The sequence below is a fragment of the Oncorhynchus mykiss genome, chromosome 6 (genome assembly GCF_013265735.2).
Source record: "Oncorhynchus mykiss isolate Arlee chromosome 6, USDA_OmykA_1.1, whole genome shotgun sequence".
NCBI classification, from domain to species: domain Eukaryota; kingdom Metazoa; phylum Chordata; class Actinopteri; order Salmoniformes; family Salmonidae; genus Oncorhynchus; species Oncorhynchus mykiss.
In genome coordinates, this window is record NC_048570.1 from 64,802,552 (window position 1) to 64,874,640 (window position 72,089).

At 42.1% G+C, this 72,089-nt stretch overlaps 2 protein-coding genes across 4 annotated transcripts; both read left to right on the forward strand.

The window, feature by feature from the left end:
• The first annotated feature begins 30,072 nt into the window (after positions 1-30,072).
• chrna5 (cholinergic receptor, nicotinic, alpha 5) lies at positions 30,073-48,547 on the forward strand. 3 transcript variants are annotated; one of them, XM_021607231.2, is made up of 8 exons: positions 30,074-30,526; positions 30,747-30,902; positions 35,638-35,789; positions 37,308-37,352; positions 42,702-42,811; positions 46,720-46,897; positions 47,066-47,797; positions 48,105-48,547. In XM_021607231.2, exons 2-8 carry the CDS (start codon positions 30,824-30,826, stop codon positions 48,261-48,263), a joined length of 1,455 nt encoding a protein of 484 aa, XP_021462906.1. In that variant the 5' UTR covers positions 30,074-30,526; positions 30,747-30,823; the 3' UTR covers positions 48,264-48,547. The 3 variants fall into 3 exon arrangements, with proteins under 3 accessions (XP_036836588.1, XP_021462906.1, XP_021462907.1); XM_021607232.2 differs by adding an exon at positions 34,475-34,544 and having other exon boundaries at positions 30,080-30,902; XM_036980693.1 differs by having other exon boundaries at positions 30,073-30,902.
• Positions 48,548-52,424: 3,877 nt separating this feature from the next.
• On the forward strand, positions 52,425-55,634 carry LOC110526346 (UDP-glucuronosyltransferase 2B13). The gene is made up of 2 exons (XM_036980694.1): positions 52,425-52,516; positions 52,951-55,634. Exon 2 carries the CDS (start codon positions 52,955-52,957, stop codon positions 54,551-54,553), a length of 1,599 nt encoding a protein of 532 aa, XP_036836589.1. The 5' UTR covers positions 52,425-52,516; positions 52,951-52,954; the 3' UTR covers positions 54,554-55,634.
• Positions 55,635-72,089: the final 16,455 nt, after the last annotated feature.

Genomic DNA, 72,089 nt, shown 5'->3' on the forward strand with positions numbered 1-72,089 from the left:
AGATCGATCAAAAACCCGTATCATCTCCTCCTTAAAGTCCTGATACTGGTTAGTACACTCAGCCCTTGCCTCCCAGATTGCCGTGCCCCACTCACGAGCCCGTCCAGTAAGGAGAGATATGACGTAGGCGACACGAGCAGTGCTCCTGGCGTAAGTGTTGGGCTGGAGAGAAAACACAATATCACACTGGGTGAGGAACGAGCGGCATTCAGTGGGCTCCCCAGAGTAACACGGCGGGTTATTGATTCTGGGCTCCGGAGATTCGAAAGCCCTGGAAGTGGCCGGTGGATCGAGGCGGAGATGGTGAACCTGTTCTGTGAGGTTGGAGACTTGGGTGGCCAGGGTCTCAACGGCATGTCGAGCAGCAGACAATTCCTGCTCGTGTCTGCCTAGCATCGCTCCCTGGATCTCGACGGCTGAGTGGAGAGGATCCGAAGTCGCTGGGTCCATTCTTGGTCGGATTCTTCTGTTACGGTGAGTGAATGAGGACCCAAACGCGAACTAACTTAAACAGAGCTTCTTTAATAACCAAACGTAGGTAGGCTCAGATAGACCGGCAGATTCCGACAGGACAGGACAAGGTTACAGCAAACAGGACGATAGTCTGGTTCAGGCATGAAACACAACAAACAAGAATCCGACAAGGACAGGAACAAAAACAGAGAGAGATATAGGGACCTAATCAGAGGGAAAAAGGGAACAGGTGGGAAACGGGGTGAATGGGTAGTTAGGAGGAGACAAGGCACAGCTGGGGAAAAGAGGGGGAGAAAAGGTAACCTAACAACGACCAGCAGAGGGAGACAGGGTGAAGGGAAAGGACAGAAACACACAACATGACAATACATGACAGTGGAAGGCTACACAAAACGTTTGACCCAAGTTAATCTATTTAAAGGCATTGCTACCAAATACTAATTGAGTGTGTATGTAAACTTCTGACCCGCTGGCAATATGATGAAAGAAATAAAAGCTGAAATAAATCATTCTCTCTTCTATTATTTTGACATTTCACATTCTTAAAAGTGGTGATCCTAACTGACCAAAGATAGGGAATTTTTACTAGGATTAAATGTATTTGGCTAAGGTGTAAGTAAACTTCTGACTTTAACTGTATGTAATGTTAACATGTTGATTAGATATGACTTGTTAGATATTACTGCACTGTTGGAGCTAGGAACACAAGCATTTCGCTACACCCGCAATAACATCTGCTAAACATGTGTACGTGACCAATAAAATGTGATTTGATTTATATGTGCATATCCACTGATGTACAACATATACATAGTCCAACCACAACCTACTGACAACTATATCAGTAAATTAGACAGGCACTGCAAGGCTAATCATTAATTAAAATGTATCAGACACGTTTGACCCAAGTTAAACAATTTAAAGGCATCATAATGGAATTGCTGATGTGTACACCATAAACAATGAAGATGAGGTCAGAGGACTGATGTGTTTCTTCAAAATGAGCTGCCTAGGACTCTGCCTAAGCTCTGTAATAAAACTTTGCATGAAGGTTAGACGCTTCTAATTTGGTCCCAATTCAGTTTCCCATAATTCACATAGCTACATGGTTATAGACACAGTATGTTATGTGTGAAAATCACAACAGGCTGAAGATCACACCATGAGTCCTATCTTATTTACAATATGTGAGTATTTTCACAAATTTGATCAAGGTAAAGCATACCAATGGGCAATTTTATTTCAATATACAACCTGGTTGTACAAACTGTTATCTCTGTTTCTAAATGCAGCTTTACTGGTTAACTTGGCAGAGACAGGTACACTTACATAATGGAATTCTAAAACTCAAACAGATCCAACTGTCATTTTATTGTGTTAGATTCATTCTAAACATTGGAACTTCTGAGACGTACATTTTTATTCATAAATTGTATTTTTCACTCTCCAATGATGAAGCTAATATCTACCCAGCAAAGCTCTTTGGAGCTAGTACCCACAGAAGGAAAGACAGTCGATGCGAAGTGCAGCACTACAGACACCAGAAAACCGTTGAGCAAGGTCTATTTCACTTCAAGAATGGAAGTGGAATGAGAGTAAGAGAGCTGGAGAAAGATGAAGATGACACCATTTTCACCATTAAGGATGTAAAAGGAGAGGACTCAGCCATATAATGCTGTGTGTACAGCACATCATATTGAAACTAAAACTCAGTCAAGTGAACGCAACAAGTGTCAATCTAGCCATCATTCAGATCTACAAGGAGGGAGAAGGTAGGACCTACTTTGTGTTGTATATGGATGGATAATCAATTGTTTATACTGACTATATGGCAACTTGTCTGGCTAGCTGGCTAAAAAACTGCAGATAATCGTCATCTTATCACAGCACTGGCAAACCATGGTTGACCAAAATGAGCTGACCTTTTAATACCATCATCATCACATCCAAGATCGCATAGCAGTTCAGACGTCTTTTGTCCTCGTCTTGTCGTGTCCTGTATATATATATATTTACAACTTTTTTCACATACATTTTATTTTTATTTTCCATCAACTCATCTTCTAAACACTCTCCTGCAACCAGCCTCACCAATTTATATTTATAAAAAAGTATTATTTACCTCAGATCTGCAATCCTTCAGGAAGCTAGCCAGAAACTCCAGGAGGCTGGCCAGAAACTAGCCAGAAGCTAGCCAGGAGCTAGCCCAGAAGCTAATCCAGAAGCTAATCAGAAGCTAACCACGGTTTGTGGTCATCGGCTGTCCTTTAGCTCGAAAATCTATCGAAAATCTATCGCCAGTTTTGTACGGCGCAGCGCGGCTCGGAAGGGAACATACCGGACCAATTTTTCTCTCCATGTCCCTGGATTTCAACTGCTCTCTGGACATTCATACCCGGATCTCACAGCTAGCTAGCTGCTATCCGTGTGACAGTCGGCTTTCGTCGATTCCGGAGCAAACATCGATTGTTCCGGTGCTAGCCAGCTCCGTCAATCACTCCTGAGTTCCATCATTCACTCCTGGGCTGCAGTCACCTATCCGGACCCGTTTCACTGCCTACGCGGAGCCCCACCGGGCCTTCACAACCGGACTGCCGACGTTATCTACCTGAAGGAGATCCGGCTGGCTCCTCTGTCGCGACGTTACCTGAACGCCCATCTGCGGGCCGCTAACCGTTAGCTGTCTTTCCGGCTGCTATCTGAATAGACAATCGGACAATTTATTTATTTTTATTATTATGTTTTCTTCTCGGGCCTCTATAACTATATCTATTGTTCTTATTTTTGTTGTTGTTGTGTGATTTGGATTAATCCCCTCTACCACACGGAACCCCACTAATCTACTGACCGAACGCAAGAGGTGGCTAACAACAGACTCCATCCTATGCTAGCTTGCTACCGGTTGGCTTGGCTAGCTGTCTAAATCGCCGTGACCCTAAACCAACCTCTCCACTCACTGGACCCTTTTGATCACTCGACTAAGCATGCCTCTCCTTAATGTCAATATGTCTTGTCCATTGCTGTTCTGGTTAGTGTTTATTGGCTTATTTCACTGTAGAGCCTCTAGTCCTGCTCACTATACCTTATCCAACCTATTAGTTCCACCACCCACACATGCAATGACATCTCCTGGTTTCAATGATGTTTCTAGAGACAATATCTCTCTCTTCATCACTCAATACCTAGGTTTACCTCCACTGTATTCACATCCTACCTTACCTTTGTCTGTACATTATACCTTGATGCTATTTTATCGCCCCCAGAAACCTCCTTTTACTCTCTGTTCCAGACGTTCTAGACGACCAATTCTTATTGCTTTTAGTCGCACCCTTATTCTACTCCTCCTATGTTCCTCTGGCGATGTAGAGGTGAATCCAGGCCCTGCAGTGCCTAGCTCCACTCCTATTCCCCAGGCGCTCTCTTTTGACAACTTCTGTAACCGTAATAGCCTTGGTTTCATGCATGTTAACATTAGAAGCCTCCTCCCTAAGTTTGTTCTATTCACTGCTTTAGCACACTCTGCCAACCCGGATGTTCTAGCTGTGTCTGAATCCTGGCTTAGGAAGACCACCAAAAATTCAGACATTTTAATTCCAAACTACAACATTTTCAGACAAGATAGAACTGCCAAAGGGGGCGGTGTTGCAATCTACTGCAAAGATAGCCTGCAGAGTTCTGTCCTACTATCCAGGTCTGTACCCAAACAATTTGAACTTCTACTTTTAAAAATCCACCTCTCTAAAAACAAGTCTCTCACCGTTGCCGCCTGCTATAGACCACCCTCTGCCCCCAGCTGTGCTCTGGACACCATATGTGAACTGATTGCCCCCCATCTATCTTCAGAGCTCGTGCTGCTAGGTGACCTAAACTGGAACATGCTTAACACCCCAGCCATCCTACAATCTAAACTTGATGCCCTCAATCTCACACAAATTATCAATGAACCTACCAGGTACCTCCCCAAAGCCTTAAACATGGGCACCCTCATAGATATCATCCTAACCAACTTCCCCTCTAAATACACCTCTGCTGTCTTCAACCAAGATCTCAGCGATCACTGCCTCATTGCCTGCATCCGTAATGGGTCAGCGGTCAAACGACCTCCTCCCATCACTGTAAAACGCTCCCTGAAACACTTCAGCAAGCAGGCCTTTCTAATCGACCTGGCCGGGGTATCCTGGAAGGATATTGACCTCATCCCGTCAGTAGAGGATGCCTGGATATTTTTTAAAAATGCCTTCCTAACCATCTTAAATAAACATGCCCCATTCAAGAAATTTAGAACCAGGAACAGATATAGCCCTTGGTTCTCCCCAGACCTGACTGCCCTTAATCAACACAAAAACGTCCTATGGCGTTCTGCATTAGCATCGAACAGCCCCCGTGATATGCAGCTGTTCAGGGAAGCTAGAAACCATTATACACAGGCAGTTAGAAAAGCCAAGGCTAGCTTTTTCAAGCAGAAATTTGCTTCTTGCAACACTAACTCAAAAAAGTTCTGGGACACTGTAAAGTCCATGGAGAATAAGAACACCTCCTCCCAGCTGCCCACTGCACTGAAGATAGGAAACACTGTCACCACTGATAAATCCACCATAATTGAAAATTTCAATAAGCATTTTTCTACTGCTGGCCATGCTTTCCACCTGGCTACTCCTACCCCTGTCAACAGCACTGCACCCCCAACAGCAACTCGCCCAAGCCTTCCCCATTTCTCCTTCTCCCAAATCCATTCAGCTGATGTTCTGAAAGAGCTGCAAAATCTGGACCCCTACAAATCAGCCGGGCTAGACAATCTGGACCCTTTCTTTCTAAAATTATCTGCCGAAATTGTTGCCACCCCTATTACTAGCCTGTTCAACCTCTCTTTCGTGTCGTCTGAGATTCCCAAAGATTGGAAAGCAGCTGCGGTCATCCCCCTCTTCAAAGGGGGGGACACTCTTGACCCAAACTGCTACAGACCTATATCTATCCTACCATGCCTTTCTAAGGTCTTCGAAAGCCAAGTCAACAAACAGATTACCGACCATTTTGAATCTCACCATACCTTCTCTGCTATGCAATCTGGTTTCAGAGCTGGTCATGGGTGCACCTCAGCCACGCTCAAGGTCCTAAACGATATCTTAACCGCCATCGATAAGAAACATTACTGTGCAGCCGTATTCATTGATCTGGCCAAGGCTTTCGACTCTGTCAATCACCACATCCTCATCGGCAGACTCAACAGCCTTGGTTTCTCAAATGATTGCCTCGCCTGGTTCACCAACTACTTCTCTGATAGAGTTCAGTGTGTCAAATCTGAGGGTCTGTTGTCCGGACCTCTGGCAGTCTCTATGGGGGTGCCACAGGGTTCAATTCTTGGACCGACTCTCTTCTCTGTATACATCAATGAGGTCGCTCTTGCTGCTGGTGAGTCTCTGATCCACCTCTACGCAGACGACACCATTCTGTATACTTCCGGCCCTTCTTTGGACACTGTGTTAACAACTCTCCAGGCAAGCTTCAATGCCATACAACTCTCCTTCCGTGGCCTCCAATTGCTCTTAAATACAAGTAAAACTAAATGCATGCTCTTCAACCGATCACTACCTGCACCTACCCGCCTGTCCAACATCACTACTCTGGACGGCTCTGACTTAGAATACGTGGACAACTACAAATACTTAGGTGTCTGGTTAGACTGTAAACTCTCCTTCCAGACCCATATCAAACATCTCCAATCCAAAGTTAAATCTAGAATTGGCTTCCTATTTCGCAACAAAGCATCCTTCACTCATGCTGCCAAACATACACTTGTAAAACTGACCATCCTACCAATCCTCGACTTTGGCGATGTAATTTACAAAATAGCCTCCAATACCCTACTCAACAAACTGGATGCAGTCTATCACAGTGCAATCCGTTTTGTCACCAAAGCCCCATATACTACCCACCATTGCGACCTGTACGCTCTCGTTGGCTGGCCCTCGCTTCATACTCGTCGCCAAACCCACTGGCTCCATGTCATCTACAAGACCCTGCTAGGTAAAGTCCCCCCTTATCTCAGCTCGCTGGTCACCATAGCATCTCCCACCTGTAGCACACGCTCCAGCAGGTATATCTCTCTAGTCACCCCCAAAACCAATTCTTTCTTTGGCCGTCTCTCTTTCCAGTTCTCTGCTGCCAATGACTGGAACGAACTACAAAAATCTCTGAAACTGGAAACACTTATCTCCCTCACTAGCTTTAAGCACCAACTGTCAGAGCAGCTCACAGATTACTGCACCTGTACATAGCCCACCTATAATTTAGCCCTATCAACTACCTCTTTCCCAACTGTATTTAATTTATTTATTTATTTTGCTCCTTTGCACCCCATTATTTTTATTTCTACTTTGCACATTCTTCCATTGCAAAACTACCATTCCAGTGTTTTACTTGCTATATTGTATTTACCTTGCCACCAAGGCCTTTTTTTGCCTTTACCTCCCTTCTCACCTCATTTGCTCACATTGTATATAGACTTGTTTATACTTTATTATTGACTGTATGTTTGTTTTACTCCATGTGTAACTCTGTGTTGTTGTATCTGTCGAACTGCTTTGCTTTATCTTGGCCAGGTCGCAATTGTAAATGAGAACTTGTTCTCAACTTGCCTACCTGGTTAAATAAAGGTAAAATAAAATAAATAAAAAACTTCTGAAACGAAATTACGACATGCTTCAGTCTGGTTTTAGACCCCGTCATAGCACTGAGATGGCACTTGTGAAGGTGGTAAATTACATTTTAATGGCATCGGACCGAGGCTCTGCATCTGTCCTCGTGCTCCTAGACCTTAGTGCTGCTTTTGATACCATCGATCACCACATTCTTTTGGAGAGATTGGATACCCAAATTGGTCTACACGGACAAGTTCTGGCCTGGTTTAGATCTTATCTGTCGGAAAGATATCAGTTTGTCTCTGTGAATGGTTTGTCCTCTGACAAATCAACTGTAAATTTCGGTGTTCCTCAAGGTTCCATTTTAGGACCACTATTGTTTTCACTATATATTTTACCTCTTGGGGATGTTATTTGAAAACATAATGTTAACTTTCACTGCTATGCGGATGACACACAGCTGTACATTTCAATGAAACATGGTGAAGCCCCAAAATTGCCCTTGCTAGAAGAATGTGTTTCAGACATAAGGAAGTGGATGGCTGCAAACTTTCTACTTTTAAACTCGGACAAAACAGAGATGCTTGTTCTAGGTCCCAAGAAACAAAGAGATCTTCTGTTGAATCTGACAATTAATCTTAATGGTTGTACAGTCGTCTCAAATAAAACTGTGAAGGACCTCGGCGTTACTCTGGACCCTGATCTCTCTTTTGAAGAACATCTCAAGACCATTTCAAGGACAGCTTTTTTCCATCTACGTAACATTGCAAAAATCAGAAACTTTCTGTCCAAAAATGATGCAGAAAAATTAATCCATGCTTTTGTCACTTCTAGGTTAGACTACTGCAATGCTCTACTTTCCGGCTACCCGGATAAAGCACTAAATAAACTTCAGTTAGTGCTAAATACGGCTGCTAGAATCCTGACTAGAACCAAAAAATTTGATCATATTACTCCAGTGCTAGCCTCTCTACACTGGCTTTCTGTCAAAGCAAGGGCTGATTTCAAGGTTTTACTGCTAACCTACAAAGCATTACATGGGCTTGCTCCTACCTATCTCTCTGATTTGGTCCTGCCGTACATACCTACACGTACGCTACGGTCACAAGACGCAGGCCTCCTAATTGTCCCTAGAATTTCTAAGCAAACAGCTGGAGGCAGGGCTTTCTCCTATAGAGCTCCATTTTTATGGAACGGTCTGCCTACCCATGTCAGAGACGCAAACTCGGTCTCAACCGTTAAGTCTCTACTGAAGACTCATCTCTTCAGTGGGTCATATGATTGAGTGTAGTCTGGCCCAGGAGTGGGAGGGTGAACGGAAAGGCTCTGGAGCAACGAACCGCCCTTGCTGTCTCTGCCTGGCCGGTTCCCCTCTTTCCACTGGGATTCTCTGCCTCTAACCCTATTACAGGGGCTGAGTCACTGGCTTACTGGGGCTCTCTCATGCCGTCCCTGGAGGGGGTGCGTCACCTGAGTGGGTTGAGTCACTGATGTGGTCATCCTGTCTGGGTTGTGCCGTGGCGGAGGTCTTTGTGGGCTATACTCAGCCTTGTCTCAGGATGGTAAGTTGGTGGTTGAAGATATCCCTCTAGTGGTGTGGGGCTGTGCTTTGGCAAAGTGGGTGGGGCTATATCCTTCCTGTTTGGCCCTGTCCGGGGGTGTCCTCGGATGGGGCCACAGTGTCTCCTGACCCCTCCTGTCTCAGCCTCCAGTATTTATGCTGCAGTAGTTTATGTGTCGGGGGGCTAGGGTCAGTTTGTTATATCTGGAGTACTTCTCCTGTCCTATTCGGTGTCCTGTGTGAATCTTAGTGTGCGTTCTCTAATTCTCTCCTTCTCTCTTTCTCTCTCTCTTGGAGGTCCTGAGCCCTAGGACCACGCCCCAGGACTACCTGACATGATGGCTCCTTGCTGTCCCCAGTCCACCTGACTGTGCTGCTGCTCCAGTTTCAACAGTTCTGCCTTATTATTCTTCGACCATGCTGGTCATTTATGAACATTTGAACATCTTGGCCATGTTCTGTTATAATCTCCACCCGGCACAGCCAGAAGAGGACTGGCCAGCCCACATATGCTCTCTCTAATTCTCTCTTTCTTTCTCTCTCTCGGAGGACCTGAGACCTAGGACAATGCCCCAGGAATACCTGACATGATGACTCCTTGCTGTCCCCAGTCCACTTGACTGTGCTGCTGCTCCAGTTTCAACTGTTCTGCCTTATTATTATTCGACCATGCTGGTAATTTATGAACATTAGAACATCTTGACCATGTTCTGTTATAATCTCCACCCGGCACAGCCAGAAGAGGACTGGCCACCCCACATAGCCTGGTTCCTCTCTAGGTTTCTTCCTAGGTTTTGGCCTTTCTAGGGAGTTTTTCCTAGCCACCGTGCTTCTACACCTGCATTGCTTGCTGTTTGGGGTTTTAGGCTGGGTTTCTGTACAGCACTTTGAGATATCAGCTGATGTACGAAGGGCTATATAAATACATTTTGATTTGATTTGATTTGATTCTGCGTAAATACGTTTGTCTCTCTGTTCTGTATTTCAGAAGAGGTTCATCAAGAGGTCCATGAAGAAGCTGCACATGATGTGAGACTGGTCACTGTAATCCGTCTGATAAATTCAGTGTTTGTGGTCATACTTCTTTTGTCTGTATTATATGTTAGTTACTACTGTCCAAACATATAATGAATGATCTGTTTCCTGGATGACATACAGTACAGTAGTGATGCACTGACAGAATAACACTACTATTTTCTTGACAATTATTACATGTAATCTACAGTATGCCTCAATTTCCCTGTGCTCCTCACTCATGACACAATTCTAATTTCACGTAAAATAATGTTCATTGAATCTACCAGACTAGGTTGTTGTCGATATCAATCAGGCCTTTTGTTTTGTGGGTGGAGTGGTGGGTAAAATGTTCAATAAACTGTACATAATGTAATTTATTTTGTTCAATGAATGTATGGTGGTAGGCAAGTAATAAATATTGTATATTTCATTATAATCCTTCCTGTTGTCTGTGTTTTGAGTCATGCAGAACAGAAAGTCACACAATTAAAGATGTGTTTGGCCTCATCCTGTGGGGAAAGTGTATCTAGTTTCACTCCAAATGACGAAATTACATCATTCAGTAGGCTACACTCTGCCCGTATTTGGTAAAGATGTATGTCTCGATAGAAAACTGGTCTTTAGGTCCACACCACAAATACACAAGGTAGAGAGAGTTCTAATGTTTCAACAAAACTTTAACACCATGATCATGTTCATCTTTATCCTGGGTGAGTATATTTCAAACAATTAACCTATTTTATCAGATTTTTGTAACAATATTAACTTTCAATTTCTTTCACGTTTTGCCATTTATTGCCAAATGTATTTTCTCATCAAAGGTTCCTTGTCAAAAGAGCCCATAGCCCAAACAAAAGGTATGTCAACTTTATTTCATTAAAGTAGTTATCGTTAACAAAAAAAGGTTCTAGTACGTTTTTGACATTTTTTAAGATTGAATTCAAATTTAAAGGTGCTACACATAGGATTTTTTGTTGTTGAATTTTTTTATTTTAATTTTCGAAAATGCTCATAATATATCTGCCGCTAATAGTGTAATGATGGTGTTTCACAGTATTACTTCCCCGCCAGTGTTGTGATTGGCTGTGATATTGGCCTATTGATTTTGTTCTGCTGTCTGTTGTCAAATCGGGAAAGCTGTTCTGACTTTGTGGCTGTTTCTAGCGGCAATTGCGCATTTCCTGGTTGCTATAATTCTACACTGTTCGCTCAGTTTCAGTTTGTGACAAAACAAGCAATGAATAGTGTACGTAATCATTGTACCATCTGAATCGCTGTGAAATATACTTTTAATAACCAAAAATATCATTTTTATAGCTGTTTGAAGCTTTTGGACCAAAACAAGTTTGTTTCGGTCTTGGTCTACCAGCCTCAAACAGCAGTTTCGGTCTACACAGCCACAAAATCAGAACAGCTTTCCCAGCTTGACAACACATGCCGCTCTGGCGTGAGGAATCAATAGGCAAATATCACAGCCAATCACAACACTGACGTGTAATTAATACTGTGAAACAGCATCATTCCACTATTGGCTGCAGATATATTATGAAATTACAATGCCAATGTTTTTTTTCTTTATAACCTATGTGTAGCACCTTTAAATAACCAACAGGAATGATGTTTTCAATATAATATGGTACACTAAAATACTGTACATGTTTCACTACTTTTCCTTTTTTTAAATATTAGTTAAGGACATTTTTCCAGCAAAGATCTATGGGACAGAAACAAGAATAATGGAGGACAGTGACCTAGTACTAAAATGTAGTACATTTGGGCACAAGGATGAAACAGAAGTGGTACATGTGTACTTGTGTTTGGATGGGGTTGCAGTGTATGTGGACAAATGTGAAAAATATGATACCCTTTTCACCATGAAAAGTGTAACTAGCCAACAGAGTGGCAATTACAGCTGTGTTCTCTAAAACCCAATATCCACTCTCTGAAGCGCATGGAAAAGGAGATAATTAACTTTCCATCCAGGTGATGGGTAAGGATCTTTTTACTCTCTGGATATGTTATTGTTGTTAGAAATATTGAACATATGGATACAATACATGTAGTGGCGATTTCCTATGACATGCCACGAGCACAGGAGAGAGCTGTCCATAACACGTCCACCAAAAAAAATCAGCTTTCCAAACGTTACTCTTTTTGGGTGAAGTTCCCATTTATTGCGCATATAAAATATAAATAGCTCAAAAACTCATATTCCAGAGGCATGCATTCTTTAAGATATATCTGTGGTACAGTAACAACTGTATGTTCTCTCCTCTCACCTGTGTTAACCCTTCCTGGTCACCTGTGCTACCTATAGTGCCTTGCGAAAGTATACGGCCCCCTTGAACTTCGCGACCTTTTGCCACATTTCAGGCTTCAAACATAAAGATATAAAACTGTATTTTTTTGTGAAGAATCAACAACAAGTGGGACACAATCATGAAGTGGAACGACATTTATTGGATATTTCTAACTTTTTTAACAAATCAAAAACTGAAAAATTGGGCGTGCAAAATTATTCAGCCCCCTTAAGTTAATACTTTGTAGCGCCACCTTTTGCTGCGATTACAGCTGTAAGTCGCTTGGGGTATGTCTCTATCAGTTTTGCACATCGAGAGACTGACATTTTTCCCCATTCCTCCTTGCAAAACAGCTCGAGCTCAGTGAGGTTGGATGGAGAGCATTTGTGAACAGCAGTTTTCAGTTCTTTCCACAGATTCTCGATTGGATTCAGGTCTGGACTTTGACTTGGCCATTCTAACACCTGGATATGTTTATTTTTGAACCATTCCATTGTAGATTTTGCTTTATGTTTTGGATCATTGTCTTGTTGGAAGACAAATCTCCGTCCCAGTCTCAGGTCTTTTGCAGACTCCATCAGGTTTTCTTCCAGAATGGTCCTGTATTTGGCTCCATCCATCTTCCCATCAATTTTAACCATCTTCCCTGTCCCTGCTGAAGAAAAGCAGGCCCAAACCATGATGCTGCCACCACCATGTTTGACAGTGGGGATGGTGTGTTCAGCTGTGTTGCTTTTACGCCAAACATAACGTTTTGCATTGTTGCCAAAAAGTTCAATTTTGGTTTCATCTGACCAGAGCACCTTCTTCCACATGTTTGGTGTGTCTCCCAGGTGGCTTGTGGCAAACTTTAAACGACACTATTTATGGATATCTTTAAGAAATGGCTTTCTTCTTGCCACTCTTCCATAAAGGCCAGATTTGTGCAATATACGACTGATTGTTGTCCTATGGACAGAGTCTCCCACCTCAGCTGTAGATCTCTGCAGTTCATCCAGAGTGATCATGGGCCTCTTGGCTGCATCTCTGATCAGTCTTCTCCTTGTATGAGCTGAAAGTTTAGAGGGACGGCCAGGTCTTGGTAGATTTGCAGTGGTCTGATACTCCTTCCTTTTCAATATTATCGCATGCACAGTGCTCCTTGGGATGTTTAAAGCTTGGGAAATCTTTTTGTATCCAAATCCGGCTTTAAACTTCTTCACAACAGTATCTCGGACCTGCCTGGTGTGTTCCTTGTTCTTCATGATGCTCTCTGCACTTTTAACGGACCTCTGAGACTATCACAGTGCAGGTGCATATATACGGAGACTTGATTACACACAGGTGGATTGTATTTATCATCATTAGTCATTTAGGTCAACATTGGATCATTCAGAGATCCTCACTGAACTTCTTGTGAGAGTTTGTTGCACTGAAAGTAAGATTGGCTGAATAATTTTGCACGCCCAATTTTTCAGTTTTTGATTTGTTAAAAAAGTTTGAAATATCCAATAAATATTGTTCCACTTCATGATTGTGTCCCACTTGCACTGTATGTGCACATGTGACCAGTGACCCATGACCCCATCATATAGTGCCCTCTAGTGTACAAAAGAAGTAAAAAATAACCCTTGACAGAACATACACACAACACATAAACAGGCCAAAACGGCTCCTACAAAATACTTTCAAATATTTTTGATACGCATATTTCAATGTGACTGCAAACACACCTTTCCTATTTCTCTCTTTTCCACCTCATGCAGACCGGATTCTCCCTGCAGACATATCACTTTCGGGCTCAAGCACAGTAAGAGAGGGAGAGGATGTGGATTTCCAATGTACTATTATTAGAACCCCCCAGAGAATAGAAATGACCAGTCACTCTTACCTCTGCAAGAACGGCACTGCTGTTCAGATGGAGGAGTTTGATGTGAATCTGATGGAGGCAACTTTTACAATTAAAAGTGTTATTAACAATGACACAGGAAACTACAGTTGTGTGCTTGATCTGTAATCAAAAACCCTGGATTATACAGGCAGGAAATTATATGGAAACAATTCAGCCTTTCTTCAGGTTAATGGTGAGAATGTATAGCTTAAAACTATATGAAAGGAAGATGTTAAGAGACCAAAGAAATTGACAAAAAATGTGAATGAATCCATCCACTCTGTATTTCAGAGGCTGCACATGACGTGAGACTTGTCAATGTAATCCGATTGATGAATTCAGCTGTTGTGGTGCTACTTCTACTGACTGTAGTGGCTGTTAGTTACTACTGTCCAAACATGGTGAGTTCAATGTCTTGAAATATGGGACACAGGGAACTTTGGTATAGTTTGGGGATTTTCATGAAAGTCAGGTAGTAAGTTTGAAGTTTCTCTGTTGGGGGTGTTATTTCTGATCATGAGAGGTGTAAGAGGCTGTTTGTATAGAAAACCTGTCCAGATGTAGACCTAGTCAGTCACATTCCTCTTTTTAGCCATGACCTCTGTCTCACAGTATTTCACCCGCAATGCTGTTTACAGAGAAGCACTGAAGTGAAAATGTATAATGATGAACACAGGAATATAAATAAGACTTGGGGTCTCTTCACACATAGCTTCCATCTACATGTCCTGTCACAATGAAGGATGTGGACCTGACGTTCTCTGTGGTTTTTGTTCTCAGACGCAGCAACTGAAGGGCCTAAAGCAGAAGCCGTGTACCAGACCACACACAGACAGGCTGTTGTCAGTACATTTAACAATGGCAAGCTGCAATCTATTTTCAAGCCACACATTACATGTGGACTGTTGATCTTACAATATCTGTCTTGTCTACTCACTCCTTGCATGCTGTAGTTTAATGTAGTGGACATGACTATTTGTCAACTCCACATTTTCATTATGTTGATGACTGACACACTCAGTATTCCATTTCATGTTTTACTCGTGCACTAGTTGAGCTACTGAGCTCGTGAACAAGAATGTATGGATCCCTGCAATGGTTTCAATAAAGTTCCGACAGATGCCCCGACTTCCATTCTTATAATCACAAGACATACAACATAAAGAAAGACTTTACACGTGCTCTCTTGCAAACTCTAGTTGATGTGATTGCCTATTTTTGTGGACTTCGTTTTATGAAGTAGTGGAACTTGAATGAGCGTTTTGAAAGGGAAGACATTTTCTAGAGTACTACAGCACCATTGTTGGGTACCATTGTTGGAAATGTTTCTACTCATTATAAATGTGTTGGTGTTAGCTTTAACGAAGCTCAGTATCACAGGCCTGGGGAGTTTGGAACCCCACATTTGAAAGTTAATAGGAAGACCGAGTGTTACACATTTCAAAAAGGCCTAACGTAACACTGTTACTCCCCATAGCTTACAAAGCCCTACCTAAAACAGACTCAACGATCAAATGTTGTTTAAAACAAATGTCCACTTGAGATACCCACCCTGCACCACTAGTCACTACATATGAATCCCACAGCCTCGAGTCTCTAACTGTAATGGTACATTAATCAAGGTGACAGAGTACTAGAAAGTCAAAGAAGATGATAAAGTAGTAACCCATAGTAGTTGATTGAACAAATACATGTTTGGTTTGTTTTGTAATCAGAACATGGAAGTCATAGAAATTGTCCAAGTCACTGCTTCCTAAAAGCTGCTGCATTAGCAAGCATTTACCATAGATACATGTTGTTGTTAAATTCATCACAATATATTCATGCACACAGGTTCTCTCTTGAAAGATGTATAGCCATTGTAATATATTATTTTCATGATCTCTTTTCTACTGATATGTGTGTGTAAACAATCACATAGGTTATAAAAAGCAGTTGTGCTGCGTCCAGCCATCTCACTCAATGTATTAGAGAGCATCCTGTCAGGCTGTATCACAGCCTTGTACGCCAACCGAACCGCCCTCAACCGCAAGGCATCACCGGGGGCAAACTATCTGCCCTCCATGACACCTACAGCTCCCGATGTCACAGGAAGGCCAAAAAGATCATCAAGGACAACAACCACCCGAGCCACTGCCTGTTCACCCCGCTACCATCCATAAGGCGAGGTCAGTACAGGTGAGAGACTGAAAAACAGCTTCTATCTCAAGGCCATCATACTGCTAAACAGCAATCACTAACTCAGAGAGGCTGCTGCCTAGATTGAGACCCAAATCACTGGCAAATTTAATAAATGGATCACTAGTCACTTTAAACAATGCCACTTTAATACTGTTAACATATCTTACACAACCCATCTCATATGTATATAATGTACCTTATACCATTTATTGCACCTTGCCTATGCCGCTCGGCCAATCTCCCATATACTTACATGTACACATTCTTATTCACAACTTTAGATTTGTGTGTATTAGGTAGTTGTTGGGGAATTGTTAGATAACTTGTAAGATACTACTGCACTGTCGGAACTAGAAGCACAAGAATTTCACTACACTCGCATTAACATCTTCTAACCATGTGTATGTGACCAATACAATTTGATTTGATTTGATTACCTGGAATTCATCAGAAAGGTGTGTGGTACTTATGGGAGAGAACTCAAAGGTAATACCTAAGTACTGGTTCTTATTATAGTGAATCACACATAAGTAACAACCAGGTGATCATTATGTAACTACTAGATGAAATGACCTAAGACATTTGACTATGTGTGTCTTTAATATAAGCAGGGTGACGTGGGTCATTGGAAGCTCTGTGACGCAACCTCTCATCATGATCAAAGACGCTTCTAATAGGCCCTTGTTGTTTCCCGGATATTCACACTTAAAAACTCTACATGATGATACCTACCTACCCCCCCCAGTCTTTTCTAGTGTCAGATAGGCCTAGAGAATCACAAAAGGCTACAAGTCACATCATGGGTTCCATCTTTCTTATGATATGTGAGTATCTTAACAAATACAGATTAGCGTAAGCGTATGGTCTCAAAATGATCCATACATACGGTACATACTCAGTGTGCAGTCAATCTACTACTAGTAGTTGTATGTTTTATGGTTTTCTATTGAAACTGCCTGTGGAGTAAATCTCCCATCATTTCTACACAGTCACAGTAACAGCAGGTGTACTGACCATCTCAGAGGAAATAGGTAAGAGGACATTTTTTAAATCCTAAAATGTAGAGTTCAAATCATTTGCGTTCCTCTACAGTTTAAGCCGTTTTATTCCAAATGTTTATTGCAAAGACGCTTAATTGTCCTTAATGCTCTCTTTCACTCTCAAATGATGTAGCTGTCTACACCCCAAATATTTTTGGATCAAAGTCTCAATTTAGAAAGGGAGATACTATAGACTTGAAGTGTAATATCTCTGGCATCAACGTATGTATTTCTATTAGAACTACATGTGGTGTAAATCTCCCATTATTTCTACACAGTCACAGTAACAGCAGGTGTACTGGCCATCTCAGAGGAAATAGATAAGACATTTTAATCCTAAAATGCAGAGTTCAAATCATTTTTGTTCATCTACAGTTTAAGCCGTTTTATTCCAAACATGTTTATTACAAAGACGTTTAATTGTCCTTAATGCTCTCTTTCACTCTCAAATGATGTAGCTGTCTACCCCGCCATGCTTTTTGGATCAAAGTCTCAAGTTAGAAATGGAGATACTATAGATTTGAAGTGTATTATCTCTGGCATCAAAGGATCCTGGGACAAGGTTCATGTGTACATTTGCAAGAATGGAGTTGGGATGAAAATGAAGGTTCTGGAGAAAGGGGAAGGTGACACCATTTTCCTCATGAAGAATGTTACAAGAAATGACTCAGGCACCTACAGCTGTGTGTACACCAGAGATAAACTCGCACCCAGTCAGGTGTTCTCAACAGGCAAGGATTTAGTAGCCATCCAGATCTACGAAGGTAGGATTTACTTGTGACTTTTTTTGTTAATGAATGAATTTGGCCTTTTGGGAGGGGGGGGGGGGGGGGGGGGTCAGTTAATTAATTGTCTGAATAGTTTAGAGTTCATGGCTCTTATTGATATGTATTATTATTTAGACTTTCTCTGAACTGGAGGACATTAGGCCAATATCAGGCTTTCCATAGACATTTGAAATACCTTCATGACTAGAAGAGTCTCCAGGCTTCCATTATAACTGAATTTTGAATGAGCAAAAATAGTAATTACACGGGCTGTTTAGTGAAACTAATCCCATCCGAATCTTCCACTGGAAAAACAGATATGCTGGTGTAATAATAACCAACGTTCTATAATAATACTAGTCCTGCGTGAGTAGGGCTACAGGCGGATGAGGTGGATTGAGACAGCCCATGCAAAGAAACAGATAACTCTACTTTAAACTGACAGATTTTGCTGGGGATTTTTTTATGATGTTACTTAGGGGGTTAACATCAGAGGAGGCTGGTGGGAGGAGCTATAGGAGGACGGGCACATTGTAAAGGCAGGAATGGAATAAGTGTAACGGTATCAAACACATCAAACATATGAAAAACACGTTTGACTCTGTTCCGTCTATGCCATTCCACCCATTACAACGAGCCTGTCCTCCTATAGCTCCTCCTACCAGCCTCCTCTGGTAACATTGACAATTCCTCTGGCCGATTATATACTTTCTACTTCCATTGAAGTTAGATTTGTCCTGATGATGTTAATGGGGACGTTTAAGGGTGTGTTAGATGGTGGAGGATTGACCACATGGATACACTTAGAATAAGTTCTGTCTAAATGACGATGCATCCATCTACATTTGGTCTCTATTTCAGAGGCTGCACATGATGTGATACTGGTCAATGTAATCCGACTGATAAGTTCAGCTGTTGTGGTCATACTTCTGCTGACTGTAGTGGCTGTTAGTTCATGCTGTTCAAAAAGAGGTAATTATGATGATGTCTCTTTTCTGAATGACATAAAGTAGTGATCTACTGACAAATAACAACTTTTGGTAACCCTTCCTATGAATACTCTCTTCATAATGCATTACAAGCATACGTACACTGAGTATTCAAAACTTTAAGAACACCTTTCCATGACATAGACTGACCAGGGGAATCCAGGGGCCCTCAATATTAGGATGTTGTTCATAATGTTTGGTGTACTCAGTGTATAACGCCTTATGAGACATTATAATAAAACACATTATAATTGCAGTCGCTAATAACTGCTCTTAAATATAACTACATTCATGAAGCATTAAACACTAGTTCTACTGTACTCCTCACACATAGCATCATTGTAATTGAACCTACAACAAGGGATTATGCTGTTACATTTTAGTGGGAGAAAATGATCAATAGGCTTTTATTTGTCTTTTGGCCAAAAGTTATTAACATGCTAAGATATGTGTTAATATATCGTAGAGAAAAGAGCCAAGCAGCGAGTGCCCAAGGAAGATACTTGAGGTAAGCCTAATAATAGTTTATTATCATATCCATACTAATGTGGCACAACAAGAGATATTGAACCAATGGACTTTGTTTCATTTTCACAGGCACTGAAGCTAAAAAGGACCACTACAGTATGTACTGTAATCTGCCAACCTGGTCCAATGGTACAATATGACGGTGACCCCCAGGGGCAAGTTAGCTTTACGGGGCCAGCCTTTTGTCGAGAAAATGTGGGAAATGAATGAGCAACCTACAATCAGTAACCAATGTTACTTTTCTCAATGGCTATTTATAGTACTGTTTTTAGCTTTAGCTGCTATACATCTGTTGTAACATTACCTGATGCTATGGGGTAGTGACGTTCACTATGAAGGAATTAATTTGGAATATATTGACAGAATGCTTAAGAATGTATACAGTTTGTTTATTGGTATAATTAAGCAATAAGGCACGAGGGGGTGTGGTTTATGGCCAATATACCACGGCTAAGGGCTGTTCTTATGGATACCATATGGTCACATATCACAAATCCCTGAGGTGACTTATTTCTATTACAAACTGGCTACCAGTGTAATTAGAGCAGTAAAAATAAATGTTTTGTCATACCCATGGTATACAGTTTGATATATCACGTCTGTCAGCCAATGAGCATTCAGGGCTGGAAGCACCCAGTTTATAATTCATCTTAAGATTCAGGAGTATAAGGCTTTTTTTGTATATTGAAGGAAATCTCCACCCAAAAACTATATTTTGGTATTTGTTTCATTAGTCCATTGTTGATATAGGCCCAAAATGTTTTGCATGTCATCAATAGGTTTTGAAGATATGTAAAAATACAGATATCTGTCCCATATGATACATTTTGCATCATATACTGCAAAATGCCGCATCTGATACAAAACGCACCTGTCACACCCTGACCATAGTTTACTTTGTATATTTCTATGTTTTGGTTGGTCAGGGTGTGAGCTGAGTGGGCATTCTATGTTTCATTGTCTAGTTTGTCTATTTCTATGTCTGGCCTGATATGGTGCACAATCAGAGGCAGGTGTTAGTCATTGTCTCTGATTGGGAACCATATTTAGGTAGCCTGGGTTTCAGTGTGTGTTTGTGGGTGATTGTTCCTGTCTCTGTGTTTTTGCCAGATAGGGCTGTTTCGGTTTTCGTTACGTTCTTTGTTTTGTAGTGTTTGTATCGATTCGTGGTTTACGTTTGTTTATTAAACATGGATCGCAATCTACATGCCGCATTTTGGTCCGACTCTCCTTCACATATAGAAAACCGTGACAGCACCATACAGGCCAGTTATATATCTTCAAAACTTTATTGCTGACCTGCAATGGATCAATGAAACAAATACCAGAATATAGTTTTTGGGTGAAGTTTTTCTTTAATAGCCATTTATTTCCCTTGGTAGGGTGCTGTCTTTTGGATGGGATGGTTAAAGGGGTGTCCTGACTCACTGTGGTCACTAAAGATCCTATGGCACTTACTGTAAGAGTAGGGGTGTTAACTCTGGTGTCCTAACTCTGGTGTCATCCCAATCTGGCTTTACTACAATTTTGGCCACCTAATCATCCCCAGCTTACAATTGGCTCATTCTTCTCCCCTGTAGCTATTCCTCAGATTTTTTTTGCTGAGAATGTGTTCTCAGTCAACTTACCTGGTAAAATAAGAGTACAAAAGTGTCCAACATTAGCAGCCTGCTAGTGCTAGCTGAGCCAGTCAGTGAAACGATGCTGCAAACCTACCTGCTTAGTGCTGCACACAAGTTTAATGCTTTCAACAAAGCTTGCTAGCTCGTAAGCTACTGTAGTAGTGCTAATTCAAAAGTTATTCTGAATTTTCAAGAAGCAGCTGTTCTGCCGTGAGTCATTGAGTAGCCTTCCGTCCCGAGTCAGCCATTGTGCTCAGCTGACCCAACAAAGCAAGGTAGAGCTATCTAACTATGTGAGAAAACTGACTAGCTAACATTTACAACAGTAAACTAAGCATCTGATCAACTTGAAGTCACTGCACTGGAGGCCATTGTCCTTGCATATAGTTTTGCAGGAGATAGCCAGCGCTTTGTTTTAATTTTCTCACAACGACAAACTATTAAATCACTGTCATAACTTTTGTAATAAAAATATGTGGAACTATGTTTTCATTATTTGAATGGCGGATGCTCAATATTTGAATTTGAATATGAGTTCCACATCCTACAAAACAGATTGATTGACAAGCGTCGCATAGAAGTGACACAATCTGACATAAGACAATGCTCTGATACAGCATCAAGTGAAACACCAGAGTCTAATATATCAATGGTCTTTACAGAGGGGCCAGAGATTGGAGAAGAAGTTGGGGAAGCATATGGAGTTGAACATGTGAGACTGGTCAATGTAATCCGATTGATAAGTTCAGCTGTTGTGGTCATACTTCTACTGACTGTAGTGGCTGTTAGTTCATGCTGTTCAAAAAAAGGTAGGCTGATCATGATGTGGCTTTCTGGAGGAGACAAACAGTAATGCACTGTCAGATAAATATTTTTTATTGAGAATTATGTGGTTATACCATATAAAATACATGTTTTACTGTACATATGGAACAATTGTAATTGAACCTATAAAGGGTTATGTATTTAAAACTGTTAATTCTACAGTGGGATACATAAAGTACCAAATGGTTGCAGTCACAGTCAGTTGAATCTCTGACTGGTAGGATGGGTGATGTTCAATAAATGGGTGATGTTAAATAAACTATACAAATTGAGAATTTAATCTTATAACTGTATTGATCACGAGCTCTGGGGGCCCATGCGTCCGTCATCTCACACCTATGTCTAAATTGTATTACTTTTTTAAATAAATAATTTCCACATGTAGCAAGAGAGGTGTTTGTGTTGCACAGTCTACGTGGTAGTAGGTGAGTCAGACAGGTAATATAGTTTTCATGCCTCTAATAAGCCTATTTTTCAGAGGTGCCAGCCGCATCACGCCTCGGCCTCCTCACCTATTGGGTGTCAAGTTAAAAAATGTTACGTGAAACAGGTCGTACTTGGATGGAGATTGATAAACAAAAGACAAGACCATGTGGCAGTGGCGGTGCGTGGGTAAAATCACCGGGGAACCCAAACATGTTTACTCACCCTACTTGTAGAGAAACGCCAATGCCATCATCTTTGACTCTGTCATACAGTACACGCTTTCAGTTTCTGTTGTCCTTGGCAACCTGACTAAAATGCTTGCTTCCAAGCCTAACTTCCTTTCATGGGTAACGATGCGCCATGCCAGCGTGTTAATATTAGCATACTACATTTACTGTAGCTACATGTTGAACTTCTATTAAAAAAAATATTTTACCTTTATTTAACTAGGCAAGTCAGTTAAAGAACAAATTCTTATTTTTAATGACGGCCTAGGAACATTGGGTTAACTGCCTTGTTCAGAACGACAGATTTTTACCTTGTCAGCTCGGGGATTCAATCTTGCAGCCTTTCAGTTACTAGTCCAACGCTCTAACCACTAGGCTACCTGCCACCCCTATCCTCTCAGGTCAAGGGAACAATGTATAAATGTATGGTTGGTTCACCGTTTTAATCATTGGTCAGTACGGAGAATTAAGTAAAACCACAAGTCCAAATCCCTATCTCCATCCATGTTTAATTTAGGAAAGGGATGATTTTAGCTATCTAGCCAGCCACCGGAGAACAACGACACAACGAGATTCAACAATTCAAGTTTATTTTTTATGTCAATGACGTTTGGCTTCTGATGTGATTGGTCTGAAGCCAAATCCAAACTGGCTTTCCTTGACATTTTTTTTATTGATGCGTCAGGACCATTCACAGCAGAGCTCACTCAGTTTAACTCAATGCTGATTTGCTATTATTTATTATTTATTTTTTATCAAGGGAGGCCAAATGCTCGCTGGCTTCCCTTGCAGTGAGATAGATACTCTACACATACTGAAACAGAGGGGCGCTGTTTCGTTCATGCAGATGCTTTCTCCGGTGAAATACATTCAGACGAAATCAAGGAAATTGATGAAACACCGAGAGATGAAAGATTCATTATTTTATATTTGTTAGATTTTTTTCTTGGCACATTTTCTGGGGAAACCTGGCTTCCCTTGGAATCCAAGAAACATGCCAAGTGGTGCACAAAAATGCAGCAAAAAGCTTTACCTGATCAAGCTCGTGCCAAATTAACGAAGATATCTCTCTAGAGACAGCAGGAGCGGTAGAAATACTCTCAATGATCAGCTATGAAAAGCTAACTGACATTTACTCCTGAGGTGCTGACCTGTTGCACCCTCGACAACTACTGTGATTATTATTATTTGACCATGCTGGTCATTTATGAACATTTGAACATCTTGGCCATGTTCTGTTATAATCTCCACCCGGCACAGCCAGAAGAGGACTGGCCACCCCTCATAGTCTGGTTCCTCTCTAGGTTTCTTCCTAGGTTTTGGCCTTTCTAGGGAGATTTTCCTAGCCACCGTGCTTCTACACCTGCATTGCTTGCTGTTTGGAGTTTTAGGATGGGTTTCTGTACAGCACTTTGTGACATCAGCTGTGTAAGAAGGGCTATATAAATACATTTGATTTGATTTGATAACCACATCAGCAAAGATACCACCACGTGCTCAACTGATGAAACACCATCGCAGCTGGAAGCTAGTAGGCCTATTTTTATGCAGCAGCCTCCCAATCTCGACGGAGACATCAATGACAGCGGCTTTGCTCCTCCTCTTTTTCTTCCCCTCAAATATAATTACAGTTGGCCTACCGGGTGGCGCAGTAGGCTAAGGCACTGCATCGCAGCTGTGCCACTAGAGATTCTGGGTAAGAGTCCAGGCTCTGTCGCAGCCGGCCGCGACTGGGAGAACCATGGGGTGGTGCAGATTTGGCCCAGTGTTGTCCGGGTTAGGGGGAGCGTTCGGACGGCAGGGATGTCCTTGTCCTGTTGTGCACTAACGACTCCTGTGGCAGGCTGGGCGCAGTGCCCGCTGACACGGTCACCAGGTGTATGGTGTTTCCTCTGACACATTGGTGTGGCTGGCTTCTGGGTTAAGTGGGCATTGTGTCAAAGAAGGAGTGCAGCCTAAGATCACCATGTGCATGTCAAGCGTTGGCTGGAGTGGTGTAAAGCTCGCCACCATTGGACTCTGGAGCAGTGAAAATGTGTTCTCTGGAGTGATGAATCAAGCTTCACCATCTGGCAGTCTGACGGACGAATCTGGGTTTGGTGGATGCCAGGAGAATGCTACATGCCTGGATGCATAGTGCAGGAATAATGGTCTGGGGCTGTTTATCATGGTTTGGGCTAGGCCCCTTAGTTCCAGTGAAGGGAAATCCTAGCGCTCTATACTATTCTGTGCTTCCAACTTTGTGTAAACAGTTTTGGGGATGGTCCTTTCCTGTTTCAGCATGACATTGTCCCTGTGCACAAAGCGAGGTCCATACAGAAATGTTTTTTTTGTGATCGGTGTGGAAGAACATGACTGGCTTGCACAGAGCCCTGACGTCAACCCATTGAACACCTTGGAACTCCGACTGTGAGCCAGGCCTAATTGCCCAACATCAGTGCCCTAGCTCACTAATGCTCTTCTGGCTGAATGGAAGCAAGACCCCTCAGCAATGTTCCAAAATCTAGTGATTGAAGAATGGAGGCTGTAACAGCAGCAAAGGGGGGACCAACTCCATTTGAATGCCAATGATTTTGAAATTAGATGTTCGACGAGCAGGTGTCCACATACTTTTGGTCATTTTAGTGTATGTGGTTATACCATAAAAAATATATTTGTTTTACAGCACTTACAACACATGGAACAATTGTAATTGAACCTATAAAGGGTTGTGTATTTAAAATAGTTACTTCTACAGTGGGATACATACTATAACAGTTTTCTTCCTGGGAAGGAGAGGACCAAAGCGCAGCGTGGTGAGTGTTCATCTTATTTAATAATAAATCCAAGCTGAACACTTCAAAATTACAAAAACAGCAAATGTGAAACCAGTCCTATCTGGTGCATAGACACAAAGACAGGACACAACCACCCACAAACCCCAACACAAAACAAGCTACCTAAATGTGGTTCCCAATCAGAGACAATGACTAACACCTGCCTCTGATTGAGAACCATATCAGGCCATACATAGAAACAGACAAACTAGACACACAACATAGAATACCCACCCAGCTCACATCCTGACCAACACTAAAACAAGGAAAACACAAAATAACTATGGTCAGAACGTGACACATACAGTACCAAATGTTTGCAGTCACAGTCAACTGTATTGAAACCCTTAAATTGCCATATTATATACCATTCGGAATGAAGAATTTTTCATTATTATAAACTAATCTGTAAAGTCAAGTTTAGCAAAACATTTGTTTATATAGTATTATAACTGCAGATTAGTCCACTAGCAGTTCTGTAAGGAAAACCTGTAAATGTGAATGAAAGTATGATATTTAATAAATAAACACATTTGATATAAGGTTCTACATGTCACTGACTATTTCAATTGATAGCTTATGTACCAGGACCCTTCTCCTCTGCAACATAAGGGTGTGCATAAAGTATGCCTAAAAATGTCCTAAGTAATTTGAGAAAGCTCACCAAACAGACCAATGTTCCGGGTTTCGATTCGTTCAATGTGTGGTTACCATCATTAGTCTGAAAAGGTGAGGTACAGTATGTCAACAATGCATTTCCATCACTCCACACCAATGAATCCATCACTCCACACCACTGAAGTCTCAGCCAACATCATGGCAGCAGTAGGACTCCTCTGGCTTGTGATCGGTGAGTATTTTGTACTGTTCAAGTAATAGAAAACCTTTTCAGAGAAATATTGATGTTCATTTCCTGAACATAATACTTTCTCTAAGTGTATACATTTTTCCACACAGCCACAGCCTCCATCCTTGTCAAATGTGAGGACGCAAAATCTGAAGACAAAAGTAAAGTATTTCTGTATCTTTTTTTGTGGTGATTATTGATTAGTGTTTCATCAATACTTAATTACGTCAATGTATAACATACAGTATATACCTTTAAAACACAAATTACCTTCTTAATAATAAGCACACTTACATTTAGGGGAAATCCTCATCTCCACTTAAGTTCACCCCTTATTGGCATTTGTTTCTATGCAGAGATCTACCCAGCAAAGATCTTTGGACCATCTAATGTGACTGGAGGGCAAAATTTCCATTTTAAATGTAGCATTACTGGCATCAGAGGACCTGAGGACAAGTTAAATGTTTACCTTTGCAAGAATGGAGTTGGGATAAGAATTGCGAAGCTGGAGAAATTTGAAAATGATGCTATTTTCACCATGAAGAATGTTACAAGAGAAGACTCAGGCAACTACAGCTGTGTGTACACCAGAGATAAACCTGTACCCAGTCACTTGAAGTCAACAGGGGAGAATTTAATAGTCTTTCATGTCGATGGAGAATGGAAAGGTAAGATTCTGTCGATATTTGTGTATAATGTATGTTTGTAATGATAAGATTGCTATCCACACTGTATATTTGTCAACTTGTTGCAGTGCAGTTCGAATATTTTTCATTCAAACACATTTTCAACCAATACATTGCTTTGTAAAGAAAGGCTACATACTCCGACTCAGCAACAAGTTAAACATCAGCGTTTACTGTACACCAGAGTCTAATTTATCACTGTTCTTCACAGAGGGACTAAATAATATGGGAGGACAAGGCAGAGCAGGACTGGCAGCAGCCTTGGTCCTCCTGTTTCTGACTCTGTCTTTACTGCTGTTACTGTGGAGGTGCTGGGGGATCCTGAAACCAAGTAAGTGAAGTGAACCTTTTCTGTTTGGTTTAGGCCAGTAATCAATTCTTAACACAGTGGGCTGGACAGCTGAAAATGCACTTTTAAAAGGCATTTTCACTGCCGTTTGCGGAGATCGCATTCACAAAATGCTGCAGATGACGGCCCAATCGGAAATTCCCTTTAAATGTCAAACAATTCATGTGGAATTTGGAATTTTGATAAACTAATCTGTTAACAGTCAAGTTTAGCAAGATATTTGTTACTATATTGTAACTGTAGATTTGTACACTCGCAGTTCATATTCACGAAACGTTGCAAATGACAGCTCAATCGGAAAGCCCCTTTAAATATCAAGCAAGCTGTAACAAAAATCTAACGCGGAAATGATTGAATCCCAGCCTTACAATCACCATATGTGACATGGTGGGAGAACGTGAGCAAATGCTTGATGTTAATCTAAGTGTCTATGTATTGTAACACAATGGCTTAAGTAATTCCTTACTGTTGCTTTCAGTTACAGTGATAGGCATTGACCATCAACCAAGGTACTGTATATCAAACCTACCAAATGAAAATAAAATACTACTACTTGATTTATCAATGTCCACATTGTTGAGACAGGAAATACTAATATTTTTATTCTTCCCTTAGTGAGACTCAGGATACGGATCAAACATACAGTCTAATCTCAGTTGTACCAGGTACAATATATGAGTTCATATTTTTACATTGCAAATTTTGCATCACATATTGTTCATTTTCTTAAGTTATTTAAGTACTAAGTTATACTGCATGTTTTCTGTCTTTGATTTTCATATGCTGGATGTTCTAGTCGCAGCTGGTGTAATGCAAGTTTCTCTTCGTTTGCAATCCCTCTCGTACATTTCCTTCAGTATCAGGGACATGGATGAGGCCTATTGTTGATATTTCTCTAATTACATATTTACATGTAGGAGTATGAAGTTCATTTTCTGTTTCTGTAGCTCTCCAACCGATCCTACAGGAAATGAGGCACTGCACAGTGTAATAACTAGAGGTGGGTACTAAAAAAGAAACAAGTAGAATAGAATACGTAACATGTACTGTCTGATGGGTTACAAAGGTAGGTTCATGTCATACCTATTTTTATCTGTTGTCTGTTATACTGACGTAGAGGCAGCCCTGAGCATCCCACGTAACCAGATACTACACAGGTTGATGAATGTTTAGCCACATACACACAGAGACCAACAGGCCTGCAGACAGAGGAAGACAATGTGAGCAAAGACTCATAACACAACTCAAGTCCCACAAAACTCAAACTACAGTCCACTGAGGTAGCTATATTTATATAAAGATGCACTTAACTGTAGCGATTTGGTTTCCCACAGACACTTAATTCTCAGAACACTCAGTTAACTTTCTCTACATTCAGTATCCAGCATGATTGACTAAATCTAGCAACCTCTCCCCTCAGTGAAAAGACCAGAACAGCAGGGGGAAACTGCCATCTATGCCAAAGTGACCAAAACAAAGAAGGAGAAAGAAAAACAGGACCCTGTGTACAGCCTGCTGAACAGAGAGGACCATGATACTTTAGTAGTGCTATACAGTAGGGCTATATAGTAGTGCTATACAGTAGGGCTATACAGTAGGGCTATATAGTAGGGCTATATAGTAGTGCCTTACAGTAGTGCCTTATAGTTGTGCTATACAGTAGTGCTATACAGTAGTGCTATACAGTAATGCTGTATAGTAGTGCTATACAGTAGTGCTATACAGTAGTGCCTTATAGTTGTGCTATACAGTAGTGCTATACTGTAATGCTATACTGTAGTATATGACATGTGAATAGAGTCTGAGGATATTAATACTGTACACCTAGGCGTATGCCAAGATGTGTTTTTTAAATACTGATTTGGTTTTGAACTTCATTTGATGCAGTCTGCAGTCTGGGTACTATCTTTGAGCCTAGTAAAGATGTAGGTGACATTATTCAACCTTTTATTCAATAAAAACAAACCAAGCTTGAATAAGCTATATTAAAGCTATATTAATTCAAACAAAGTGTTAGCCAATTTTTTCCACTGGTTTGTTATGCCAACATGAAAATATGAACTAAGACACACAAATTAATAATAAGACAAGACCGAGACATACATAGAGATAGAGATGTGGACAAAGGAGAATATGTGGCAGGCTAATGTGGTTACAGTGTTTCTATAGAAAGCTCAGTCTAATGGAAGATGGAGACAGAGCTTAGTAATAGACAAGCCGCCATCATCGTGTCTCCCAGCGGAGGGGGAGAGGGGAGGAGGAGGGGAGAGGAGGGAAAGAGTGGTAGGCTGGCTGCACCATACAGTATTACCACTTCTCCACACACACCTTGACCCATGGGCTAGGCAGAAGAGTTTTTTTCCTTCCAGCATTTTCCATTTGCTGTCACTCTCACAAGGCGTAATCATCATAGACCCGTGTCTCACACTAGATGGCGTCACTCCTACACAATGCTCGTCCCTCAACCCATCAGTGCAGACGGCTGTCAAATATATGATGTGAGACAATACATCATAGACATGATGGCGTTATGTGACTCACAGACATGCATACACACACACACACACACAAAATAACATCTCAAAATCGGAATATTCTCTTCCCACAGGTACTCCAGCTACTATAGTATCAGGGGTATGGATGCTGTTTATTAGAGAAGCTCTCAACACACACATACAGATACACACATGCTCCTCCATCCCTATTAACCCTGCCATTAAACCTGAAGCAACCGCCTTAAGTTACCTTAGTTAGACGTATGGCTGAGGCAGACTCGCTGCTGGCCACTGTCTGTGGGGAGAGAAAAAGAGAGAACAACATCAGTGTGCTGGATCTATATAGGTAGAGCTGCTAGGGCAGGGCTTGCAGTGTAGACACTTGGCTGTGGATAGGCTACAGGCTGCAGGCAGTGTGCTGCTGGGGAAGATACCTGATAGTGATTAGTGATCAGACTCTTCTGGGAGAGAGAGGGGGGCTGGCTTTCTGGAGGAGGTTGAGGAGGAGGAGGAGGCGAAGGAGGAGAGAGAGGAGAGAAAGGGGGGCTGGTTTTCTGGAGGAGGTTGAGGAGGAGGAAAAGGAGGAGAGAGAGGAGAGAGAGCGTGCTACCGTTCATTTAGAGGCAGCAGCAAGAGACTGAAGCATCGTCTGTCTGAGCTGAGGCAGGGCTGCATGGAATGGAGGAAAACTAGAGAGCAGCGCTGCTTGTCTGTCTGCCGACACACTGTCTGGACTCTCACGCTGCATTCAGGATAGATTGTGTGTTGAGTGGATGATAGGAATAGAGGATGCAGGTCTGATGTGCACAGTATGTCTGTTTGTGATCATATGTGAATGGGTTTGTGTGTGTTCACTACATCCAAGCAGGTGAGTGTAATGTGTTCGCATGTACACTGTTGTGCATGTGTGTATTTGTGAAATGTGTAAGATGAAATGTGTGTGTTTGCAAATGTGCAAATTAGTTTCTATGTGTATGCAGTGCGTATCTGTATCCATGTTTGTGTGTACATGTAAGGTATCTAAACTGATGCATACATATCCCATAACTTCCTCTGTTTGTGCACTGTGTTGTGCTGTGTTTTCCTAGACTCTAGTTGTGTTGTAGTCATGGCTGCCTGAGGGACTGCTCCCTGGCTGTGTGGATCTGGAGCCCCCTCTGATATCATGCTGAGAGTTGGGCCAGCGGCCACCACTCTACTCCTGCTGCTGTCATACTGCTGCTGCCACCTGTGTCACTCTCTGGGTAAGTTCTCCTCACAGTACCACCATGGAGGACATGAAAGACACTCTCAGAGTGATGGGCCATCAGAGATGTTATCAGTCTGAGAGATACCCACTCTGCACAACTAGGATCATCTACTGGGAACAGAATGATAAGGAGATGAGCAGCAGGGCAGATGGAAAATCTGAGGGTGGGAGATAGTGAAGAGGCAACACCAGCTGAGACTAATATTAAATTAAAAGAGGAACTGATGAGGGATGGTCATTAACAGATGGGCTGAGTAATGTCAGTATGACCACTCAATATATTCAAACCTAATTTCCCTTTTAAGTAGATTTCTAATCAAACTGTATGGTCTCAGAGACTTTGCCAACCTTTGTTATGAAAGTGAGTGATTTGGTTTCCTGCTCTCAGTTAATTCAGTATATATGATACGCAGCACTGTCTGGTTTAGTGCAGTAATTTCCTGTGGTTGGTGACCTTCTGTTCAGCTGGGAGAGGTGATGAGCTGAATAAGGGAAGAAATATCTCTATTAACGACTTGGGGAAAGAACCTCAGAGTTCTAATAACTCTGTCCAGTCAATATCAGAAATATAAGCTGGCCAGCCCAGATAGCTCCACACGGCTGCCTCCTCCATGCCAACCTGTGCAGAAACAGGATTGATTCTCGTTTGACGCTCACTGTAATTTGTTTTGAATAAGAGCGTGAGCGTCTGCTAAATAACTAAAATGGAAACATGTAATGGAACTCCTCTTATGAAATTATGTCCTGGGTTAAATAACATGGGCTGTGTAGACAGCAGAAGAGGGTTAGGAGATGTGTAAGGTCACAGATTTTAATCTGTCATCTCTTGGGGTGTTTTTGTAAACCCCACATTTTCGAGGTGAATCATAAAATATTCACATCTTTCATCAGTACAGTACACAGCCAGGGATCCTCTGGAGAGATAGACTGGCCTAATGCCTCACTGGCCACACAATCAGGTTACACTAATTGTAGATACACTACCGTTCAAAAGTTTGGGGTCACTTACAAATGTCCTTTTTTTTAAATGAAAGCAATTTTTTTGTCCATTTAAATAACATAAAATTGATCAGAAGTACAGTGTAGACATTGCTAATGTTGTAAATTACTATTTTAATGGAATATCTACATTGGCGTACAGAGGCCCATTATCAGCAACCATCACTCCTGTGTTCCAATGGCACGTTGTGTGAGCTAATCCAAGTGTATTATTTTAAAAGGCTAGTTGATCATTAGAAAACCCTTTTGCAATTATGTTAGCACAACTGAAAACTGTTATTCTGATTAAAGAAGCAATAAAACACGAGTCTCAAAGTCAACAGTGAAGAGGCGACTCCGGGATGCTGGCCTTCTAGGCAGAGTTCCTCTGTCCAGTGTCTGTGTTCTTTTGCCCATCTTAATCTTTTATTTTTATTGGCCAGTCTGAGATGTGGCTTTTTCTTTGCAACTCTGCCTAGAATGCCAGCAGAAGAAAGGTCTTTGTTTCTGGCCATTTTGAGCCGGTAACCAAACCCACAAATGCTGATGCTCCAGATACTCAACTAGTCTAAAGAAGAATAGTTTTATTGCTTCTTTAATCAGAACATTAGTTTTCAGCTGTGCTAACATAATTGCAAAAGGGTTTTCTAATATTAGAACGCCTATGTAGATATTCCATTAAATTTCACCTTTATTTAACCAGGTAGGTTAGTTGAGAACAAGTTCTCATTTACAACTGCGATCTGGCCAAGACAAAGCAAAGCAGTTCGACACATACAACAACACAGTTACACATGAAATGAACAAACATACAGTCAATAATACAGTAGAAAAAGTATATATACAGTGTGTGCATATGAGGTAAGATAAGGGAGGTAAGGCAATAAATAGGCCATTGTGGTGAAGTAATTACAATATAGCCATTAAACACTGGAACGGTAGATGTGCAGAAGATGAATGTGCAAGTAGAGAATCTGGGGTGCAAAGGAGCAAGATAAATAAATAAATACAGTATGGGGATGAGGTAGTTGGATGGGCTATTTACAGATGGGCTATGTACAGGTGCAGTGATCTGTGAGCTGCTCTGACAGCTGGTGCTTAAAGCTAGTGAGGGAGATATGGGTCTCCAGCTTCAGCGATTTTTGCAGTTCGTTCCAGTCATTGGCAGCAGAGAACTGTAAGGAAAGGCAGCCAAAGAGGAATTGGCTTTGGGGGTGACCAGATATACCTGCTGGAGTGCGTGCTACGAGTGGGTGCTGCTATGGTGACTAAAATCTTCCATTTCCAGCTACAATATTAATTTACAACATTAACAATGTCAACACTGTATTTCTGATCAATTTGATGTTATTTTAATGGACAAAAAAATTGCTTTTCTTTCAAAAACAAGGAAATGTCTAAGTGACCTCAAACTTTTGAACATAGTGTAAGACTGAGCATTTATAACACAATCTATACACTGAATTAGATATATTGTGAAGGGTTGGGAACTGGTCTTTAGATTGTGTTTATCATTCTATCATGACAATGCATGCTGAATTGTTGCTCCACTACAGAAATCAAAGGAAGCAACTATATTGTAGTCCATGTATGTAATGCCTTTGCTCTGTGAGGATTTTCCAGTTGTGCAGACTCTGATTTGATATAGATGTCTTTGCTCAGTTTAAATTAACAGTGTCCCGTGGTTCTCAGCATACTTGCTGGTGTTAGTCTAATGAAGGACAACAGAGTCAGCTGCAGAAGAGATTTAGCACGAGTTGTCTTTACCCACTTAAATGATTTGTATTTCATATAAATCTTATATAAAAAGTATTACTTAGCTCATTGCTAAGTTACTACTTGTAATGACATACAATAGATGATGGTTGTACTGTAAGGTGTTATATGACACATTTTTGGATCATATTTATATTGGTTTTCACAAAGGGTAGTGTTCAGAATCTCCCAGAGAAGCCAGACATGAAGCAGGATTTTCTGCAGGAAGCTGTGCTGAGAGACAGAACGTGTAAAGATGATGAATCTGCTAATCCCAGTGATATTGACTGAGGAGGTCTAAGAATGCTGCTATTGATCCTGAGCCTGAGGATGACACAGGGGTGTTAATTGTAGTCGGCCCCGCATTGGGCCTGTCATCCTCAGGTAAATTTACAGCCATATTGAACGCACATAAAATAAGCCCATAAGCACGTGGGGAATGATTTAAAAGCATTGTGTCCCTCAAGAATTGAATCAATACTTCTTCATTTTCTCTGAGCTGGAGAGCTGTTTCCAGCAGTAATACAGCAACGTTACATCCTTCGTTGGAACTAAAGTGCTGAATATAATAATTGAATACTGAGATTTGCTTGTGCTTAATACTGCATTTACAGAGGCTAACTCTAGATTTCCCTCCCAGTCAGCAGTTGTATGTGGACTAGACTGACGGCTGATGTCTTTAATATGAAAGGTGCACCTTCGGTCTCTCTCTGTCTAAACACCCAGCTAGTCTTTAGGGGGCACAAAGACCTCACTGTGTCCTTCACACATAAAACGCTTCCTCTATCCAAAGCTCCACCCTCTAGCCTTTCTCTCCATCATCAACCCCCCTAGGGCCTACACCACCAGGCTGTCATGGATACCAGCATGCCACAGAAGCCAGCTGATGCACTGATACAATGAGGTATCCATCAACCACAGTCACAACATCAAATCCATCTGTAATGAAGTTATGGAGAGTGAAACTCATTGGGGCTTCCTTCCTCATAATCCAGATAGAAAACACACGGAGACAAATGAAATTAGACCAGAGCGGGGGATGACTGACTGAGGATTTACAGAGAGAGACACTAAATAGAACAGAGCTGATAGGAAGAAACACATTAGTGTTGGATGATGGTAGGACGCTAACTAGGCAGCCCACACTATTGAAACCTTCCCACCTGACACTAGTGGTGGCATCACACACATGGAACAATGGAGTCATATTTAATCTCTCCATGTCTATGCAGCCGGCAGACAGTGAGTCATCAATTACGGAGGAAATTGGTGCACAAATGCAACTATCTTTAGTTTATACTGTGCCAAACCTTCATTAGCTTTTAAAGGTTTGGACAGCCTTTTATTGCTTGAACCCCAGCCAAGTGACTCTTACCTTTAATCACTGTTAGATTGTTTATAGGCCTACTTCCATGGTGAAGAACTGGGGATGAAGCACCACTCTGTATTGGTAGCAGAGGAGTCTTGTCCAGGGAGGAAGAGGATGATTCATTTGATGGAAAAAACAATAAAACATATTATTCAAAAATCCTCCCTGTAAATAAAATTACACCTCTGTTATACACACCAACATATCTGATCAAACATACTAGTTTGCAGAGAATTCTAACAGGAAGGACACACTTGACCTTGGTCTCCTTCCACGAGGAGTGGAAAACACCAAATCATGAATAAAAGGTATTGACTATGTTGCCATGACAAAGTGACAGTTAGCTTTCTTCCTCTCTGGATAGTGAATGTCTGGTCCTGGTCTGAGGGTAAACAGGGACCAGAGATGTGATTGCCATGATGCTGAGAGCCCTGGGGTGATTTCCTGCACGTAAAACTGGAGATTGATGGGGTTATTGACAAAGTGTCAGGTGCCAGGGACTATGAATCATTGTCAATTTGCTTTAGCTGGGCTGAACAATGGCCATGAGCTGTTACCAGGATAATGCCCCCTGTTAACACGTCGCTGACATGATGCAGGCTAATGTGGTGTTTCCCTGCCTCTATAGGAATCCCTAAACTGTCCTCCTATGCCAAGACAGAGGACAAACTGTTCAAGAACCTCTTCAGAAACTACCAGAAATGGGTGAGGCCTGTGGAATACCTCAACGGCACAGTACGGGTCAGATTTGGACTGGCCATCTCCCAGCTAGTGGACGTGGTGAGAAAAATAGGAATATTATGGGATATTGTGGTTTGTGTCTTCCTGATGATTATTTTGATGTTTGTCAATCCAAGCTGGATTTTCAAGGCAAAGAATCAGTGGAGGAAAAAGTACTCAATTGTCATACTTGAGTAAAAGTAAAGATACCTTAATGGAAAATGACTCAAGTAAAAGTGAAAGTAACCCATGTAAAATACTAAAAGTCTAAAAGTATTTGTTTTAAAATATACTTAAGTATCAAAAGAATAAACCATTTTAAATTCTTAAAATTAAGCATCCCGGATGGCGCAGTGGTTAAGGGTGCTGTACTGCAGCGCCAGCTGTGCCACCAGAGCCTCTGAGTTCACGCCCAGGCTCTGTCGTAACCGGCCACGACTGGGAGGTCTGTGGGGCGACGCACAATTGGCCTAGTGTGGTTAGGGAGGGGTTGGCCGGTAGGGATATCCTTGTCTCATTGCGCACCAGTGACTCCTTTGGTGGCTTGCACGGTGTGTCCTCTGACACTGGCTGGCTTCCGGGTTGGATGCGTGCTGTGTTAAGAAGCAGTGTAGCTTGGTTGGGTTGTGTATCGGAGGACGCATTACTTTCAACCTTTGTCTCTCCCGAGCCCGTACGGGAGTTGTAGCGATGAGACAAGATAGTAGCTACTAACAATTGAAATTGGGGTAAAACTGAAAAAATTAAGCAAACCAGACGGCACCGTTTTCTTGTTTTTTAATTTATTTATCAGTAGCACACTCCAGAATGTGTGTTTAGTGAGGCCTGGAAGACCAGCGATGTTGTCATGTTCATCATAACGAGGAGACCAAGGCATGATAAGAATACATTCTTCTTTTAATTAAACGAAGAACAAACTGACCGTGACGAGTAACAAGTGCTGACAGGCAACTACACATAGACAATAACCCACCAAACCAAAATTGCAAATGGCAACCTAAATAGGATCCCCAATCAGAGACAACGATAAACAGCTGTCTCTGATTGGGAACCAATTCAGGCCACCATAGACCTATAATAATCCTAGACTGACAAACACCCCTAGATATACAAAAAACCCTAGACAGGACTAACAGGCATACCCATCCTCGTCACACCCTGACCTGACCAAAATAATGCATAAAACATAGAAAACTAAGGTCAGGGCGTGACAGATGTTTTCTTCTAAGTGTGTGCATTGGACCATTTTCCTGTCCTGCTAAGAATTCAAAATGTAATGATTACTTTTGGGTGTCAGGGAAAACGTATTGAGTAAAAAGTACATTATTTTCTTCAGGAATGTAGTGAAGTAAAAGTAATCAAAAATAAAAACAGCAAAGTACAGATACCCCAAAAAACGACTTGAGTAGTTTAAAGTATTTTTTACTTAAGTACATTACATCACTGCAAAGAATATATCACTATAAATACATTTAGACTCATTTACATTCTGTTTTTTAACACATTTACAAACATACTGACTGTATAACAACACAAAGGTACAGATAAAACCTTTACAGTATGCTCTCTCCATTACAGGACGAGAAGAACCAGTTGATGACAACCAATGTGTGGATGAAACAGGCAAGATCTTAAACATATTTGGGGTATAGGGTAATGGGGCGGCAGGGTAGCCTAGCCTAGTTACAGCGTTGGAGTAGTAACCGGAAGGTTGCAAGTTCAAATCCCGAAACATCTGTCGTTCTGCCCCTGAACAAGGCAGTTAACCCACGGTTCCTAGGCCGTCATTGAAAATAAGAATTTGTTCTTAACTGACTTGCCTAGTTAAATAAATAATTAATTGATATTACCTGAGAAGCCAGTGTTTGGAGGATAAATTAGCACGGGGGTTGTTAGGCCTGAGTGCTGTTCAATATGTCCTCCAATCACCGTCTTTGAGGTGATTATACGCAGTGCCTTGCGAAAGTATTCGGCCCCCTTGAACTTTGCGACCTTTTGCCACAAACATAAAGATATAAAACTGTATTTTTTTGTGAAGAATCAGCAACAAGTGGGACACAATCATGAAGTGGAACGACATTTATTGGATATTTCTAACTTTTTTAACAAATCAAAAACTGAAAAATTGGGCGTGCAAAATTATTCAGCCCCCTTAAGTTAATACTTTGTAGCGCCACCTTTTGCTGCGATTACAGCTGTAAGTCGCTTGGGGTATGTCTCTATCAGTTTTGCACATCGAGAGACTGACATTTTTTCCCATTCCTCCTTGCAAAACAGCTCGAGCTCAGTGAGGTTGGATGGAGAGCATTTGTGAACAGCAGTTTTCAGTTCTTTCCACAGATTCTCGATTGGATTCAGGTCTGGACTTTGACTTGGCCATTCTAACACCTGGATATGTTTATTTTTGAACCATTCCATTGTAGATTTTGCTTTATGTTTTGGATCAGTCTTGTTGGAAGACAAATCTCCGTCCCAGTCTCAGGTCTTTTGCAGACTCCATCAGGTTTTCTTCCAGAATGGTCCTGTATTTGGCTCCATCCATCTTCCCATCAATTTTAACCATCTTCCCTGTCCCTGCTGAAGAAAAGCAGGCCCAAACCATGATGCTGCCACCACCATGTTTGACAGTGGGGATGGTGTGTTCAGCTGTGTTGCTTTTACGCCAAACATAACGTTTTGCATTGTTGCCAAAAAGTTCAATTTTGGTTTCATCTGACCAGAGCACCTTCTTCCACATGTTTGGTGTGTCTCCCAGGTGGCTTGTGGCAAACTTTAAACAACACTTTTTATGGATATCTTTAAGAAATGGCTTTCTTCTTGCCACTCTTCCATAAAGGCCAGATTTGTGCAATATACGACTGATTGTTGTCCTATGGACAGAGTCTCCCACCTCAGCTGTAGATCTCTGCAGTTCATCCAGAGTGATCATGGGCCTCTTGGCTGCATCTCTGATCAGTCTTCTCCTTGTATGAGCTGAAAGTTTAGAGGGACGGCTAGGTCTTGGTAGATTTGCAGTGGTCTGATACTCCTTCCATTTCAAAATTATCGCTTGCACAGTGCTCCTTGGGATGTTTAAAGCTTGGGAAATCTTTTTGTATCCAAATCCGGCTTTAAACTTCTTCACAACAGTATCTCGGACCTGCCTGGTGTGTTCCTTGTTCTTCATGATGCTCTCTGCGCTTTTAACGGACCTCTGAGACTATCACAGTGCAGGTGCATTTATACGGAGACTTGATTACACACAGGTGGATTGTATTTATCATCATTAGTCATTTAGGTCAACATTGGATCATTCAGAGATCCTCACTCATCCTCAGCTGTAATCGCAGCAAAAGGTGGCGCTACAAAGTATTAACTTAAGGGGGCTGAATAATTTTGCACGCCCAATTTTTCAGTTTTTGATTTGTTAAAAAAGTTAGAAATATCCAATAAATGTCGTTCCACTTCATGATTGTGTCCCACTTGTTGCTGATTCTTCACAAAAAAATACAGTTTTATATCTTTATGTTTGAAGCCTGAAATGTGGCAAAAGGTCGCAAAGTTCAAGGGGGCCGAATACTTTCGCAAGGCACTGTATTTAAATAATGATTAGCATATTTTAATTAAAAAGTTATTTTGAGGAATTTATTCATACTATTTCATCGTTCCAGAAGATATAGTCCTGACACAAATCTAGGTGTTTCTACCCAAGTCGGCTGGTTGTTCATTCTATCGGTTTGGTTCTCAGAGACGTGACCCAGTTGTTAAGTATTTTTGTTCTGTATCTATGGATGCGACCCAGTCGTTCGTTTAAGCTGTTTTCTAGTGACATTTATTTGGATACATCCATAACAATGATGATGCGCGATTTCACCTGTCATAGAAAATGTGCTCGCTCGTCAGAACGCTATTGTTCAGAGGAGTTAGCCAACAACAAAGCTAACACAATCACTTCAAACTGAAGCTGGAAAGACCGCAAACTAGCTGCACTTCAATTATTTTACCTGTTTCTAATGACATTTTTTTGTATATATCTCCCCAAAAATTGACTGGCTGAGAAAAGCTGCCTGCTTGTCTGTCTTGTCCCTACTCCCGACCCCTACACCTTCATTACTATGGGACAGCTGGAGATCAAATTTCAAAATTAAATAATGGTACGAATGTCAGAGACAAATTGAAAACCAAATGCTAGTCTAAAAGAAATGGGAGACAATGTCTAGGTGCTTTTTACATTGGAGGTCATGTTTATAAATTGTCTGGCTGGGCTGATGAGACAGTGGATTGCAGAGTGAGATTGAACAGTGCAAATAGGCATTTCAACGTCACAGCTTTAGCCGGTGGTAACTTGTGGAATAGACACCGACTGGAATGCGGTTTTAACCAATCAGCGTCCAGGATTAGACCCACCCATTGTACAGTGGGGCAAAAAAGTATTTAGTCAGCCACCAATTGTGCAAGTTCTCCCACTTAAAGATGAGAGAGGCCTGTAAAATTTCATCATAGGTACACTTCAACTATGACAGACAAAATTAGAAAAAAAAATCCAGAAAATCACATTGTAGGATTTTTAATTAATTGATTTGCAAATTATGGTGGAAAATAAGTATTTGGTCAATAACAAAAGTTTATCTCAATACTTTGTTATATACCCTTTGTTGGCAATGACAGAGGTCAAACGTTTTCTGTAAGTCTTCACAAGGTTTTCACACACTGTTGCTGGTATTTTGTCCCATTCCTCCATGCAGATCTCCTCTAGATCAGTGATGTTTTGGGGCTGTTGCTGGGCAACACGGACTTTCAACTGCCTCCAAAGATTTTCTATGGGGTTGAGATCTGGAGACTGGCTAGGCCACTCCAGGACCTTGAAATGCTTCTAACGAAGCCACTCCTTCGTTGCCCGGGCGGTGTGTTTGGGATCATTGTCATGCTGAAACACCAAGCCACGTTTCATCTTCAATGCCCTTGCTGATGGAAGGAGGTTTTCACTCAAAATCTCACGATACATGGCCCCATTCATTCTTTCCTTTACAAGGATCAGTCGTCCTGGTCCCTTTACAGAAAAACAGCCCCAAAGCATGATGTTTCCACCCCCATGCTTCACAGTAGGTACGGTGTTCTTTGGATGCAACTCAGCATTCTTTGTCCTCCAAACAAGACAAGTTGAGTTTTTACCAAAAAGTTATATTTTGGTTTCATCTGACCATATGACATTCTCCCAATCTTCTTCTGGATCATCCAAATGCTCTCTAGCAAACTTCAGACATTCAGACACAAACTTCTCATTTTGTCTGTCATAGTTGAAGTGTACCTATGATGACAATAACAGGCCTCTCTCATCTTTTTAAGTGGGAGAACTTGCACAATTGGTGGCTGACTAAATACTTTTTTGCCCCACTGTATAATTCACAACACTCTACAGCAGTGGTTCCCAACCAGAGGTACTAGGACCCCCGGGGGTACTTGGCCTATCCAGAGGGGGTAATTGAAAAGACTCATAAGTCCATAGGGTTACATGCACATAAGCGGGTACTTCAGGGGTACTCCAGGCAAAGCAAAATTCAGTTGGGAGTACAATAACCAAAAAAGGTTGGGAACCACTGCTCTACAGCAGCGTCAGCTAGACACACAAAGGCGACATGGCATTTAGAGTAACAATCAACCTCCCTTCCCCCTGCATGTCCCCTTGTTCTGGTGGCATTTCACGAAAAGCTCACATCTTCATTTCTCCCCACCCTCCTCCACCTTCTCTTGTGCCCACACGAGCCACCCACTTTGCAACTCCCGCCCCCCGGCATCCTGCCTTGCCACCCAGCCCTCTTGGCAGCTTAATTCATATCCTCTGACTGCATCGGCTCTCTGCAGCCAGGGAATCATCACTCCAGACCAGGGTCAGCAGGTCAGCCTCTCCCAAGTCTGCCACAATGACAAACAACTCCATGCAAATCAGAGGACAGAGGGCAATAGCTAACATGGCCACAGTGGTGGAAAAAGTACTAAATACTCATACTTGAGTCAAAGTAAAGATACCTTAATAGAAAAAGACTCAAGTAAAAGTGAGTCACCCAATAAAATACTACTTCAGTAAAAGTCTAAAAGTATTTGGTTTTAAATATACTTAAGTATCAAAAGTAAATGTAATTGCTAAAATATACTTAAGTATCGAAAGTAAAAGTATGAATAATTTAAAATTCCTTCTATTAAGCAAACCAGACGGCACAATTTATTTTACAGATAGCCAGGGTCACACTCCAACACTCAGACATTGTTTACAGATAAAGCATTTGTGTCTAGATCAGTGATGTTTTGGGGCTGTTGCTGGGCAACACGGACTTTCAACTGCCTCCAAAGAGTCCGCCAGATCAGAGGCAGTAGGGATGACCAGGGATGTTCTCTTGATAATTGTGCGAATTGGACCATTTTCTGCCCTGCTTATAACGAGTACTTTTGGGTGTCAGGGAAAATGTATGGAGTAAAAAGTACATAATTGTCTTTAGGAATGTAGTGAAGTAAAAATAAAAGCTGTCAAAAATACGTATAAATAGTAAAGTAAAGTTCAGATACACCCAAAAAATACTGAAGTAGTACTTTACACCACTGCATGGCCACATCTATTTGTCAGCGGTGAATGAGGACATAAGGTTGAAGATATTGCTCTGTCCACATCAGTGCTTCTCTCCTACTATCTACTTTATTTGTTTCTTTAACCTGTCTCCTCCCCTTCATCTACACTGATTGAAGTGGATTCAACAAGTGACATCAACAAGGGATCATAGCTTTCACCTGGATTCACCTGGTCAGTCTATGTCCTGGAAAGAGCAGGTGTTCTTAATGTTTTGTACACTCAGTATATGGTGTAGTGCAATCAAATGTCTCTCATGAGGAGAAAAGTAATTCATGGCGAGCTCCAGCAGCAGTCTTGTCAAATGGATCCGCTTGTAAAAAGAGATGACTCATCCCCCCCTCTCTCTCTCTCTCTCTCTCTCTCCTGTTTAGGAATGGTTGGACATGAAGCTACGCTGGGACCCTGATGACTACCTGGGCATCACTAACATCAGAGTCCCCTCGGACTCCATCTGGATCCCAGACATTGTGCTCTATGACAAGTAAGTACCATGCCCAACAGACTGCCAACAGTAGAACAAAAGATGGCACTGATATTGAACTAACACTTTCGGTGCAATATAATCTCCACATTAGGGTTGCAAAGGGAGGGTATATTACCAGTGCTTGATTTGGGCCGTAGCTGTCCGGAACGCCGTACTAGCACAACGTACAGCTCCTCTTTAAAAACAAAGTTGCCTTTCGCTGGCCCAGATTCACACACCGAGCCAAAAAAGGTTGATCAAATCTGAATGAAGGTGGGATCTTCATTGAATAGCAATGGCGAGTTTCTGCTTTGTTCAAGTTTATTTGTCGCTAGTCTCTGAATCTGTGAGTGCCAATATAGGCTGTTCGAGATAGCGCAGATTGAAAAAGTGCTAGGCTGAATGGCATGAATCCTGCTCCAAATTGTCAAACGAGGGTTTGTAAGGTAATGAAAAGTAATGGAAATTAGTTGAATAACTGTTTCGAATGTAATTCAAAAAAGCACACTTTTAAATATGGTCAATCAATAAAAATAACTACATATCAGCCATTATCGGAATGACCCTTCAGTGCATGTCTGTGGTGTTGCGTGTGTGACAGTGTGGTGTTGCGTGTGTGCCAGTGTGGGGTTGCGTGTGTGCCAGTGTGATGTTGCCCGAGGAGAGAGAGAGCGCGACATTCCAGCAGCAGGTATTCCATAATGACAGACAGACTAACTAGATCACCAATTCAAAATATACAGTGCCTTGCGAAAGTATTCGGCCCCCTTGAACTTTGCGACCTTTTGCCACATTTCAGGCTTCAAACATAAAGATATAAAACTGTATTTTTTTGTGAAGAATCAACAACAAGTGGGACACAATCGTGAAGTGGAATGACATTTATTGGATATTTCAAACTTTTTTAACAAATCAAAAACTGAAAAATTGGGCGTGCAAAATTATTCAGCCCCTTTACTTTCAGTGCAGCAAACTCTCTCCAGAAGTTCAGTGAGGATCTCTGAATGATCCAACGTTGACCTAAATGACTAATGATGATAAATACAATCCACCTGTGTGTAATCAAGTCTCCGTATAAATGCACCTGCACTGTGATAGTCTCAGAGGTCCGTTAAAAGCGCAGAGAGCATCATGAAGAACAAGGAACACACCAGGCAGGTCCGAGATACTGTTGTGAAGAAGTTTAAAGCCGGATTTGGATACAAAAAGATTTCCCAAGCTTTAAACATCCCAAGGAGCACTGTGCAAGCGATAATTTTGAAATGGAAGGAGTATCAGACCACTGCAAATCTACCAAGACCTGGCCGTCCCTCTAAACTTTAAGCTCATACAAGGAGAAGACTGATCAGAGATGCAGCCAAGAGGCCCATGATCACTCTGGATGAACTGCAGAGATCTACAGCTGAGGTGGGAGACTCTGTCCATAGGACAACAATCAGTCGAATATTGCACAAATCTGGCCTTTATGGAAGAGTAGCAAGAAGAAAGCCATTTCTTAAAGATATCCATAAAAAGTGTTGTTTAAAGTTTGCCACAAGCCACATGGGAGACACACCAAACATGTGGAAGAAGGTGCTCTGGTCAGATGAAACCAAAATTGAACTTTTTGGCAACAATGCAAAACGTTATGTTTGGCGTAAAAGCAACACAGCTGAACACACCATCCCCACTGTCAAACATGGTGGTGGCAGCATCATGGTTTGGGCCTGCTTTTCTTCAGCAGGGACAGGGAAGATGGTTAAAATTGATGGGAAGATGGATGGAGCCAAATACAGGACCATTCTGGAAGAAAACCTGATGGAGTCTGCAAAAGACCTGAGACTGGGACGGAGATTTGTCTTCCAACAAGACAATGATCCAAAACATAAAGCAAAATCTACAATGGAATGGTTCAAAAATAAACATATCCAGGTGTTAGAATGGCCAAGTCAAAGTCCAGACCTGAATCCAATCGAGAATCTGTGGAAAGAACTGAAAACTGCTGTTCACAAATGCTCTCCATCCAACCTCACTGAGCTCGAGCTGTTTTGCAAGGAGGAATGGGAAAAAATGTCAGTCTCTCGATGTGCAAAACTGATAGAGACATACCCCAAGCGACTTACAGCTGTAATCGCAGCAAAAGGTGGCGCTACAAAGTATTACCTTAAGGGGGCTGAATAATTTTGCACGCCCAATTGTTCAGTTTTTGATTTGTTAAAAAAGTTAGAAATATCCAATAAATGTCGTTCCACTTCATGATTGTGTCCCACTTGTTGCTGATTCTTCACAAAAAAATACAGTTTTATATCTTTATGTTTGAAGCCTGAAATGTGGCAAAAGGTCGCAAAGTTCAAGGGGGCCGAATACTTTCGCAAGGCACTGTAACTTGTAGCAGTTATCTCGCTAGTTAACTAACTTATAGCTAACTAAGCATTAATTTCGTTGTTGCCTTTCCACCGGCACTGTAGAGCCTATCTGCAATGTTAAACAACTGGGATTCCCCTCTATTAAACAGTAGACATGTAATTGCGGCAACGTAAAAATATTCTAAGAAATTGACAAATACATTTTTGTGCATAGATCTCCCTCAAAACATAAATATTTGTGCCTTATATATAAACAGATCTAGTTAATACCTTGCTTTGAAGAAGCCTACCTTATCCATTTGTTGAATGAGAGAATCATTTTATAGAGACAAAAGTATTTGGTTGTAATGTTGAAAAAGCCAAGCCTGCACACCCTGCTCTCCAGATAGAGAGTTGACCACATGATGACAACATGTGACTAACAGTCCATCTCTATCTGGGGGGCTACGTGCCTTGATCAAGGGCACAACAGCAGGAGAAAGACGTGGTAGGTCTACATGGAATCAGACACTTCATCTTTCCAGTGTCAATAATGCTTACTTTTTCATGTAAGCTATAATAATAGTCATGATTTTTTTTTAGTTGAAGGTCATATAGAAGTAATGGAAAATGAGTTTAATCCACTAACAGTGAATAATCAGAGGTCTCTATAACATAATCTCTAATGTACCGACTTGGAATAATACAGCTCCTACACTACTTCCATCCCAAGTCAAGCACTGCATAATACTGGAAACTTTCTAAGTTTACCAGTAAACTACCAGAATTTTGGTATGTTTCATGGATTTTATGTAATCTATTACAAGACATCTAGTTGCCCTTTTGGGTACTTCAGATTATCACAGGCGTCTGTAACAATCTCTGGCCCTCTGTGGCTGTTTTTACACAGGAAGCCCAATTCTGATATTTTTTCTACTAATTGGTCTTTTGATCAATCACATCAGATCTTTTCACATCAGATCTTTTTCAGAGTTGATCTGATTGTTCAAAAGACCAATTAATTAAAACAGTCGGAATTGTGTAAATGCAGTAATAAAATAGAATGACAAAGCTGTAAAACATTAACCTAAATATAAACCATAAACTTAGTGAATACCATTGGTGTTTAATATGAGGGTTTCAACATTTTTTACTATGTCAGTATGTGTTTGTTGTCAGTGTTTTGGCGTCAAACTGGTGGCAGTTGTGTTGCAGAGTTAATTGAAAAGAATGCTTTTGTTGATGAAATGTTTTTTTTTTAATTAATTAGGTTATTTTCTCTTGAACCGTATGGTCTATCTACTAGAAACTCATGGACAATATGGACACAGATATAATACATTAATACTATATATTCATAATTGTTTTTAAATACGTTTTTCAAGTATAAATTACGAAAGTTACGTTAGATTGCCATAGATTGTCTGTTAAATACCAAAATTGATGATTCCAGTAACTTTGGGAAATTACCGGTAGCTTTTGCAACCCTACACAGCATAGACTATATTTTGAACAGCACAAATTCAATTAATCCAACACATCAAGAAAAGCCTGATTCAACCTCGTAGACGATAAACAGATGTTAACCCTTTCCTCTAACAGTGCCGATGGACGTTTTGAGGGCTCTGTCACCAAGGCTGTTGTCAAGTATGATGGCACCATCATCTGGACACAGCCCGCTAACTACAAGTCAGCCTGCATCATCGATGTCACCTTCTTCCCCTTTGACCTGCAGAACTGCTCCATGAAGTTTGGCTCCTGGACCTATGATGGCTCACAGGTTGTATAGCCTACACAGCATTGTGAAACAGTCTACAGTATAGTAATGACCATACAGTCTTTAATTGATGTCAGAAATGTGTTAATCTCTTGTTTATACTTTGGGGAGTTGAAGGGAAGATACGTCTGTTGATGTTTCATCTTTTCTAACCTTGTATTCATTCAATAGGTTGACATCCTCCTGGAGGACTTCCATGTAGATAAGAGGGACTACTTTGACAATGGTGAATGGGAGATAGTGAAAGCGACAGGCAGCCGTGGTCTGAGGATGGACGGTCCCTGCCACTTCCCCTTCATCACCTACTCCTTTATCATCCGTAGACTGCCGCTCTTCTACACCCTCTTCCTCATTATCCCCTGTATCGGCCTTTCCTTCCTCACCATCCTGGTCTTCTACCTGCCCTCCAACGGCGGGGAGAAGATCTCCCTGTGCACCTCTGTGCTGGTGTCCCTCACCGTCTTCCTGCTCGTGATCGAGGAGATTATTCCGTCCTCCTCCAAGGTCATCCCTCTTATCGGGGAGTACCTGGTGTTCACCATGATCTTTGTCACGCTCTCAATTGTCATCACCGTCTTCGCTATCAACATCCACCACCGCTCCTCATCCACGCACCAAGGCATGGCGCCCTGGGTGCGCCGTATCTTCCTGCACAAGCTGCCTAAGCTGCTGTGTATGCGCAGCCACGTGGACCGCTATGCTACCCCAGGCGGGGCCAGGGAAGGACTGACAGGGAGAGAGTGGGCAGGACTGGCAAGAAGAGAGGGGGTAGTAGGGGGCATTACGAAGGGTTGTTCACCAGAGTCCACCCCTCATCTCTCCTCTAGGAATAACCTGCAGGCTGCTTTGGATTCTATCCGCTACATCACCATGCATGTGGTCAAGGAGAACGAGGTCAGAGAGGTAAGATCCCATTGAGTTACAGAGAATCAGTCTGTCCCTCAGTATCAATGACAAAGTTGGCATGAGAGAATATTGTGTTTGTTTGTTATGACTTGAACACCATTCAAAATCAATTCTATAGTACTGAATTTAGGTTTTTGAAGTCTTACTGTAATTCTCTCTATATATTCATCATCTCCATACTGTATATTTGTCTCCATTCTCTGCTTGTCACATGCAACTGCACCTCTGAGTGCAAAGCACTCCCAGCCTGTGTCAACGAGGTCATGTGTTGGTGTCTGAAGGGCGTTTTGGTCTCTCTCTCCAGGTGGTGCAGGACTGGAAGTTTGTGGCTCAAGTTCTGGATCGTGTGTTCCTGTGGACCTTTCTCCTGGTCTCAGTACTGGGCTCTGCTCTGCTCTTCATCCCTGTCATCTACAAATGGGCAAACATCATCGTCCCCAACCATGCAGGTGGCAGCGGATAAGACTAAACTGAGACTAAGTGCACTGAGCACAATAATTTCAGAGACACTACAGTCAGTGCAGATAAAGAGACACTTACTCACGTGGGTGTGGGAGACCAGTTATAATTGCAATGGATTCTAGTTCCATCATGATTTTTGATTTGTGTAAATTAATGAGGGATTATTGTCTCTATGTTGCTGTATCTGTTTATAGATTAAATTAACAATCAATTGTTTTATATTCTGAAAGGAGGATACCTCCCTATAGGCATATCTCACAAAGTAAAGTATAACAATGAATACAATTCTCCAGGTTACTGTCTTTCTTGCCTCTGAAAAACAGGCTTCTCACAGTTAAGGAGACAGGATTATGGAAGGCTGGCCACATGAGACTAGCTAATAGTTAACAGGTGTTAATTCATAACTTTTAATTCACCCTTTTGTAAATAAGTGTACAGTACCCTTTACCATTAATTACCCTTTTATATATATGACCCATTACCTTTTATGTTTAAGTCAACATTAACCTTGTAACGGCTTTCCTCCTCTTCGTCTGAGGAGGAGTAGTAAGGATCGGACCAATACGCAGCGTGGTAAGTGTCCATGACATTTTAATAATCACTGAACACGACAAAATACAAAAATAACAAAGTGAATGAAAACGGAAACAACAAAACAGGAAACAATCACCCACGAAACACAGGTGGGAAAAGGCTACCTAAGTATGGTTCTCAATAAGAGACAACTAACGACACATGCCTCTGATTGAGAACCATACCAGGCCAAACACAAAAACACAACATAGAAAAACGAACATAGACAACCCACCCAACTCACGCCCTGACCATGCTAAAACAAAGACATAACAACAAAACTAAGGTCAGAACATGACAGTACCCCCCCCCCCCCCCCCCAAAGGTGTGGACTCCGGCCACAAACCTGAACCTATAGGGGAGGGTCTGGGTGGGTGTCTGTCCACGGTGGCGGCTCTGGAGCGGGACGTGGACCCCGCTTCATCATAGTCTTTAACCGATTCTTAGCCCGCATCCGCGGCGCCTTTCGAGCGGCGATCCGCGCCGCCGACCTCGGACTGGGGACCCTAGCAACGGGTCCCAAATGGACGGGAGATTCCGGCAGCACCGGACAGGCGGGAGACTCCGGCGGCGCCGACGTGAATGGCGACTCCGACAGAGCCAGAGTGACGGGCGATTCTGGCAGCTCCTGATTGACGGGCTGCTCTGGCAGCTCAGGACAGACGGGCGACTCTGGCAGCTCAGGACAGACGGGAGACTCTGGCAGCTCAGGACAGACGGGAGACTCTGGCAGCTCAGGACAGACGGGAGACTCTGGCAGCTCAGGACAGACGGGAGACTCTGGCAGCTCAGGACAGACGGGAGACTCTGGCAGCTCAGGACAGACGGGAGACTCTGGCAGCTCAGGACAGACGGGAGACTCTGGCAGCTCAGGACAGACGAGAGACTCTGGCAGCTCAGGACAGACGAGAGACTCTGGCAGCGCTGGACAGGAGGGAGCACCTGGAGGAAGGAGACGGAGAGACAGCCTGGTGCGTGGGACTGCCACCGGAGGCCTGGTGTGTGGAGGAGGCACCGGATAGACCAGACCGTGGAGGCGCAGTGGAGGTCTCGAGCACCGATCCTGCACAACCCTACCTGGCTGGATACTCCCCGTCGCCAGGCCAGTGCGGCGAGGTGAAATAGACTTCACTGGGCTGTGCTGGCGAACCGGGGACACCGTGCGTAGGGCTGGTGCCATGTACTCCGGCCTAAGGAGATGCACTGGAGACCAGATGCGATGAGCCGGCTTCATGGCACCTGGCTCGATGCCCACTCTAGCCCAGCCGATACGAGGTGCTGCGATGTAACGCATCGGGCTATGCCTGCGCACACCGTGCGTCTCACGGCATAACACGGTGCCTGCCCGGCCCACCTCTCTCCACGGTAAGCACAGGGAGTTGGCTCAGGTCTCCTACCTGACTTAGCCACACTTATGCCATTTCCCCAATACATTTTTGGGGCTGCCTCTCGGGCTTCCTTGACCGCTGTGCCAACTCCATTCTCCGGTATCCCTCCTCGCACTGTTCCAGAGAATCCCAGGCGGGTTCCGGCACTCTCCCTGGGTCGACCGACCACCTTTCTATCTCGTCCCATGTTGTTACCTCTTCCAGATAGCGCTGCTCCTTACCACACTGCATTCTCCTTTGGTGGTGGGTGATTCTGTAACGCTCGTCGTGGGTGGAAGAAGAGGAGGACCAATACGCAGAGTGGTAAGTGTTCATGATACTAATAATCACTGAACACGACAAAATACAAAAATAACAAAGTGAATGAAAACGAAAAACGAAACAGTCCTGAATGGTGACACAAACAACAAAACTGGAAACAATCACCCACGAAACACAGGTGGGAAAAGGCTACCTAAGTATGGTTCTCAATCAGAGACAACTAACGACACCTGCCTCTGATTGAGAACCATACCAGGCCAAACACAAAAACACAACATAGAAAAACAAACATAGACAACCCACCCAACTCACTCCCTGACCATACTAAAACAAAGACAAAACAAAATAACTAAGGACAGAACGTGACAATCCTTTTATACCCTTTTATATACACTACCCTTTATATTACCCTTACATTACACTTTTCTATTTTATTAACTCTAGGTTGGTAAAATACAAAATAAAATAAAACAGTGGCTACATTCTCAGAAAAGCAGTGTTACATAACAAGATCAAGAAAGAGTTTAATTTTAATCCACTTGAACAAGCTTCACTGAAGAATTCAGCTGTGAATGCTCTTGTATGAGCAAAAACAACTGTTTTAATGTAACTACTTTCCAGCTTCTAAGACCATCTCTTTGCATTACAGAGGAGTCTTGAGATGAGATTTTTAAGTCTGGTCGTCTGTTAGAAACTGGGGGACATAGTTGGGGACTTAAGTCAGTCAGAGTCTGCCTGATACAAAAACAAGAGTTGTTGTTTTGCATTCTGTTCATCCCGCCTTCTGATTTCACCTATCATTCAGATGAAAGATGGCAAGCCATAATAGAAGCATAAACTCATACCTTCTCACATCTTTACTGGTTGTTTCTTGGATAATCTACAATGGTGGGAAAATTCTACTATTTCCCATAGAAGGTCACTGGTTGAACATGGACAATCTGATCAAGGCTCTTCACTCTCAGGAACACACCGTCACAGTGGTACGGACAACTAAAGTTGGTATATTAAAGAAGGGTCTCTACATTACAGTTTTATTACAATACCTGTCACTGATGATGTGGAATATGAGGAATTTGTAAAGCCAATCGTGAAGAAAGTAATTGATATATAGAGAGGAAAGAGCTCTGTATTCAACTTTATACATTTTCAAATCAAGATGTTCTCTGCCATGTCTAAGGTTAATGGACTGGAATGTGACACGGCAACTGCTGTATTGAAAGACAAGGATTTAATGAAGACCCTAAAGGAGAGCCAGTATGACCGTATGGTGTTTACTGACCCAGCATGGGGGACTGGTATTTTGGTGGCTCACTGTCTTCAGGAACCTCTAGTCTACAATGTACAGTGGGTAAACAGTGGAGAGGGACGTTAAGCCATTGCACCATCCCCCATGTCTTATATTCCAATGACTGGATCAGGGCTCTCACATAAAATGATCTTCACAGAGAGAGTAAAGAATATGCTTTTATATTTGCTTTTGGAAGCTCACAACAGATTTTTTATTCAGCCACATTACCAAAATGTTTGTAATGGGTTCTTCCAACCAGGTGTGAACTTCTATGAGTTATTACAGGGAGCTGGTCAATGGCTCATGAGAGTTCGACTTTTGTGTTCGAGCTCCCTCGTCCGACCATGACTAATTTTATCTATAGAGGGTTCCAATTTATGGGAGGGTTCCAATTCTCCCTATCGTGTGGGGTACAAAAAGCATGAGGTAGTTCTATATATGCAATTCTGAGAGGGTTTCTTGACATGTTTGGACCAGAAAATATTGTTGTTTGACATTGTTAAATGTGTCTGCTATGTTAAACAGTATTTTAATGAGTAATATTATACATCAATGTTATAATCATGTTCACTCACTGAGTTTTGAGTAACCATCACTGTGACTTTAACAAATGAAAAGGTTCTCATGAAAGCAGTACTTTGACCTTAACTTAACCCTTATAAACCAACATGCCACACAAAAGCCAAAGTTAACTGCACATTTTACACGTGGCTTCCATATACATAATATGAAGAACAATTGGTAAGTAACATTGCACTGCAACTTACCTCCAGACTGAATAAGCTAATAATATTTACGTTAATTTAATGTTCATAAATAAGGAGGAAAGGTATTGTGAGATGTTGTTAACATACTGAATCAAATGTGAATCTAAATGAAGAATAAAGTTTCATCTTCATTGTCTCAAACTCTCAAAACCCTAATGGGAATTAATAAGGCACTATTGAGAACAGCTTTCATGGTCTTTCATGATTTGTATCAAATCAAATTGTATTAATTGGTCGCGTATGGATATTGAGCAGATATTATCACAGGTGTAGCAAAATGCTTGTACATAAATGAGAATATATATATATATATATATATAGTCCGCTAACTGACAATATGTCAAAATCCATTCAATGTGTTATTCAAACTGAATATGATTTCCTATCTCTGTTTGTTTTATATTTCAGATAAATGATGACATACATTGGAAGCATGACATTGTGCCTTTTGTTATTTCTGTTGATTATGTGTGGTTCAGTTTGCCATGGTGGGAAGTTGCTGGTCTTTCCTGGGGAGGGAAGTCACTGGGTTAACATGGACATTTTGATCAAGGCTCTTCACTCTCAGGGACACACCATCACAGTGGTACGAATGACAAAAAGTTGGTATATCAAAGAAGAATCGCCCTACTACAGTTCTATTACAATACCTGTCACTGACGCTACGGATGAGGAATTTGTAAAGCCAATTTTGAAGAAAATAATTGATATAGAGAGAGGAACGAGCTCTGTATTAAACTTTATACATTTGCAAATCGAGATGTTCTCTGCCAGGTCTAAGTTTCATAAATATGCTAGTGACTTAGCAACTGCTGTATTGAAAGACAAGGGTTTAATAAAGACCCTAAAGGAGAGCCAGTATGACCTGGTGCTTACTGACCCATTTTGGGGAGGAGGTCTATTGGTGGCTCACTATCTTCAGCTACCTCTAGTCTACAATGTACGGTGGACAATCAGTGGAGAGGGACATTTAATTATTGCACCATCACCAATGTCGTACATTCCAATGATTTTATCAGGGCACTCAGACAAAATGACTTTCACAGAGAGAGTAAAGAACATGCTTTTATATTTGCTATTTACTGTTCGGGACAGGTTGATTGTCTGGCCACATTACCAGGCTGTTTGTGATGAGTTTTTCCAACCAGGTGTCGACTTCAAAGAGTTATTACAAGGAGCTGATCTGTGGCTCATGAGAGTTGACTTTGTGTTTGAGTTCCCTCGTCCCACCATGCCTAATGTTATCTATATGGGAGGGTTCCAATGTAATCCTGCCAAGCCTCTTCCCCAAGACCTGGAGGAGTTTGTTCATAGTTCAGGGGAACATGGAATCATTATCATGTCTTTGGGGACTTTCGTTACTGAATTTCCACATGATATAGCTGATGTGATTGCTGCTGCTTTTTCCCAACTGCCTCAGAAGGTAATCTGGAGACACAAAGGAGACAGACCAGCTTCTCTGGGCAACAACACCTTAGTAGTTGACTGGATGCCTCAGAATGATCTGTTAGGACACCCTAAGACAAGGCTGTTTGTAGCTCATGGAGGAACAAATGGGGTTCAAGAGGCTATCTACCATGGAATTCCTGTTGTGGGTCTACCTCTGTTTAATGATCAATATGACAACCTCCTTCGTCTGAAAGAGAGAGGAGGAGCAAAGCTTTTATCCATGGCAACAGTAGACAAGAACAATAACTTCCTAGAGGCCTTACAGGAAGTTCTGGATGAGCCGTCCTACAGGATGAACATGCAGAGACTCTCCAGGCTACACCGGGACGTGCCAATGGAACCCCTGGACACTGCCCTCTTCTGGATTGAGTTTGTCATGAGACACAAAGGTGCTGCTCACCTGCGTACAAACTCCTACAAAATGCCTTGGTACTCCTACCACTCTGTAGATGTTGTCCTGATGTTGTTGGGTGTTGTGTCAGTGCTTCTTCTTCTTCTTGTTGCAATAGTCAGATATTTATGCATTAGAAAATGCTTGAAAAGAAAGATTAAAAGAGAATGAGCAGATCCAATTCTCCACATTCTGGTGCACACAAATAGTAGGATATGTATGACTTAAAGCTGTTATATGGAACTTTTAGAGCGACCCAACAAAACTCCTATAGATATGCGAGTTATGGATCTGTCATTCTCATTGAAAGCAAGTCTAAGACGCCGTAGATCTGTTCTATGTGTGCTATCTCTATGCTTCCCACGTTTAAGTATCTTTTTGCTTCTTTTACTTTCGGTTTTGTACACCAGCTTCAAACAGCAGGAAATACAACATTTTTGGTTATGGAAAATATATTTCACAGTGGTTTAGATGATACAATAATTCTCTACACTACACTTACTTGTTTTGCCACATAGACTGAAATTAGGCAAACGATTACAATTTTAGCAACCAGGAAATGGCAGAGTGATTTCTGCATAGTACATCTTTAAATCATGAAAATGTATAATGTTGAATTGATGCCAACATAATAAAATGCTTATGTATAATTTAGTGTGGAATATATTTGTTGTCAAGTATTTCCAGATGGTTGTGCATTTTGTGATTCAATTCTACACTGCAAATATTTACTGTAAGTGTTACATTCACAGTGTTAAAGATTTTTTACTCTGTGTAGTGTAAAAAAAATCAAAACCTCATCCATCATTATCATATTTACCATCATGCTCTATTGCAGGTTGATGTTTAGTATTGTTTGTTTCAATATCTGTGTTTTTGCATGTACATTGATCTTATGCTACAGAAAGATACATACTTCGCCAGCCAGCATAATGTAATTTGCAGGCCTGATGTGGCTTGCGAGCCAAGAATTTCAGACCACAGTGTTAGGGAGAAACTAGCCCATCAAAGAAAGGCCATATGATGTATGTAATGTATTGTCATAAAGGGTTTAATCTTAATTAAACTATAACACATAGGCACTCACTTCGTGAAGGCTACAGGCCTGGAAGTGAATGAACAAATGCAACAAACTCTGTCACTAACAAACACAGTAATGGGTGGTAACTCGATCATTCCCTCAAAAGGCAGACTGGTAAATATACAATTAAGGCTTTACACCCTACAGTGTTAAAATATAATAAACTTCTAGAGTACAAATGTTATCTGATGGAGTTGACTGTTAACATCTGCTACAGAGTTCACACTTTCAAAACTGTTATTTTAACACCAGTTAAGTTGGACTCATATATACATTCTGATATAATACAATGTACAATCTCCGAGTTCAATGTACACTCGTGATTTTGCTGTGTACAGATTAAATTGACAACCTCATAGCCTTAAATAATAACATAGCATTTAGAAGACGCTTTTATCCAAAGTCACGTACAGTCATGCGTGCATACATTGTTTGTATATGAGTGGCCCCAGCTCTCACAAACACATATTGCATATTCCAAACATGTACAAGTTGGTGAAAGTCCACAAACACAGGAACATTGTGTTCACTCAGATTAACTCACTCACTCTCATCAAGGGATTTTACGTTAATGATTACATCTGTCAAATAATTGATTAGGGTAGGTCTATTTGTGTGTTTAAACAGAAACAATGTGAATGTTGAAAAGCCCACAAAACACCTGAACACCTTCCTAATATTGAGTTGCCATTTTGTCCTCAGAATAGCCTCAATTTGTCAGTGCATGGACTCTACAAGGTGTCAAAAGCATTTCACAAGGATGCTGGTCCATGTTGACTCCAGTGCTTCCCACAGTTGTGTCAAGTTGGCTAGATGTCCTTTGGATGGTGGACCATTCTTGATACAAACTGTTGAGCGTGAAAAATCCAGCAACAATATGTAACTTTTTTTAACTACAGTTCTATTACAATACCTGTCACTTATGCTATGCATGAGGAATTTGTAAAGCCAATCACAAAGAAAGTAATTGATATAGAGAGAGGAACAACCTCTGTATTAACCTTTAAACATTTACAAATGGTGCATTCAACCCAGTGCATTAAAACTAAAAGCAGATTTACCTAGCTTTGGAGACCCCAGGAACCTCAACAGTAAACCAACCCTGTGAACGGGTTAGGCAAGTCAGGTGTGTGTACTTCAACAGCAAAGTTAGATAAGACGGAAGTTTAGGAAGTAGGGCCTTGTAAACAAAGTAATGTAGAGATCTACGGGTCTTTAGTTACGTTCAGCCAACCTTTTGATAAAGGATACAGAGATGAGTATCAAAACTGTCGCCTGTAACAGAACGAAGCGCTCTATGGTAGATGGCATCCAAAAGTTTAAGAGTCGTAGCAGCTGCACTTTGATAAATAATATCATCATAATTAAGAACAGATAAAAGGTTGACTGAATCACCTGCTTCCTACTGCTTAGAGAAAGGCACAATCTGTTTCTGTAGAAAAAGACAACTTGAAACCTTAGCTTCTTAACCAGCACATCTACATGTTTTATTTCAATGTCAAATCACATAAATCAAAATGCCTAAGTATTTAAATATGCGGGAACACGTTAGATTGGAGAATGAGTGAACATGTAGTTAATCTGAAACATCCAGAGAGTTTACAAACAACATGTAGGTGAAAGTCCACAAACACAGAAACATAGAGTTCACTCAGATGAGCTCATTGAACTCTCTCTCATTGAGGGATTTTCTGTTCACGGTTACAACGTCTGTCAAATAATTGAGTAGGATAGGTCCGTTTATGTGTTAAAACAGAAACAAGGTGAATGTTAACAAGGCCACTCTAATGTATTGTCTATAAGACATCCTATCCCTGGAGGAGAGCCAGTATGACCTGGTGCTTACTGACCCAGCATGGGGAGCAGGTCTATTGGTCGCTCACTATCTTCAGCTACCTCTAGTCTACATTGTACCGTGGGTAAACAGTGGAGAGGGACATTTAACTATTGCACCATCACCAATGTCGTATATTCCAATGACTTTATCAGGGCACTCAGACAAAATTACTTTCACAGAGAGAGTAAAGAATATGCTTTTATATTTGCTATTTACTGTTCAGGACAGGTTGACTCTCCGGCCATATTACCAGGCTGTTTGTGATGAGTTTTTCCCAACCAGATGTGGACTTCTATAAGTTATTACAAGGGGCTGATCTATGGCTCATGAGAGTTGACTTTGTGGTCGACTTTAAGTTTAAGCTCCCTCCCACCATGTCCATCATCCATTTCGTATGATATGTTACGAATTACAATTCGTATGATAAGTTACAAATTGTAAATCGTCCAATAAATTACAAATTTGTCAAATGTATGATATGTTACGAATTCAAAATTGTTGTTTCTCCCGTCTCCACAGAGGAACTCTAGAGCTCTGTCAGAGTGAACATCGGGTTCTTGGTCACCTCCCTGACCCAGGCCCTTCTCCCCCGATTGCTCAGTTTGGACAGGAAACCAGCTCTAGGAAAAGTCTTGGTGGTTCCAAACTTCTTCCATTTAAGAATGATGGAGGCCACTGTGTTCTTGGGGACCATCAATGCTGCAAAAGAAATGTGGTACCCTTCCCCAGATCTGTGTCGCAACGCAATCCTGTCTCTGCGCTTTACAGACAATTCCTTCGACCTCATGGCTTGGTTTTTGCTCTGACGTGCACTGTCAACTGTGGGACCTTTTGTAGGCAGTTGTGTGCCTTTCCAAATCACGTACAATCAATTGAATTTACCACAGGTGTCACGCCCTGACCTGAGTATTCTTTGTTTTCTTTATATTTTTGGTTAAGTCAGGGTGTGATATGGGTGAATATATGTTTTTGTCTTGACTATGGGTTTTGTATGTTTATGGGGTTGGTACCAGTCTAGGGTTTTTTGTATGTCCATGGTTGCCTAGATTGGTTCTCAATTAGAGGCAGCTGTTTATCGTTGTCTCTGATTGGGAACCATATTTAGGCAGCCATATGCTTTGGGTATTTTGTGGGTGATTGTTTCCTGTGTCAGTGTTTATGACACACGGGGCTGTTTCGTTTCCATTCACTTTGTTATTTTGTATTTCTGTCGTGTTCAGTTTTGTGCTATTAAAACATGGACACTTACCACGCGCGTATTGGTCCGATCCTTGCTACTCCTCTTCAGATGAAGAGGACGATATCCGTTACAGAATCACCCACCAACAAAGGACCAAGCAGCGTGGTAAAAGGCAGCAGCAGCGATCGCAGGACTCATGGAGGAAATTCTGGACGGCGGAGGACCCTGGGCACAACCAGGGGAATATCGCCGCCCCAAGGCAGAGCTGGAGGCAGCGAAAGCAGAGAGGCGCCGGTATGAGGAGGCAGTGCGGCTGGAAGCCCGAGAGGCAGCCCCAAAAATGTATTGGGGGGGGGCACTTGAAGCAGTCGGCGAAGTTGAGGGGTGAGTCTGAGATTGTCGAGGAGTTATTGGACAGATTGGAGGAGAGTGAACGGAGGGGAGATTATGAGACATTTGAGGAGTTGTTGACGAAATTGGAGGAAAGTGAAGAGAGAGAGCTGTTGGTTTGGCATACTATGCATGGCATTCGCCCTGAGGAGCGTGTTAGCTGTCCGATGCCACCTGTGTCATTTCCTCGTACTCAGCCTGAAACGTGTTAAAGTTTAGGAAGATTTGATGCAGGCTATACACACCAGGTCTCCAGTACACCTTCACAACCCGGTGTGTCCTGTTCCTGCTTCTCACACTCATCCTGAGGTGCGTGTTCTCAGCCCGGTACCACCAGTACCGGTACCACGCACCAGGCCTATAGTGCGCCTCGACAGTCCAATACGCCCTGTTCCTCATCCCCGCACTCACCCTGAGGTGCGTGTCCTCGGCCCAGTACCACCAGTGCCAACACCACGCACCAGGCTTCCTGTGCGTCTCCAGAGCCCTGTATGCCCTGTTCCTCCTCCCCGCACTCACCCTGAGGTGCGTGTCTCCAGCCCGGTACCACCAGTGCCGGCACCACGCACCAGGCCACCAGTGCGCCTCCAGGGTCCAGTACTCCCTGTTCCTGCTCCTCGCACTCGCCCCGAGGTGCGTGTCCCCAGCCCGGTACCACCAGTGCCGGCACCACGCACCAGGCCACCAGTGCGCCTCCAGGGTCCAGTACTCCCTGTTCTTGCTCCTCGCACTCGCCCTGAGGTGCGTGTCCCCAGCCCGGTACCACCAGTGCCGGCACCAGGCACCAGGCCTATAGTGCGCCTCGGCAGTCCAGTACGCCCTGTTCCTCCTCCCCGCACTCGCCTTGAGGTGCGTGTCCCCAGCCCGGTACCACAGTGCCGGCACCACGCACCAGGCCTACAGTGCGCCTCGCCAGTCCATAGCGTCTGGCGACAGTACCCAGTCCAGAGCGTCTGGCGACAGTACCCAGTCCAGAGCGTCCGGCGACAGTACCCAGTCCAGAGCGTCCGGCTACAGTACCCAGTCCAGAGCGTCCGGCAACAGTCCCCAGTCCAGAGCGTCCGGCAACAGTACCCAGTCCAGAGCGTCCGGAGACAGTACCCAGTCCAGAGCATCCGGCGACAGTACCCAGTCCAGAGCGTCCGGAGACAGTACCCAGTCCAGAGCGTCCGGCTACAGTACCCAGTCCAGAGCATCCGGCGACAGTACCCAGTCCAGAGCGTCCGGCGACAGTACCCAGTCCAGAGCGTCCGGCAACAGTACCCAGTCCAGAGCGTCTGGCTACAGTACCCAGTCCAGAGCATCTGGCGACAGTACCCAGTCTAGAGCGTCCGGCGACAGTACCTAGTCCAGAGCGTCCAGCGACAGTACCCAGTCCAGAGCATCCGGCGACAGTACCCAGTCCAGAGCGTCCGGAGACAGTACCCAGTCCAGAGCGTCCGGCAACAGTCCCCAGTTCAGAGCGTCCGGCTACAGTACCCAGTCCAGAGTGTCCGGCGACGGTACCCAGTCCAGAGCGTCTGGCTACAGTCTACAGACCGGAACCTTCTAGGACGGGTCACAGTCCGGAACCTACCGCGCCACCTAAGTGGGCCAAGACTGAGGTAGAGCGGGGTCCACGTCCCGCACCCGAGCCACCGCCGTGAAAAAGGCCCACCCGGACCCTCCCCTTTGATTAGGTTTTTGCGGACAGAGTCTGCACCTTTGTGGGGTGGTACTGTCATGCCCTGACCTGAGTATTCTTTGTTTTCTTTATATTTTTGGTTAGGTCAGTGTGTGACAAGGGTGATTATGTGTTTTTGTCCTGTCAAGGAGTTTTGTATGTTTATGGGGTTGGCATCTATGGGTTTTTGTATGTCTATGGTTGCCTAGATTGGTTCTCAATTAGAGGCAGCTGTTTATCGTTGTCTCTGATTGGGAACCATATTTAGGCAGCCATATGCTTTGGGTATTTTGTGGGTGATTGTTTCCTGTGTCAGTGTTTATGACACACGGGGCTGTTTCGTTTCCATACACTTTGTTATTTTGTATTTCTGTCGTGTTCAGTTTTGTGCTATTAAAACATGGACACTTACCACGCTGCGTATTGGTCCGATCCTTGCTACTCCTCTTCAGACGAAGAGGACGATATCCGTTACAACAGGTGGACTCCAATCAACTTGTAGAAACATCTCAAGGATGAAGAATGGAAATAGGATGCACCTGAGCTCAATTTCGAGTCTGACAGGAAATGGTATGAATACTTATTTGAATGAGGTATTTCTGTTTTTTATTGTTAATAAATTAGCAAACATTTCTAAAAAACCTGTTTTCACTTTGTCATTATGTTGTATTTTGTGTAGATTGCTGAGGACATGTTTTTATTTAATACATTTTAGAATGAGGCTGTAAAGTATCAAAATGTATAAAAAGTCAAGGGGTGTGAATACTTTCAGAAGGCCCTGTATACAGTGTATTCATACCCCTTGGATTACTTCACATTTTATTGTCTTACAAAGTGGGAATGAAATGGATTTAATTGTATTTTTTGTCAACAATCTACACAAAATATTCCGTAATGTCAGAGTGGAAGAAAAAAATCTTAATTTATTTCAAAATGAATACAAATGTAATAACTAAAATATAGTTGTTACATAAGTATTCAGCTCCCTGAGTTAATACATGTTAGAAACATCTTAGGCATTGATTACAGCTCTGAGTCTTCTTGGGTAAGTCTCTGAGTTTTGCACTCCTGGATTGTGCAATATTTATTATCTTCAAAATTCTTCAAGCTCTTAAAAGATGTTGGGCATTTTCAAAACGTGCCATGGATTTTCAAGCAGATTTAAGCCAAAACTGTAACTTGGCCTTTCAGGAACATTCACTGTCTTCTTGGTAAGCAATTCCAGTGTAGATTTGGCCTTGTGTTGAAGATTACTGTCCTGCTGAATGGGGAATTCCTCTCCCAGTCTCTGTTGTAAAGCAAACTGAAGCAGGTTTTCCTCTGGTATTTTGCGTGTGCTTAGCTCCATGTTTCTTTTATACTGAAAAACTCCCCAGTATTTGCTGATGTCAAGCATACCCATGCTATGGTATGTTTGAAAATAAGGAGGCAATTACTGGATTTTCCCCAAACATTATGCTATGCATTTAGGCCAAAAAGTGTTTTCCTTTGCTGTGTTTTTTTGCAGTATTACTTTAGTGCCCTGCTGTATACAAGAATCATGTTTTAGAATATTTTATATTCTGTATATTTGTATTCTTTCTTCCACTCTGTCATTTAGGTCATTATTGTGAGTCACTGCTGTGTTGTTGATCCATCCTCAGTTCTCCCATCACAGCCAATGAATTTTTTTAAATATATATTTTATTTTTGCATTTTCCAATTAAGAACATTCAAAACAAATGTGAAGATATTAGACAACGATAGGACAAAGTGACAGTAACAGACGAGCGCAACAAAAAAATTATAATATTTATAATTATATATACAAACATACAATAAGAAAAAAAAAATAACGAGACATTGGATCACCTGCCGTAGGCTACATATTATACATTACGTGTGAAACATTATGTGAGGATTATATGTAGATTCAATCAATGAGATGTGGGGGGAGATTCTCCATATAGTCAAAAGGTTGCCAAATTATGTAAAATGTCTTTAACTTATTCCTCAAGCAGTAAGTGATTTTCTCCAAAGGGATACAACTATTAACTTCCGATAGCCACATTGCAACTGGCAGGGAGGAATCCAATTTCCATTTCAAGGCAATACATTTCTTGGCAATTGCTAGCAATATTTCTGTTAGCTTTATAGTATGGCTTTGCCTAAGATTGGTGTTAGTAAAGTTACCCAGTAGACAGACCTCCGGATCTAAAGGGAATGCAACCCCGTGAATTGAGGATATGGTATCGCATACCCCCTGCCAGAAACCGTGTAGTTTTGAACACTGCCAAGTGGAATGGAGGAATGCTTCATCTGAGCCACATCTAAAACATAGGGAGGAGATATCTGGGTTGAACTTGTGCAGTCTAGATGGGGTGATATGCTGATGGAGGAAATTAAACTGGACCAGTCTGTATCTGGAGTTCAATGTGGATGTAACACCATCCCTGCATAGGTCACTCCATAGATCCTCATCAAGATCAATACCCAGATCTTTTTTCCATCTAAGTCGGGGTTTATCTAGCTCAGGCAGTGTTAGTCCTGACATAAGAGCATCGTAAACACTGGGAATGGTCTTGAACAGTGGTTGGTCTGCGTGGCAGAGTTGTTCAATAGGTGACATCTTAGGTAGGTTCCATTGTCCCTTGAGAGTCACCCTAATAAAGTTTCGTAGTTGTAGGTTAGGCAAGTGGTATTTCTGTTTCAGCTGATCAAAAGACATAAGAACTCCCTCCTCGTAACAATGTTCCAGAAGAGTGATCCCCTTATCAGACCATGGTCTAAAGTTACCATTCTGGAAAAACATAGGGATCAATCTATTGTTCCATAAAGGGGTTTTAGGGGAAAGGAATCCCTCTCGTCCGAACAGCCCATGCCAGGACAGAATGTATGATTAAAGGGTTGTCTGTGATGGTTTTTATAGATTTTCTGTCCCATTTGTAAAACAATTCTGCCCCAGTGTCATCATTTACCTCAAGCTTTTCAATGTTCAACCATGAGGGAGAGGGACCATTGTCAAACCTCTGAGCCAGAAACCTAGACTGTGCAGCCCAGTAGTACATTCTAAAATTGGGGAGGTTTAAGCCCCCTTGACTGTAATCAATGGTCAGTTTATCCAGGCCAACCCTAGGGGTTTTGCCGTGCCAGATGAACCGTCTGGTCAGCTTGTCGAGAGAGGGAAAAAATGCTGCGGGAACAGGGATAGGGAGAGATTGAAACAGATATAGAAATCTGGGCAGGACATTCATTTTAATTACATTGATTCTACCCAGTAGAGTGAGAGGTAAGTCCATCCATTTACAAAGGTCAACCTCCACCTTTTGCAACAAACTGGCCAGATTGAGTTTATAGAGGTTGTTCAGATTACCATCCACCATTATGCCCAAATATGTGAAGCCCATAGGCGACCATCTAAAAGGAAACTTGTGCTTGATGGTATGATGGTCAAAGACAGACAACGGTAAGATTTCGCTTTTATCAAAATTGACCTTATATCCAGAGAAAGAACTATAACACTGTAGTAGGATCTTCAAGTGAGAGAGGGAGTGTTCTGGGATTGTTAGAAATAAGATAAGGTCATCCACAAAGAGTGATAATTTATGGGTATGGGGGCCCACCTCAAAGCCATGTATGTCAGGGCACGTTCTAATAGCCTCAGCCGAGGGCAAAGAGGTGGGGGCTAATTGGGCAACCTTGTCTGTTCCCCCTATAAAGAGGGAAAGAGGAGGAAGTAATACCATTGGTAGCAATCCTATCTTTAGGAGATTTGTAGAGTGATTTTATCAAATTTATAAACACGGTACCTAAACCAAACTTTTCCAAGACGCGAAAGAGGTATGGCTATTCAACCCTATCAAAGGCCTTTTCAGCGTCGAGGGAGACTGCGACACTAGGTATTTTGTTTTTGTTAGCAAGGTGAATTATATCAAAGAACCTTCTGAGATTATTGGAGGACAATCTATTAATTATGAAGCCAGTCTGATCTGGGTTGACCAACAGGGGAAGACATGACTCCAGTCTCTTAGATAGCATCTTGGTGACCAGTTTACAATCTGTGTTAAGGAGAGAGATTGGTCTATAGGAGGCGCACTTTAGCGGGGTTTTCCCTTTCTTGTGGATTACAGTAATCACTGCTTGAGAGAAGGACTCTGGAAAGCAGTTGTCTTCTCTGGCTTTTTTTAAGTACCTCCATAAGGTAGGGGACCAACAGCTCCCTAAATTCTTTATAGAACTCTGGAGGGATGCCATCCTCCCCCAGGAGATTTATTAGAAGGTAAGGATTTAATGGCCTCCAACAATTCAGGAACTGAGAAGTGTTCACTCAGGCGCTCGCTGTCTTCCCCTGACAGGCATGGGAGGTTGAGAGAGGAGAGAAAGGAGTCGATCTCTGATAGATCGTCGCTTGATTGGGAAGTGTAGAGGTCTTCATAATATTTCTTAAAAGTATTATTAATTTCAGTAGGGTCGAAAGATATCTCATTAGTAAGAGTTTCTATGGCATTAATTGTCCTCTTACTTTCCTCTGCTTTCAGTTGCCATGCCAATACTTTGTGAGCTTTCTCTCCAAGCTCGTAATAATGCTGTTTTGATTTAGTGATGGCCCTCTCAGCTTGATATGTGTTCAGAATATTATATTTAAGTTTTTTATTTACCATAAGCCTGTATAGATCTTTAGTCGGGCCTCTTTGGTAGGTTTTCTCTAGCTCGGAGAGTTCAGATTCAAGGGCACTCAGTTCCGCACCGTTTTTCTCTTCAGCCTTTTAGTATAGGAAATAATCTGTCCCCTCAGATAGGCCTTCAATGTGTCCCAAAGAATGAAGCAGTCAGGAGCAGAGGGTTTGTTTGTCAAAGTAAAAATATTGATCTGCTCTTTGATGAATGCACAAAATTCAGGTTGCTTTAGGAGTGTAGAATTTAGTCTCCATCTATATTCTCCATATACCTTGGTAGGAATGGAGATTGATAATACCAGAGGAGAATGGTCACTAAGCAATCTGGGGAGCTACTCGACATCTAACACTCTATGAAACAGTTGTGTCGAAAGTAAAAAGTTATCTATGCGTGTGTGTGTCTTGTGTGGGTGTGAATAAAAAAGAGTAGTCCCTATCCTGTGGGTGCAACTGTCTCCAGATGTCTAGTAAATTGAGATCTTTCATGAATGACATGGTGAGCTTGCCGGCTTTGGTAAGAAGTGAGGGTTTATCAGAAGACCTATCCAGAACTGTATCTAAGCAAAAATTAAAATCTCCTCCAACCAGTAGCCATCCTGGTGGTGCTTGAGCGACCTGAAGGAAGACATTCTGAATAAACATATGGTCATTGAAGTTAGGAGCATAAATATTCAATAGGGTCCAAGACTCTGAAAACATATGCCCCTGCACCAAAACAAACCTACCAGAGGGATCAGAGATGGTGTTGTTGACGCAGAAGGGGATGTGTCTACTTATCAAAATTGCAGTTCCTCTTGCTTTGGAGTTAAAAGAGGATGCAAAAACTTGTCCTACCCATTCCCTCTTCAATTTCTTGTGTTCAATGGCTGTAAGATGTGTTTCTTGTAAAAACACAATGTCAGCCTTTAATTTCTTAAGGTATGTATAGACTCTTTTCCTTTTAATCAGGCTGTTAAGACCTTTTACGTTGAATGTGGCATATTTTAGTGGATTAAGCATAGGTTGGGTTTCAAATATGTAATTGAATAGAAATCTATCATATGCAGATAATTAGGAAATGTTTCAACTTTGGTTTGAGCACAAAAGTGACCTATGTGTCTCTTTAGGAAGGAAACAATAAACATAGAAAAAAGGAAGGAAAAAATAATAAAAATCCCACCCACCCCGATTGTCAGACTAAAACAACAATCCCAACAATCAAACATGAATACACTTGTAGAGATACGTTGCTGCTCGCTTTCCATCTTGCTCTTACTGGCTAAACCTTGGCGTAAACTAAAACCTGCGAGTTCTCTAAGTTGAAAACAAACGTTGTGAATAGATATTTATGGCTGAATATTTACTGCCCACGGTAAGGGCTGCTTGAGTCTCTTTTCGAAAGATTAACATAAATGAGGGGGAAAGCAGTGGGCCTAAGCCCACTTATTGCTTCGCCCAGTGGATATGGACTAAACCAAAATATTCTCTCCTGTAAATGTAATAGAACTCAACCCGGAAAGATACGGTTAGTTGAAAATGTACAAATCAATTATAGTGACCGGGAGATACCAGCAGTTCAGTCCGGATAAGAGAAAACAAACAAACTGCATTTTATCCCCCAAAGAGACTGTCCTGGCTCAGACGTTGCTCAGTTCTTTGAGAAAAGTGTGCACTTCTCCCGGTGTGTTGAAGAGATGGCGTCGGCCTTTGTACTGAACTTTCATCCGTGCAGGGTGGATGAGGTAGCCGGTGATGTTCTTCTCCTTCAGTGCTTTGGCGGCAGGTCTGAACTGCTTGCAACGTCTGGCGAGACCCGCGCTCATATCTGGGAAAAGGCTGACCCTCTTTCCATCGATGGTGAGGTCCCCTTTGGCTCTTGCGAGTTGCAGTATCTTCTCTCGGTCTTGGAAACGGAGGAACCTGATCAGGACGGCTCATGGGGGCTCATCTGGCCGGTGTTTCGGCGCTGATATTCTGTGGGCACGTTCAATTTCCAGCGGCTTGGTGAAGTGGATTATGCCTAGGACCTCCGGGATCCATTGAGTGAAGAAACGAACCGGGTCACGGCCCTCGCTGTCCTCTTTCAATCCCACCACACTGATATTACTACGTCTACTCTGGTTCTCCATCTGATCTACCTTGTTTTTGAGGTAGGCATTGTCCTTTTGCAGTTGTATCAAGACCTGGTCATGTCTAGTGATGGTATCTTCAACTGTGCTAATGCGCAACTCTGCCTCAGTCATTCTCAAAAGGAGATCATTCATGGAGGATTTCAGGTCGTCAATGGAAGAATGGAGTTCAGACGATTTCTTATCAATTTTCACAGAAAGACCTCTGTTACCATCCTGAATTTCCCGGAGGAGAGTAGCCAGCATGTTGGCAGGCTCGCAAGAGGCTTGCCTCTCGGTCGGCGGTCCATGGCTCTTTGGGAAGGTAAGTACTTGACAATTTATCAGCCGATGGCGGTCCATGGCTCTTTGGGAAGGTAAGTACTTGACAATTTATCAGCCGATGGCGGTCCATGGCTCTTTGGGAAGGTAAGTACTTGACAATTTATCAGCCGATGTTAGAATATTGTTTCAACGTTTTTATTTAGGTAAAAATAGAATAACCTTGAAGAGCTCGGTTTGTCAATGTCTGCTCAGCTCCGCGGCATCACGTGCTCGCCAATGAACTTTTTAGTTGTTTTAAAATCACCAATGGTAACACCATGGTAACATCCCTGAGCAGTTTCATTCCTGTCCTGCAGCTCAGTTCAGAAGGATGACTGTGTCTTTGATGTGTTTGGATGTTTTAATACATCATCCACAGCATAATTATTAACTTGACCCTGCTTAAAGAGATATTCAATCTCTGATTTGTTATTGTTACCCATCTACCAATCACTGTCGTTCTTTATGAGGATTTTGAAAAGCTCCCTAGTCTTTGTAGTTGAATATGTGCTTGAAATGTAATACTTGACTGAGGGACCTTACAGGTGTTGTATGTATGGGGACAGAGGAAGGGTCATTCAAAAATCATGTCAACCCCTATCCATGTAACTTGTTATGTGATTTGTTAACTTCATTGGGATAGGGAGCACTATTTTCACGTTTGGGTGAAAAGCGTGCCCAGAGTAAACTGCCTGCTACTCAGGCCCAGAAGCTAGGATATGCATATAATTGGTAGATTTGGATAGAAAACACTCTAAAGTTTCTAGAACTGTTACATTAATGTCTGTGAGTATAACATAACTTATGTGGCAGGCGAAAGAAGCCCTGAGGACAAACCATCCAGGAATTTTTGTTGTTGTTGAGTTCACTGTGATTTCAATTGGTTTTCTATGGGAATCTATATTTCTGAGGCATCTGGTTGCAGTTCATATGGCTTCCACTCGAGGTCAACAGTCTATATAAATTGGTTGATGTTTTTCTTTTGAGTAATAAAGAAGTAACCCTTTCCTTTCTGAGTGTCGAGCCAAGTGGACTGTTTTGTTTGGGGCGCGCGACCTGAAGCTCGCTCCACTTTCATTTTATCCGCTATTGAACACAGTATATTCCGTCTTAAATTTGATCTATTATTTACGTTTTAAAATACCTAAAGTTGGATTAGGAAAGTTGTTTGAAATGTTTGGACCAAGTTTACAGGTAACTTATTAGATCATTTGTAGTCATGTTGTGCAAGTTGGAACCGGTGTTTTTCTGAATCAAACGCGCCAAATAAATTGACATTTTGGGAATATAACGACAGAATTTATCGAACAAAAGGACCATTTGTGATGTTTATGGGACATTTTTGAGTGCCAACAGCAAAAGATCTTCAAAGGTAAGGCATTGTATCGTTATTTCTGAGTTTTGTGTCGCGCCTGGCGGGTTGAAATATGATTGTCATGTGTTTGTATGATGGGGTGTTGTCCTCAGATAATCGCATGGTTTGCTTTTGCTGTAAAGCCTTTTTGAAATCTGACAGGTGGCTGGATTAACAAAAAGTTTAGCTTTATTTTGGTGTATTGCACTTGTGATTTTATGAAGGTTAAATATTTCTAATAATTAAATTTTAATTTGGTGCTCTGCCATTTCACCGGATGTTGTCAAATCGATCCCGCTAACGGGATTTGATCCCTTTAAGACACATTTTACTGAACTAATTTATGCAACAACTATGATTATTTATTTGTATTCGACTTTGACATTACATTGTTGACAAAAAAATGGCATTTACATCAATGTTTTTTTTTTTTTTACCCCTTTTTCTCCCCAATTTCGTGGTATCCAATTGTTGTAGTAGCTACTATCTTGTCTCATTTGCTACAACTCCCGTACGGGCTCGGGAGAGACGAAGGCTGAATGTCATGCGTCCTCCGATACACAACCCAACCAGCCGTACTGCTTCTTAACACAGCGCGCATCCAACCCGGAAGCCAGCCGCACCAATGTGTCGGAGGCTACACCGTGCACCTGGCCACTTTGGCTAGCGCGCACTGCGCCCGGCCCGCCACAGGAGTCGCTGGTGCGCGATGAGACAAGGAGATCCCTACCGACCAATCCCTCCCTAACCCGGACGACGCTAGGCCAATTGTGCGTCGCCCCACGGACCTCCCAGTCGCGGCCGGTTACGACAGAGCCTGGGCGCGATCCCAGGGACTCTGATGGCACAGCTGGCGCTGCAGTACAGCGCCCTTATCAACTGTGCCACCCGGGAGGCCCATTTACATCAATGTTAATCCCACTTTAACACAGTAAAATGTGAAGAAATCCAAGGGGTCTAAATACTTTTTCAAGGCACTGTATACATATTTTTAGGCAGGGACATCACTAGAGATTCATGGATAGGGGGGCTAAGCCTCTTTTAGGGGGGTCTGGGCATACTCCCCAAGGATTTATTTTTAGACACTGATCAAATATGACTTACTTAAATTCTATTCAAATAAAGAAATTAAAGTCCACTCTGTCCCCATCCAACACCAACAAAAGGCAAAAATGGCAGTACTATGTAATGGCTGTACTATGTAGCCAAAATACTTTTTGGGATTTTATTGTGTGTGAGTGAGTGAGTGAGTGAGTGAGTGAGTGAGTGAGTGAGTGAGAGGGAGGGAGGAGACCTGCAGGTCATATTATACCATTAGAAAAACATATTTATTTAAGTTTCACCCTTTTGTTAATTGTTGCTCAAAATTTACCCAATAATTCAGACACATGGAAGATCCCAAACAAATATTACAACCTATATTACAGAACTGCTCCTTATTTTGTGGTTGGACGCATCAAAGTGTACCTCTTATTTTTAAAGGTTGAAATCGGTCAATGACATTCTGACCCATTGTCTTACGCAACCAGGAGTGCAGCCGGCGCATTGCACCAAAGGACCTTTCACAGGAACAGCTGCTCACAGGAATTGTGAGGGCAACCTGAATGATTTCCTTCAGAGAAGGAAACGTATCATCATACAAGAGGTTATGCACAGCAAGCATATCTTCGGGAGGACGTCCAGCCTCTCTTTTCCAGGCAAGAAAGTTTCTGGCCAGCAACATCTCTTCTGTTTTAATATCAATACCGTGGTGCTTGGCAAACTCAGTTAAGCATGATGTATCTAGGATGTTTTTTGAGTTGGGGCTGCATGCCTTTGAGCAGTCCTGCATCTACAGTCGAGAATCGCTGGTCAAGCTCACACACCATCATGTCTAAGCAGGGGAGCAACAACTCTGTTTTCATTGTTTGGGAACATGTCAATTCTATGCCTAAACCCAAGGAGGTCTCCACCACAAAATCTCCCATTTCCCTTTGTTTGCGCTTTCTTGCTGCATCTGCCTCTGGAATATTATGAATTTCACTGAGTGTTTTGGTTCTGTCATAAAGTTCTGTGCCAAATGCATCTGTGCATTTGACGATCAGTGTTTCACATACAGCTTGTTTGCAGAAATAAGCTTCTGCCAGGTCTACCGCCTCTTTCTGGAGGAACTTGTGTCGTCCCTCAGTTATAGAAAGAGGAGACTGAAACATCAGTAGCAAATACATGGTGGAGAACTGATGAAGCTTTGCTCTCAGACCAACAGCCATGGGGGATCCAATGGCAGATAGGCAATCAAAAATAGCAGTTAAAGTGTCCAGGACTGCATTTATGGACCGCAGCTTGCATACCCAGCGAGTGTTTGAGAGCTGTACAAGTTCAGCTGATGCTATTCCAAGTTTGGACTGAGGTTCTTTGAACTTGTGGGGGTTAACTAGGTACTAGTACTGAAAAACTAATACACATTCTCCAAGAAACTGAAAAACTCCGGAATAGCCCTGCAAGAATGACACAACACCGAATTAAGCTCATGAGCATAGCAATGTACATAAATTGCCTCCAGATACAGGACTCTGAAATGTGCTTGCACACCTCCTTTGGACCCACTCATGACTAGACGTCGGCCGATACTGATACCGATTTATTGGAGGAACAAAAAAAAGCAGATGCCGATTAATCGGTCGATTTTTGTTTATTTATTTGTAATAATGACAATTACAACAATATTGAATGAACACTTATTTTAACTTAATTTTAATACATCAATAAAATCAATTTAGTCTCAAATAAATAATGAAACATGTTCAATTTGGTTTAAATAATGTAAAAATAAAGTGTTGGAGTTAAAGTGAAAGTGCAATATGTAAGAAAGCTAACGTTTAAGTTCCTTGCTCAGAACATGAGAACATATGAAAGCTGGTGGTTCCTTTTAACATGAGTCTTCAATATTCCCAAGTAAGAAGTTTTAGGTTGTAGCTATTATAGGAATTATAGGACTATTTCTCTCTATACAATTTGTATTTCATATACCTTTGACTATTGGATGTTCTTATAGGCACTTTAGAAATTGCCAGTGTAACAGTATAGCTTCTGTCCCTCTCCTCGCCTCTACCTGGGCTCGAACCAGGAACACATCGATAACAGCCACCCTCGAAGC

What these genes read in the sequence shown, in the direction of transcription:
- chrna5 (XM_036980693.1), top strand. Translation starts at nt 30,824, where the DNA reads ATGCTGAGAGTTGGGCCAGCGGCCACCACTCTACTCCTGCTGCTGTCA. An exon ending in GACATTGTGCTCTATGACAA is followed by an intron (nt 42,812 to 46,719) that starts GTAAGTACCATG and finishes TTCCTCTAACAG; the next exon opens with TGCCGATGGACGTTTTGAGG. An exon ending in AGGAGAACGAGGTCAGAGAG is followed by an intron (nt 47,798 to 48,104) that starts GTAAGATCCCAT and finishes CTCTCTCTCCAG; the next exon opens with GTGGTGCAGGACTGGAAGTT.
- LOC110526346 (XM_036980694.1), top strand. Translation starts at nt 52,955, where the DNA reads ATGATGACATACATTGGAAGCATGACATTGTGCCTTTTGTTATTTCTG.